A 72,089-nucleotide genomic window follows, 5' to 3' on the forward strand; every position below is an offset into this window, starting at 1 on the left:
AGCATCCCCCTGCGACCCTGATGGAGAAGCGGTTTAGAAGATGGATGGATGGCTCTTTCGTTGTATCTGCTGAACGGTCAGTTCGATGAGACATTTGACTATTGGACGAGACGGGCTTTTATCTTGCTGTCTTTCATGGCAAAGAGGTGTGTTTTGCTGCTTTGGTCCTCTCATCAGGCCCCTTCAATGAGGATGTGGGTTTCTCAGCTTCTGTCCTTGCTCCCTCTAGAGAAGCTGACTTGTGTCACCCAAGTTCTGGCGAATCTGGTCCTGTGTCTGGGAATATCTTAAGCAGTTTGGTTAATGCCCTTCTCCTTTCTTATTTAGTTATTTTTTTCTTCTCATCTTTGTCAATCATTCTGGTTTGTGACTGCTAAGTGTTTAATGGTGCAACATTGATGAGAGGTTTTGTTCCAACAACAGAAAAATGTGGTGTTTAAAGGAAGAAGGCAAAATGCCCTTCAGCTGGATTAGCTACTATGCACCCTACAAACTACGGACTGACCACCCGTTTGAATTACTTTATCTACCTTCCTTTAAACGTGTTTAGTGAGTTTTCTATGATTAAAAGCTCATTGTGTGAAGCTAACCTGACCCTGAGGTTTTGAGCAGATTACTTTTTCGTCTCTATTGTTTGGTGTGTTTTTAGAAAACTCTGCTTTCTTGATAAAAACTCAAATTAATTAGTAGCTTATGCAATTATTAATATAATCAATAATGACAGCCCATCAAATTTGTCAAACATCCACCGCCAGCTGTCAACACTCAGTCTGAATGATCTACCTTTGGAACGCAACCATCTGAAAAGACCAAACAGCGCTGAGGTCACCAGCGTCTCCGTTTCAGACGAGCTGGACCGTCACTCCCATCCTGTGACTAACCAGCAGTGGTGAGATTCAGCTGGGCGCTGGTGAATCACCACAACTGCAGTTTATTATTTATTTTTAAAAGCTTGAGGTTTGTGTCCTTCTAATCACTGCAGTGCAGAGATGATAGGGGTGTAACTGTACACAAACGTTCAGGTTCAATACATTTACGCTTAAATGTTTGATTGGTGTGGTGTAGAGCACAGGTCTTTCATTAAAAGTCAATAAGGTCCAGTTAGAGAAAATGTCCACAAGCGAAGGTCCAGAACATCACAGTGTCTAACCTGCATCATGACTCAGTGCCATGTACTGTTTACTGAAGTAGCTGAGCAGGAATATCAACGTCTTATACAGTCGACAGCTGAATATCAGATCAAATAAAGTCCAGTTCAGTCAGATTTCAACAACATTTATGGTCAGTTTTCTCCTTTTAGATCACGTCATGTTGAATAACTTCCCTCTGACTCACTTTCTTCTCTGACTGCTGTTTCTCACCTCGTCCCTCCCCTCTATGTGAGTCACTCACTCAAGTCTCCCAGTAGAGTACCTCTACCCAGCATACAGACGACTCCTCAAGCAAGCACTTCCAGTGAGTAAAACTATCAAAGTGTGGAACGAAGAAACTGACCTAGTGCTTCAGGACTGCTTTGACAGTACAGACTGGGATGTGTTCAGAACTGCTGCTATGAATGAAGACTGTACTATTGATCTAGAGGACTATGCTTCTGGGGTAACGGGCTACATCAGCAGCTGCACTGAAAGCATCGCTCCTACAAAGCGCTGCAGGAAATACCCCAACCCTGGATAAACAGTGAAGTTCGGTCCATGCTACATGCTCGCCATGCTGCATTGGTCTCAGGCAACACTGAAGACTACAGAAGGTCCAGATATGACCTGCGTAGGTCCATCAGAGAGGCCAAGAGACAGTACAGGCTGAAGCTGGAGAACGTCCTACGAGTGGAATATCTTATGTAATCCGTAATTCTCAAACATCTGGACAACTGCAATGGCAGTTTGGACTGGAAATCAAATAAATGAACGGCGGTCTGTTCATCTTGTGGATTTTGCACCATCACACATTTTCATTACAGATGTCTAAAACAGGGAAACGTTCGTTTTGTTTGGGTTTTCTGGTCCAGCCAGACATCGTAACAATTGCAAGGTTTTCCTCCACTTTCGTTCAAATTCTGATCCTTAAGAAAGTGAACAAACCTACACAAACACCTGCGCACGACGGACACATCAAAGGCAGAAAGGTTTTGGGAAACAGAGCTGACAGAACTGGCGAGGACTAATATAAGTGTAAACTGCGTTTTAAATACTATTAAATAATACGTAAATTTAAGGTTTTATTCCCCTTAACTATTAAAACAAAGGATTATTATAGGGCAATAATAAGCTGCTTAGGCTACAGTGTCTGTCCACAAACGGGGACAGACATACATCACGTGCTGCTGTCGCCATGGATAAGAGTGCCTGCTGAAAATATCGCACCGCCTTACCATCTAGAAGATAAAGAAGGTTTAAATCCTTCATTTCTTCATGAATGTATTTGGTTTCTGCGTCACTCAAAGTGTGTTGCTGCGTCTCGCGGCGTCGCTGCTCGCTTATTTCCGGTACCGCGGTCTGTTTTCGCACATGCTCAGACTGAGAGATCCGAAAGAAATCAGAGTAAGAGCTCACAGCACCGAGAAATCGGATTACTGAGCTAAAATCCAGCCTCTTTATCGGATTTCTTAATCGGATTTGTAGATCGGAATGTTCTGTTTACATGACCATTTGGATAATCCGACAAGCGCAGAAACCCAATCATGATTGGATTATTGAGCGCACGTAAACACACTCAGAGTCTCAAACATATATAAATTAATTACCACATAAATTAAGTGCAACCGCTTGGTTTTACACCTTTAATATGTAAAGTATGTGACTTTTACTGAGCATGTGTAGCACTCAGATTTCTCCAGCAGGACGTGCTATTAGTACACAATTGCTAATAATAATAATAATATTATTATTATTATTATTATTATTATTATTAACAACAACAACAACAACAACAACAACGTTACATTTATATAGTGCCTTTCACAAACCCAAGGTCGCTTCACATACCAGGGGGGGAAATAAATAAAATAAATAAATAAATCATTTGATAAATAAACTATGCAGTGGTGGAGGAAGAAAAAATGTGTATTAAAGAGAAAAGTCTTTAATACACCCACACTAGCAGGAGCTCACAAATACACATTTTTTATACACAACTTTTAAAATAAAATAAAAAAAAAAGAATTAGATTTAACACAAATCTCCTACAAAAATATAGTAAATTATATATGATTTTCATTACATCAGAAAAAGAGCTATGAATCACTCAGCTGAACTGGTTCAAAGTCAGAGCTGAAAACACATTTCAGACTTTTACAAACAGACTTTAGGCTAAAATTCTTTTGCTTTGATCTTTTGTCAAAAGATGATGAAATAGAATAGTCCATTACCGTAACGTCAACATAGCTCTGAACTGTCATGCACACACAAAATCACAATATTCTTTACCAAAACACAAAAATGTTTATTCAGTTGCAAAAAATATGCAAAAACATTTATGTTTTTAATGTTTTACGTTTTCAGTCTTTGGGACACATTTCACCTCAAAACAATCTAACTAACTTTCTGCTCTAAAATGCAGGGGCGTGGCTAAAATACGGCCCCGCCCACGGAGTAAAACTCTACTCTAAATCGCAACTTTAAAAGAAATTAAAAAGATATTTAAAAATAGACTGAGGTAAAAATAAGCATGACTTTTAATAAGAAATATGACCCAGTCCAAGCCTGTAAACAACAACAAGCTGTGTACAGTAACTGTATTAACTGCATATTGCGATAAATAGCCTGATCTACCGATCATATCGTCTGCCTTATCTTGTAGGCTGGAAAACAGACCAGGCAGGATTGATCAGCATAGCCAACACGCAGAACTCCAGTATTTACCAACCATGCAACATCTACTGAAACAGCATTAGTCAGCATTACTTCAGGCGCGGTCATCTCGCTCTGCTGGCACCGACGGCGCTAAAAGTGGAAAGAGGAGAAAATCCGAGAAAGAGAAACACCTCCCTGTTTAATGAAAGGCGGCTTTACACGCTCACTAACGAGAGTGAGGAATTAACAGTAGGACTGTCGCTGCGCAGCCATGTGTACAGGCCGCTTTGGTTTAGAGGGGGAATCGCAGGGTTTGGTCCTTCGTGGGCAAGTCTGGGCACTGAATTTCACAGCCCACATAGTAAACGGAGCAAACGTTCAGTGGCATCGTTAACATTTTACAGGGCGTCGCTCTTTCACGAGGATTCTACGGCGGCTTGTTGCTTCACGTTCTCCGATTTCACTTCACGAGGAGCATTAGAATTGCGACAGGTATCAACAATGATTTCAGCACTGTTAGTGAGAAAAGGAAAGTCATGACCCACCACCCAAATAGTACCTGCTCTGTGAGGGTCCATGGGGGTCCTGACCGCTGAAGAACAGGGTAACAGAGTATCAGAGAAACAGATGGACTACAGTCTGTAACTGTAGAACTACAGAGTGCAGCTATACAGTAAGTGGAGCTGATAAAGTGGACAAATAGTGTAGAAACGATAGATGGACCTAATAAAGTGCTCAGGCTGTGTGTTGTATTTAGAAGTTTTGTAGCAAACAGTCCATTTGAAAACATGATTCACTATTTAAACACGGGTCGTTCTACAGAAACGTCCACTTTTCATCTCTCCGTAGGTCACTGGTGTTACCGATTGTCATCGGTGTTCCACATAATAAAGGAAACCCCAGAGACGTTTTTAACGATCAACGCATTTTACTAAAAGGCTGCTACAGAACATCAAACCACGCGCTGTCAACCAGGGAACGTCCACTAAAATATGGAATTTAATCCATTTTTTCACAATTACCCGAGAATAAAGTCGGTCACACCAGTGACGTCAGCTAGAAGCTTCATACGAGATCATGAGCTGAGTGAGAGAATCTCTGAGGACTGGGAGACACGGTGGACTCACCGTGAGCTTTTCTTCACAGATCCTCAGACAACAGGTGAAAGGAGGTCGAGCGACGTCATCGGTGCGACTTTTATTACAAAATAAGAGATTTTTTGTTACGCAGTGACACCAGTGACGCGACTCCTGGGGCCCACAACCTTCATTATGCATTTTATAATATTTATTTGTTTACTTTGTCATTTAATTTATACATCACACAGTCCTGTATGGATTGTTGTAGTTAAAATTGCAGAAAAAGCATGACTGAGGACGAGCTCTTCTGTGGTGCTTGGAATTCAATATGATTGATTTCAAAACCAGTATTGGTGAATTGAGAGAAGCTATCATTTTTAATTGTTAAATTTATTTTAAAACATAAATAAATTGTAACCCTAACATGTTTTTGTGCTATAATATATCTGATAATGCTAGGGACAGAAAAACGGACATTTCTGTAGATAATTTAAATTAAATGACAGTTTTTTAAAGCTATTATTGACTTTAATGGCAAAATAAATCCTGAAAAAGTGTCCTGGAATCATCAAACAAAAGAAATGACTGACAAAAGAAACCAGAGCGGCACATACACGTGTTCAAAGTTATCAAAACAAAAACCAAAAAGCCACTCTTATAAATAAGCTGGTCCCTTTTCCCTCCATCCATTCATCCTATTTTTTTACAACTTTACAGCAGCAGTGACAGTTCCATCACATTCAAAAGCTGGACTGCTGGTTATGCAGGGCCTGCCAGCCTTTTACCAGCTGTGGACAGTACCGACAGGTACTTAGGTATTTAGTAAAACAGCCAAAGCCTCAAAGCCAAAAATCACTTAACTTCAACAAGAACTCACAAAATGACAAACAGACATGATGCTAATAAACACTGCGCTCAATAATGTGATCATAGTCAGATTTCTGCCGTTATCTGATTATTTTAGCGGCCATGTAAACAGCACACTCCAATTTCTTAGACTGAAGTTAGGTTTAGAAATCCGGTTAAGAGGCTGGACTTCAGCTCAGTAATCAGATCTCAGCATGAGCTCTTACTCTGATTTCTTTCGGGTTTCTCAGTCTGAGCATGTGCGAAAACAGAGGGCAGGACTGAAAGTGAGCACGCAAAACGCTTCTGAAGCGACGCTGAAACCAGAACGCATTGCGTGACTCACAGATCACAGCAGGTTAATATCTCTGCGCCTTATTCTACGACCTCATGTCCAGAGTGAGCGCTGTCCTGTCCGTTTACTGTGTCTAATGTCTGTTTAATTTATCGTATTTACTGTTTCTAGCTTAATTTTTTGTCTGCACGTTCACTCTTTGTACTTTGTGTTCCTTGTTGCACCGTGATGTTCCTGGAGGAACGTAGTTCCAGTCCACCGTGTACCTTGTACAGAGATGGAATGACAACAAAAGCCACTTCACTTGACTTGACATTCTTGACGAAATTAAGAATGTAAAAATTCTTAATCGAATGCTTCGTCTAGATGATTTATGTTTATATTTTCAGGTGAAGTGGGGCGATGTTTTGAGATTTACACTAAGCTTTCGTCACGTCTTCTGGGAGTTTACTGGCCGGTTGCTAAGCAGAAATCTGATTACTGTCTGACTCATGCAGACCCAGAGTTTCCTCATTATCTGACTACTCAATTGCGTGTAAATGCATTGATCGGATTTTTTGACAAAATCCCATTTTTTGCAGTTATCGGATTATTAAGTGCATGTACACACACTCATTGTTGACAATGAGAAATTCCGAAGCTCATTGACTTCTACACACTTAAAATGATGGTTCTTCAAGGCATCTTCAGTAAATAAAATGGTTCTATATAGAACCATGAATAGTCAAAGAACCCTTTGCACGATTAAAGGCTTCTTTGCATTGTGAAAGGTTCTGCAGATTGCTGAAGAATGTGCTGTAGACGGTTCAATATAGAAATGATTTGAAAAAGGTTCTATTTGGCACCCTTCTATTGGTACAAGTTTCACATCGTAACAATAGAAGAACCCATTTTGGTGCTATATAGAACCAATTTGAAAAAAGAACTTTTCAAGATACTAAAGGTACTAAAGAACCTTTCAAGAACCAAAATGCAGCTGGAAGCTGGAGGCTTTAGGGAGAGGAAGGACAAATAAAGCACGAAAGGTGGCTAAACATTATTTGAAACTCAACACGCTTGGAGGAGAACACTAACTGCTCACCCTGGTGTGTCAGCCTGCGCTGGATAGCATCGAGATGAGTGATGGGGGGGAGGGAGGAACATCAGAGACCCACCCAGTCAGAGACAGAGCGAGTGAGAGGACAGTTGTGGCCTCTCAGGGTGTTTTCACACTTGTCCTGGAAACTTGACGAAAACAGGACGATTCTGGGCTCGTTTGGGGGAGGGGGTTATCATCACTGTGGGGCCCTCCCCACGTTTTGTTTTGACCTCCCCAAAGTTTGAGCACCCACACAGTGTGAAGGCACCTTTTAAGGTGGAACGGGAAAATTCAAACAAGAAGCTGCGGTGCCAGAATTTATTCTAGCTCCGCACCTTTTAAGGTGGAACGGGAAAATTCAAACTGCAGAAGGTGGCCATAAAGAAGCTACTTCAGCTTCACTGATAGTTAAAATGCCTGAAAAGGGAGGAGGAGGCCGCTCCTGCTGGACAGGTGGGCAACACTCATGTTTGCTGTTTTACAAAATCAATAATTCAGTATTGTTTTGTCTTATTTGCGAACGTTGGTAACAGCAGCTGGTTAGCTTCACAGCAGAAACCGCAGCAACTGTAACTGTAGTGTTGGTAACCCACAGCCTAGCTAACGCTAGCTACATTACTTGCTGTGTGGTTGTTCCCTCTAAGTTAAGTGATACTTTTTTAATCCCACAAACGGGGAAATTCCACCTCTGCATTTAACCCATCCGTGAAGTGAAACACACTAGTGAATACACACACACTAGGGGGCAGTGAGCACACTTGCCCGGAGCGGTGGGCAGCCCTATCCACGGCGCCCGGGGAGCAATTGGGGGTTAGGTGTCTTGCTCAAGGACACCTCAGTCATGGACTGTCGGCACTGGGGATCGAACCGGCGACCTTCCGGTCACAGGGCCAGTTCCCAACCCACTTCCAACCCACGACTGCCTCTAACGTTATATCATGGTATTTGTCCAACGTTTGCGAAGGGTTTTATGGCTGCAGTGATCTATCAAAGCATGTTGGCTTTGACAACTGCACGTCCATCAATTTGGGAGGTGGGGCTTCTGAAAGAAGGGGTGTGTTTGTTTTCCTGTTGTGTTCAAATATCAACAACCGTTCTCCAGAATCGTATATTGCACCTTTAAAATCTTCCTAATTTATCGTTAGAATCTCTGAAGTTGATCTTTCCCTTCATATCTTTCAAGTTTAAATATAAATATATTATTTATTCAGATTAATCACAGAAAGTCTAGTGTTCAAAGGGCTTTAAAGGGAAAGCATTTAAATGCCACGCAGTTCTCTTACGCCATCACGTTCCAATAAATTATTGTCTTTAATGACAAACAACTGAGTAAACAAACCAATTACACCTTCAGAACAGAGCCAGCTCAGAAATCACAGCCTACACTCGCAGCAAAATCAGAGTTCTATACGGTACCCAAACAAAGGCCCTTTGACTTGGAACAACAGCGGAACCCTTTTTGGTGCAAGAATAGCACCATTGTTTTAAAAGGTTCTTTAAAGAACCAAATATCAAATTTTCCATTATACAGAGAAGAACAATTTAACCAGGCAAAGACCAGTTAAATGGTTCTTTAAAATGTCATGGCTCTATATGGAACCACTGGCTGTAAAAGAACCCTGAAGAACTCTACTCTTTAAAGGTAAATTCAAGCCTACACTCCTAGCAAAAATGTTCTATATGGTACCAAAAAAATGGTTATTTGACTTGTAACAACAGTGGAACCCATTATGGTGCAAGAATAGCACCACTGTTAAAAAGGTTCTTTAAAGAACCACATAACAGGTATAACTACACACACACACACCTTCTAAGCCGCTTCTCCGTCTGGGTCATGGGGGGTGCTGGAGCCTATCCCAGCGGTCTTCAGGCAGAAGGCAGGACACACCCTGGACACATCGCCAGTCCATCGCAGGGCAGACAGACAGACAGACAGACACTCGCACCTTGGGGCAGTTTAGCCTGTCCACCTGGCCTGACTGCATGTCTTTGGACTGTGGGGGGAAACCGGAGAACCCAGAGGAAACCCATGTAGACACGGGGAGAACATGCAAACTCCACACAGAGAGGACCCTGATCACCCGGCCGGGGAATCGAACCCAGACCCTCCTCGCTGTGAGGCAACAGCGCTACCCACCACGTCACAGTGCCGCCCCATTTAATATATACATATACATATATATATAAGCAATGAATTCAAATTCAAAGCCTACGACTCTGACAACAGGGAACACATGCACCCTTTGCTTTAAACATTCATGTAATGGAACGTTCAAATGGAATCAAATGGGAAAGTCGACACAAACACGGTTCAATTTATACAAACAACTGTGAGAATAACTTAAATTAAACCAACAAAACATAAAATCTATACCAGGCATAACACACGAGAGACCACACTTTCAGCACAAAAATGGGTTCTATACAGCACTACAAATGGTTCTTTGACTTGCAACACTAGCACAACCCTTATTGGTGCATACAGAACAGGTTGTCCATCACAGACAAGGACCATTTCAGTACTGAATCGACTTGGAGTTGTCGTGGTTTTATATATATATATATATATATATATATATATATATATATATATATGCAAAATGGTAACTTTACAGGAGAAGGAAAAAACATACTTTACTTTTAATGTAAGTCAATGGAACCAGAGGTTTTCCAAGTCACTTTGGGTCAACAAAAATATAGATGCAGGCTTTTGGTCCAACAGCAACGACATACAGTTCTTTGCACAAGTCAGACACCACTATTAATGTATTTAATTCCCAGTCAAAACTGCCTTTAAGTACAAGCTATGAATTGGTCAGGAGATGTTTCTGAGGAGATTAGATATAACATAGTCCACTTGCATGAGGATGGAGAAAGTCAAAGTGAAAAGAGTTCCCAAAAACTGGAGTTCAAAAAAATGATTCAAAGCTACAGAGAAAACGAGGCTCCTAACAACCACCTGGAAGACCTGGTCGACACCAAAACTGCCCCCATCCGATAAACAGCACCTAAAGCTTTGATCTCTGAGAGAGAGGAGAAGATCAAGCTGCTTCAGATCTGAAAACATCCACAGGTGTTTCTGTCCATCCTTCCACTGTGAGAAGACCACTCAGCGCTGTGGGTCTGAAAGGACGTGTAGCTGATCAAGAAGAACCTCACTGAGAAAAGGAGACGGACACATCAAACAAAGAAGCTGGACGACGGACTGACCACCCCAGAGTCCAGACCTCAACACTACTGAATGGGTCTGATTACTTATGAAAATCTAAACCAGCTTCTGAGACTGAACTTTGGAGGTTTGGAAAAATATCCCTGCAGATTTTCTCGTTTTTCCTGATGTCATTTTGACTGGAGATTAAATGAACGATGATCTCTGGCTTTTGAACAGCACTTTATCAAAGAACCCTGGAAAACTCTTTCTAAGGAAGCACACACATCAATAAAGCTGACAGCTAATATGTCATTCCGATGTACAATATTACAGCAAAAAACTAATAATCTAATAAAAAGCCTAATAATAATAATAATGATGATGTCACTCAGTGGAACCTCTTCCAACTCTTTAAACATGACCTAACGTACTGCTGCATTAGACACTGGTCAGCCTTCTATGGGGGTTAGAGCAGATTGAGGCAGAGACGAAACAGAAACGGTGACATCACTGCAACATCTTTCAGTGCTTTCATTCATATGAACCTCCCTGCTGAACTCATTCGCACCACTTATAACAGAAGATTTCACTACAAATAAAAATCAATACTACTTTTTATTATTAAGTGAACTGCTAGGCTATTGTTTTGAGATCCTTTGAGATTGATATTTTTAGATATTATCTCATTATTTGAGATGATGTCATTATTTTGAGATCCTCTCATTATTTTCAGATATTATCTCGTTATTTGAGATGATGTCATTAGTTTGAGATCCTCTCATTATTTTCAGATATTATCTCGTTATTTGAGATGATGTCATTAGTTTGAGATCCTCTCATTATTTTCAGATATTATCTCGTTATTTGAGATGATGTCATTATTTTGAGATCCTCTCATTATTTTCAGATATTATCTCGTTATTTGAGATGATGTCATTAGTTTGAGATCCTCTCATTATTTTCAGATATTATCTCGTTATTTGAGATGATGTCATTAGTTTGAGATCCTCTCATTATTTTCAGATATTATCTCGTTATTTGAGATGATGTCATTAGTTTGAGATCCTCTCATTATTTTCAGATATTATCTCATTATTTGAGATGATGTCATTAGTTTGAGATCCTCTCATTATTTTCAGATATTATCTCAATATTTGAGATGATGTCATTAGTTTGAGATCCTCTCATTATTTTCAGATATTATCTCAATATTTGAGATGATGTCATTAGTTTGAGATCCTCTCATTATTTTCAGATATTATCTCGTTATTTGAGATGATGTCATTAGTTTGAGATCCTCTCATTATTTTCAGATATTATCTCAATATTTGAGATGATGTCATTAGTTTGAGATCCTCTCATTATTTTCAGATATCTCATTATTTGAGATGATGTCATTAGTTTGAGATCCTCTCATTATGTTCAGATATTATCTCATTATTTGAGATGATGTCATTAGTTTGAGATCCTCTCATTATTTTCAGATATTATCTCAATATTTGAGATGATGTCATTAGTTTGAGATCCTCTCATTATTTTCAGATATTATCTCATTATTTGAGATGTCATTATTTCGAGATCCTCTCATTATTTTCAGATATTATCTCATTATTTCTAGATCCTCTCATTATTTTCAGATATTATCTCATTATTTCGAGATCCTCTCATTATTTTCAGATATTATCTCGTTATGTGAGATACTAAGTCATTGTTTTGAACTACTATCTTAACATTTTGAGATACTAAGCCATTATTCTGAATCACTATCATCGTTTTGAAATGATCTCATTGTTTCGAGATGCTCTCGTTATGACATGCTTTAGGCTTTTGAGATAAAAATCTAAATAAAGTAACGATAAATAAATAAATAAAGAATAAATATAAACATAAATAGTGAGAAAGCACCTGAAATCAATGACTTTGAATCTCAAAATCACTGGCACAGCGATTCACTAAATAATGGAAATAAAATAATGAAGTGGTCGATTTTCCACTGTAAGCGTCGGGAATGAGCTTCTGTCCTGAGCCCACAGCCCTGAGCCCACAGCCCTGAGCCCACAGCCCCGAGCTCAGAGCTCAGAGCGTTTAAAGCGGATTCAGCGTCCAGTTTTACCTTCAGTCGCTCAGATTTCTCGGTCCCGGGCTGAACCGTGGAAAGACGGCAGAAACGCCTCCGAAGCAGCTCCAACACGACAGACCCGGACTCAGAAACGGGCTTCACTCGCTCCAGAACCGCCCCTACGGCCTTCCTCACGGTAAAATAAAGTATTTTTACTTGTAGAGTGACAGAGTTTGTAGCACGTCCACCCAGCCAACCACACTAGTGCGAAGAATGACGAAAACAACGACCTTCCGCAGCCAGCCAAGTGCGTAAAGTGGGAGGGGGGCGTTCCAATCGCCGTCCAAGCAGCCTACTTAGGGCACTTGCTAGGGAGCACGCTCGCTCTTGCCATTTTGTGGTTGTTTCACGCCGTAAAAGCGGTGAACTCTGTAATTTAAAGGGAATTTAAAGGCAAAGGAGGGACAAAAACATGACAGCCGTGCCCATTAAACCACGTAAACGCGAAAAAACGCGTGAAAAGTGAGCTGAAGAGTCATAAAACTGCGAAACGCACTCAGGACACTGAACCGTATTAGCACAATGTGTGAAAGGGCGAAGTGAGGCCCAGTAAACATGCCTGGCCATGTTTTTGCTCCTCCAGTCAGTAAAGCTGCAGCCCACCTACACTCAAAAAAGTGCTGTGTTAAACGGCAGCACACTAACTTGTCACCCAGTCGAAGACTTTTTGTGTCATTGTTGTCTGATTTAACATTTTTAACATCTTCTGTTTTAAAAGAAACCCAACATGTATTATTCATAACTGTGTACAGAAACATTTCAACACATTTCGTGTTAAAAGTCACTCAAAAAGTGTCTCCAGCAGAGCACAGAGTCTGCGAGTGGGTCATTTTTGTGTCCCTAGCGTTTACAGATATATTACACTTGAAAAACATCTTACAATTTGTTCATATTTTAAAATAAAACAATGTTATTGTAACAATTGCGGCTTATTGAGCCTCAATTTAGCAATACACACACACCTTCTAAGCCGCTTCTCCCTCAGGGTCCCGGGGGTGCTGGAGCCTATCCTAGCTGACATCGGGCAGAAGGCAGGATACACCCGGGACAGGTCGCCAGTCCATCGCATGGCAGGCACACACACACACACACACACCTAGGGGCAATGTAGCATGTCCAACTGGTCTAACTGCATGTCTTTGGACTGTGGGAGGAACCCACGGGGAGAACCCCAGTCGCCCAGCCGGGGAATCGAACCCAGGCCCTCCTCGCTGTGAAGCGACAGCACTACCCACCACGCCGTCCAATTTAGCAGTATTGCTTTTTAAATCAACCGTATAGAATCCCAAGCACCACAGAAGAGCTCGTTCCCACGGTCATGTGTGAAGGCTGAGGCCGTATTTTGAGTTTTTCTGCAATTTTAACTGCAATTATCTCTACATGACTGGATTACATGCATTAAATGACATTAGGAAAACAAATAAATATTATAAAATACATCATGAAGGTTGTGGTCCCCAGGAGTCGTGTCACTGGTGTCACTGCGTAACAAAAAAATCTCTTATTTTGAAATAAAAGTCGCACCGATGACGTCACTCGACTCCCTTTGACCTGTTTTCTGAGGATCTGTGAAGAGAAGCTCACGGTGAGTCCACCGTGTCTCTCAGCCCTCAGAGATCTTCTCACTCAGCTCATGATCTCATACGAAGCTTTGAGCTGACGTCACCGGTGTGACCGACTTCATTCTGAGGTCACTGTGAAGAAACAGAACACAAACGGATAAAATTCCATGTTTTAGTGGACGTTCCCTGGTTGACAGCGTGTGGTTTGATGCTCTGTAGCAGCCGTTTAGTAAAATGCTACTAATTTTCATTAAAAACGTCTCTGGGGTGACCTTTATTATGTGGAACACCAATGAACATCGGTAAGACCAATGACTCCTATGGAGAGATAGAAAAGTGGACGTCGCTGTAGAATGACCCACACTTTTCTTATACACTGTATATGCTCCGCGATAAAATCGTCCACAGTGGTGGTGATGGGAACCAGGCGTCCACCTCTGAAAGCTCCCTCACAGAACGTTCCTACATGAGATGGTTATGAATTCACTGCCTGATGATGTCTAGATAGATAGATAGATACTTTATTGATCCCGAAGGAAATTTCGTTAGTCTAAGAAACTGTTTTATGATACTTTTGAGAAGGTTTTGCCTAAATTTTAAAGTATTTAAAGAGGTTACTGAGCCACTGATGGCAAAGCTGGCAGTCCACTGGCTTTTTGCTCAGCATTTTCTGGGCGGGCCACCAGTGTTTCAGCAGAAAATTAGACAAAATTCCACTCGTTTTCCACTCACAGTGAACTTATTTTTTCCTTCCTTCCTTTCTTAGTTATACTTTGTAAATTAGTTTGGTAAATAAATTTAATCTAGCTCAGCATCAACAACATTTTCTATAAATCATTCTAGATTAAGAGACCTTCATTAGTACCGTAACAGTCCGCATTTAACCCAACCATGCAGTGAAACACCACATACACACTAGTGAGCACACACACACTAGGGGGCAGCGAGCACACTTGCCCGGAGCGGTGGGCAGCCCCATCCGCAGCGCCCGGGGAGCAGTTGGGGGTTAGGTGTCTTGCTCAAGGACACCTCAGTCACGTACTGTTGGCGGAGGGGATTAAACCGACAACCAGGGATTGTTCCCTAAGCTCCAGCCCACGCTGGAGCCCCCAAGGCCTCGTCATCATTTTTTTCTCGTTTGTTTGTAATATTTGTCTTAGTTTACTTTCTGAAATGAAATGCATTTCAAATCTGCTCGAGGAGATTAAAAACTAGGCGGAGCTTGAATGCAGGACAATAATCTAGGTGGACCAGAAGGAGCAAACAGTCAGCAGGGTGCCGACATTATGGGTGCAGTTGACCTGTAGATGCTCGCTGTCTGGGTAGCAATGCGCTGAAATAAAAGTCCTTGGCTGAAATGGAAATCCAGGTCACACTAGAACAAAAACATTACGAAGCTAAAAGGTTGTATATACACTGTTAGAAATAAAGGTACCATGCAGGTACAAGATTCGTTCATCAAGGTGTACAAACAGTGTAAACGTTCCCTCAAAGGTACAGCAGTGGTTTTAAGGTCCGATTGTGCACCTTAAATACGGTTTTCCCAGTGGAAAAGTAGATATTTGTATCTTTTTATAAACTAATGTTTTAAATCAGAACCATTTAATAAAAAGCCTGGAGGCGAGGCGGGGTGTGTGGAGTCAGTGCAGCCTAGAAAATATCCTTTCACTGGATTATGGGTCAGTTAGGTTCCCTGACTGAAGGTACTGAGATGGACCCCTGAGGGAACCACCCCAGGGACAAGAAGGGCACTGCCCCAGTGACTGTCTCGTATATGACTTCACACTGTTCAGGTGCTTGTGAATATGCTCACTACAGTACAGTCAGAAATGCAGGTTCTGTGCAGGTACATTTATTGTTCATCAAGGTAACGTAAAGGTTAGTGTAGTGGGTGACACATCCACCTTCTACACTGTAGACTGGGGTTCAATCCCCTGCCTGGACAAGCCCCCTACACTATACCAATAAGAGTCCTTGGGCAAGACTCCTAACACCACCTTCGCCCATCTGGGTAAAATGATCAAATTGTAAGTCGCTCTGGAGAAGGTTTAGGGGCAGTTTAGGGGCTCAGTAGCATAAAGCGAGACCATGTGCCAGAAAACCCCACGTCTTTGTAGACTGGGGTTCAGTCCCCTGCCTGAGTAAACCCCCTACACTAAAGCAATAAGAGTCCTTGGGCAAGACTCCTAACTCTGCCTTCGTCTACCTATGTAAACTGTAAGTCGCTCTGGATCGGAGCGTCTGGAAAACGCTGTAAACGTAAAGTTTACGAACGGTTGGACATCCAAGACCATGAATTCTATTATTTTCTGCTATTCTTCGAATTTCGTTTGTGAAGTTTTTCTGGTCTTGGTGTCCTTGCAGGGGCTTAATTCTCTCTCTTTCTAAAAGAAATGGTTCTTCAAGGGTTCTTTAGTAAAAACAATATATAGAGAACCATTAATACTCACAGAACCTTTTGCATGCTTAAATGGTTCTCTGCGTGGTCCATCTATTTGAGAGAGCGCTTCTGTGTTCTCTGTATTGAGTCATGTTTTCAGGTGATATCAGACCTGTAGTGGGGAGGTTCTTGGGTGTTGCAGCTCCTCTTGATGCTCCACATGAGCAGAGATTATACATCTCATGTCCCACGTTGGTCGCAGACACTGAAGCAGTTACACAAGGCTGATCTTTTCACTGTTGATCTGCTGCAGCTCAAACTGTTTGAACGCGTCTACGCTGACAAGCGCAGGAGGACAAAGAGAACAGACTTTTAAAATCACTGTTTCTAGTTTTTATCACCATTAAAATGATCTGTACATGTAAACCCTGATGAAAAAAAGCTATAGACAGACAGAGCAGGTACTATTTGGGTGGTGGATCATTCTCAGCACTGCAGTAACACTGACATGGTGGTGGTGTGTTAGTGTGTGTTGTGCTGGTATGAGTGGATCAGACACAGCAGTGCTGCTGGAGTTTTTAAACACCTCAGTGTCGCTGCTGGACCAACCAAAAATATCCAGCCAACAGCGTCCTGTGACCACTGATGAAGGACTAGAGGACGACCAGCACAAACTGTGCAGCAGCAGATGAGCTGTCGTCTCTGACTTTACATCTACAAGGTGGACCGACAGGTAGGAGTGTCTAATAGAGTGGACAGTGAGTGGACACAGTGTTTAGAAACTCCAGCAGCACTGCTGTGTCTGATCCACTCAGACCAGCACAACACACACTAACACACCACCACCACGTCAGTGTTACTGCAGTGCTGAGAATGATCCACCACCCAAATAGTACCTGCTCTGTGAGGGTCCATGGGGGTCCTGACCACTGAAGAACAGGGTAACAGAGTATCAGAGAAACAGATGGACTACAGTCTGTAACTGTAGAACTACAGAGTGCAGCTATACAGTAAGTGGAGCTGATAAAGTGGACAATGAGCGTAGAAACAAGGAGGTGGTCAGAACGTTAGGCCTGATGCGAGATGTGCGAGATGTGCGATTAGGTGTGCAAACATGCAATAGAAACCATTAAGTGTTTCTGTTGGTTCCTGATGAATTTGTGATGTGTTTTGGCTTTTTAATGGATTGATCACTGTATAAAGGATCCTAATGGTAGAGCAGGTGTCCAAGGGCTGATTCTAAATGTATTTGATGGATTCCTAGTGGGATCTAAAGGTGTTCTACAGGAAACCAGTCGAAATAATTAAGCCAAATACCTATTAGAAAGCAAAAACATCCTAATGGTTCCTCGCTTTTCCGCAGGGAAGCCTTAGATTTTGATACTTTCTTGCAGGTCAGTTTAATTAAAATGTCGCCGACATTATTGGCCGTGTTTCACTTCTAGCTGAAAACCAAAAGTGGGATTTTGACGATGGTGGTTGAAATTTTGGTGTATCTCAAATTGTAAGACAAAGTAAAACATATATTTTCAGATTTACCATCATCATCATTCCACATAAAGCTCAGAAGACTCGTGTGGGTTCTCCGGGGGTGGTAAATAAAATGCCTATGTTTGTGTTGTAGTCATGGCGACCCCTGGTTCCCATCACCACCACTGTAAAGAAAACAACCTTTTCACACCAAACCCACTCAGAATCTCTCTGTTTACATCTTACCGGCTACATTTTGTTAAGCCGTTGATCTATATCCACACAATCCTGCAGCCCTTCCGAGTGTTCACTGTGGAAAACGTAGGGCGTAGGGAGTAGGGCGTAAGTATGAATGGGACTGACTTGGGAAGGCCAGTGTTTTCTGTCTTCTTTCCACTCAGTGCCTCAGGCGCCCCCTGTCTGTGACCTCAGATATGACACCTGAGCGGCCCACACTTGCTCGAAATTCAACAGAGCAGTCTCAGAGGGAGCTTGCGTGGATCTTACAGACCTCTAAGTGATGAATAGATGGGGCGTCTCCTTTGCCATCACTTTCATTTCATTGTTTAAAGTCATACTTGGTGCAATATGTCGGTTTTCATTTCAAAGTCATTCAAGTTGTGTCCTCCCTCAGATCAAATCTGCTCACGTCCACAGCCGTGAGACGCTGTACACGCACAGAAAATCACTGCAGTGTGCCGTCACCATGCACCTGGTGGAAGGACACAGCGGGAGTCTGTTTGTGCAGGGATTAGCCCTTTAACGGAAAATGAAAGGCTGATTGTGTCGGTGGAGATGAGCCTGAGGAAGAGAACAGCAGCATACTAACAGGGCCTCGGTAATCATTAACCTCTCAAACTGATCTCAGAACAGCCCCGGCGGCTGAACTTTAACAGGGGGATTAGAGCAGGAGATACTGGTCCTAATCAGGTCAGTGTCACATACAGACATCTGAGCAAATCTGCACTTTAATACGCATTTTAATATTGATTTCTTTTTGCTATGATGGTTGAGAGACGACAAGCGCTATGAATATAATATTAGATTTTACGATAAACAGGAAATTAGTATTAGACATGCTGACCTGAACTGGAACGGTTCCATTGCAACAAATGAAATTCCTACTAAACAGAACTGCAAGATGAGCCTAAAGCCATTTACACTCATGTTTGAACTGAAACTTCTTTGTTTTAAGAAAACGTCGGCACTTTTAGGCGCTGCAGACTTGCTTTGGCTGTTTTGTAGTTGGGGGTTTTATGTTACACCAGAATAAGCCTTTTATTTCCGTTTCTCAAGGATCAAAATTTGAACTAAAAGTGAAGCACACAATACGAGTGCGTTTACATGCACTCAATAATCCGACCATAATCAGATTTCTGCGCTTGTCTGATTATTCAAACGTCATGTAAACAGCACACTCAGAGTAAAGTCGAGAAATCTGAAGAAGAAACCTGATAAAGAGGCTGGATTTTAGCTCAGTAGTCAGATTTCTCGGTGCTGTGAGCTCTTACTCTGATTTCTTTCGGGTTTCTCAGTCTGAGCATGTGCGAAAACAGACGGCGGTGCCAGAAATAAGCAGCAGCGTCGGCGCGAGACGCAGCAAAACACTTTCAGAGCGGCACTGAAACGAAACCAAACACATGCTTGACGAAATTAAGGATTTAAATATTCTTCATCTTCTATATGTTTGTTCATATTCTCAGGTAAAGCGGCGTTTTTAAGTTTTGTGCTCTGTTTACGTCACGTCATCATCGGAGTTTATCGGCTGGTTGCAGAGCAGAATTCTGATTTCTGTCCGAGTCATGCAGACCTGGTTTTTCCCCCATTATCTGATTATCCAAGTGCATCTAAACGTGTTGATCGGATTACTGAGTGCATGTAAACGCACTGACTGTTTTGGCTGGACCAAAAAACCCAAATTAAATGTTTGAACTTTTTTTTTTTCTTCTTCTAACTGTAATGAAAATGTCTCATAGTGCAAAATCCAAAAGACACTCCAAACTGTTCTGAAGAACAAGTTACTCATTAGTCAGATGTTTGAGGAGATTAGATAAGATAATCCACGTGTGTAAGGAAGGAGAAAGACAAAGGAAAGCAATGAATAAAAGCTACAGAGAAAATGACTCCTAACAACCACCTGGAAGACCTGGTAGACACCAGAACTGCCCCCATCAGATAAACAGCACTCCGAAGGGGAATTTCACTGCTATTTAAAAAAAAAAAAAAATTCTACATACTTAAGTGGGAGATGTAAACAATTTCAGTGGTTTCATTAAAGTCGTGATAAATCTGAAGGAAAGAATAACATATTTGGGGCTATTTTGCTCCACAAAGCCCCGCATGGACACTTCTAAATAAAAAAAAATAAATTAAAAATAAAAAAAAGAGGGGGGGGGGGGCGGTTATTCAAGGGTTCTTTAGTAAAGACAGTGGTTCTATATAAACCATGGACACTCAAATTGTATGATTAAAGGGTTTTACTGATGGAGAATGCATTGTATATGGTTCTATATAGTACCAAAAAGGATGAGAAAGGATGTGTAGCTGATCAAGAAGAACCTCACTGAGAAAAGGAGACGGACACACCAAACAAAGCTGAACGATGGACTGACCACCCCAGAGTCCAGACCTCAACACCACTGAATGGGTTTAATCACTTCAGAAGATCTAACCAGCTTCTAAGACTGAGCTTTGGAGGCGTGTCTGCAGGTTCTTTGAGGAGCTGAAAGTGAGGCTCCTGAAAAGAATGGAAGCTGGGATGAAGGTGAAGAGGGACTCACTGAAATATCTGATATTTGGCTGTTGGGGCTTCTGTGTGATTTTCTGTTAAATTTATTTTCCTGACGATGAAAAATGAAGTTGTACTTTATGGCTCTTCTGACTGGAAATGAAATAAATATAGATTTCTGATTTCCAGATCATATAGGATCTTAATCCAGACGTCTGATTTAAAAACACAGCATTAATAATCTCTTCTACCCATTTAAGCAACGGCTCAGTGCTAAACTGGAATACAGTATAAAAACAGGTAAACAGGCGGTGGGTTACAGTAAACATCAGCTATTAAAAGCACAATTTACCTACAAACTAGTTTCTGCAAAAAAAAAAAAAAGCTAGTTTTTAGTGGTTAGGAGTTCAGGCATTAAATTTATTAGAAAAAACTTGATATTTAAACCATAGAAATAAAATCTCAGTGACTGACGACTCCGTTTACCATGTAAAAGTTCTTTTTTTATTTAAATTAGCTTAAAAGCATGAAAAAAAAACATCCATATATGGTGATACGACAGTACAATCATTCTGAAAATGGCAAAAAAGTACTTTTATACAAGACAGTGACGCACCTAACGCTTCCACACGGCTGAAAATAAGCACTTTATAAAAATATATCTACATCGTAACATGAGTGTCTTTTAACTGAGCCAGTACAGACGATGCTTTTAGCAGAGACGGGTGATCCCACATCCCTCGGCGAGGGAAAGCCGAGTACAGTGTTGTGTTTGGGCTCGGAAGGGAGCGTTTAGGGAAGTAAGAAGCAGAGAGGTCAATGCGTATGAGGTCAAAAAGACTTCGCTCAGAAAAAAAAAAACCCAATTAAATGTCTTTTCTAATCTCCTTTAAGTCCCTCTGAAGCTGTGAAAAGGAAAATATGAAATATTTCAGCTGAACGGTCAGCTGAGCAGATCTGACCGACAGCGCTACAGATGAGAAATGCATGTTTAGTGATAAATAAACAAAAATCTACATTTACGCTTTTTTTCTTCCTGCCTCTTTATAAGGAGGTGGTCGTGATCCTCTGAGAAACTGCTGAAGATCATGAGAGCAGGTATACAACTTCTACCACTGCCCACAAGGTGGCGCTCTATTCCAACCAAAAATTCCACAAAAGCAGCTTCTCTCAGACTGAACCTCGCCAGTCAAAAGTTTGGACACATCCGATTGCATGTTTTTAGTAATGGCATATGAATTTATGCCCAAAAAAAAAAAAAACAAAACACGAGAACAAAAAAGTTATTTATTTATTTATTATTTTTACACCAATAAGTTTAAGATTTTGAATTTAAATTCTGAAAAATGTATTTATTTATAGCAATGTAGTTAGTTATTACTGTGTTTCACTTTAAAAGTGAATTAGTTCATTAGTGTATCCGTATTCACGCATTTCAGCCAATCAGTCTTGATGCCTTCATTATTTAATAATAAAAATAAATAAATAAAAGAACCTTTAATAAACGTGTCCCCGCTTTTGACTAGCTGTGCAGACATGTAACCACACTAGAAGAAGACTGTACAACATTGTTATGTTCAGAATGAGAAACTCATACACGCCCGATCCTGTTCTTGGAGATCTACCACTCTGGAGAGTTCAGATCCATTACACCCGTCTCCAACCGTCTGTAGGCCTTCACTGTGTTAGAGTAGAGCTGGAGCTAAACTCTGCAGGGTGGTGGACCTCCAGGACCAGGACTGGGCACCCTGTGGCAGGCGTTTCTGATAAAATGGACAATCAGTGTAGGAACAGAGAAGGTGCAGCGAATAAACTCGTGACTCAGTTACACATGGGCACGTTTTGAAGATACAGGACTCTGCAGGGTTTCGGGGGAATTGCAGACACCGTCAAGGGTCAAGAGAGGAAAGGCAGCTACTCTTGAGCTTCCTTTCGCATCATTTTGTAGACTTCTGTGGGTCCGTCCACGTGGGTGATGGTGGTGGTCAGCTGGATGTCCTCCCCACTGTTCCCGACCTGGTCTCCTGCAGGAGGAAGTGAAGCAAATACACGCATGAGACGCCCAACCTGTTCAATGCCTGGGTGATAACCATCAAAGGCCTAATCCCATTTCACCCCTCGCCCCTACCACTGAGCCCTTAGCCCTCTGTTTTGCACATCTAGGGGTGGGTGTCCTGATTCTTGTTGAGATAGAGGGGTGGGGTGAAGTGTTGGGGCTACATGGCCCTCCAAACGGAGGTTTTTCCAGAGGCAAATGAAGTGTTTTGAGAAAAAAAAAGGAAAACTGGCCAGACGGCTGCACAAGAGACCAAAGAAACCCACAAATGTGGGAATTTCCTCTGTTAAATTACGATAACCACTGTATTTAAAACAAAAAACAAAACAAACAAACAAAAAAAGCTAATTGAATGCTAATGTTTTGGTAGCTAGAAAGCTAACTTTCCCGTTCCACCTTAAATAGTCCAGCGGTTCTGACACCTGAAGCGCCAGAATGTAACTGCTGCTCCATTTAAGGTGGAACGGGAAAATTCGAACAAGAATCTGGAGAATATCCGACTTCAGCTTCATATCCCTGAAGAATTAGGGTGGGTGATGATAAATAACTGCCCCCCTCTTTGAAGGCGTATGATCCCTAAATGTAACTAAAGCCCAGCAGTGAGGAGCTGAACTTTCCCCTCCTCTGCTGGCACTGCAGACGGGCAGGGTCACCTACAGAGCAGTGCTGGTAGCTGATAATGAAGTGATGCTCTTTTATTAGAGGGGCTCATTTCAGAGGGAAGATCTCAACCACTGTCCCTTATAACTCAGTTCTGAGGGCTTAGGCTGACACTCGAAAACAAGGGGTAGGGGCGAAAATAAGAAATGGGACTGGGCCAAAAACAAAGACTTTTTGTCCAATAATATATTAATCTGCACGATCAATATCATTGCTTTCTTAACCTGATATTAACAGCAGAGCCTTGAATTTCAAATGTACACTACATGGCGATGTGCACCTCCTACTCACTAGAACTAGGAAGGAGGAGGAGTCTAGCCTTTCACTCAACACTTAAAACCAGCGGGACAGTTAAGTTCGCCAACAAGCCATTTTTCATATATAAATACTCTTATAAAGTACGTGAAAATAGCTATATGAAAAAATGTGTGTGAAAAATACAAATATAATTAAAAAAAATGTAAGTAGGTGCACGCGAATACTCATCCAGTCAAATTTCATGTTCTGTTGACTTTTACAACAAGTGGCACTTGTCTGCAAATTTTAATGGACTATTTATTTGCTTCATTTAACATATTAGGAGAAAATAAACTATGATTAATATGTTTAATAACTTTTAAAATAGGCCACAATTTATTCTTTACTTTTTTCCCCCAGTATGTTAAAATCAGCAAATGAACTACTGCGCATTAAAGTGCGTCTCTGTAGAGGATACGACACTTATTTACACTTAGAAAATCAACAAAATATGGAATTTGACAAGGGGCGTATAGTGACCCATCCGTGAAGTGAAACACCACATACACACTAGTGAACACACACTAGGGGGCAGTGAGCACACTTGCCCGGAGCGGTGGGCAGCCCTATCCACGGCGCCCGGGGATCAGTTGGGGGTTAGGTGTCTTGCTCAAGGACACCTCAGTCATGGACTGTCAGCCCTGGGGATCGAACCGACAACCTTCCGGTCACAGGGCCAGATCCCTAACCTCCAGCCCACGACTGCCCCAATATATATATATAGTATATGGCTGTATATGAGACTGGTTAGCCATGTAAACTCTGTTCCACTGGTTTGTACTGTTACAAGTGAATGGTCAGACACTCATGGTCAGTACTTCTGTATATTAGTCCAGAATAAATCTTTTCTTCAGGCATCAAAAATATTTTTAGACTTTAAACAGAGTATTAGCAAACTATTGATTAAGGGATCTGGCCACCCTGCCCTGCATTTTGAGAGACCAAAGGGAACCAGTAAAGTGGAATTTTCCCACTCTATCTGGGAGGAATCCAGGCAATGATTTTGTGACTCATCTAATTTGTCCGATTCTCAGAGCTCCACATGCTGAAGGTCACTTAGTTTACCCAACGGCTCCTTTAGTCACCAGAGCTTTGATATATAACGCCACAGTGATCTCTATGTGGACAGACAGGGGGGGAAAGCAGCAGAGCAAATTTGGAGGAGCCAGCTGTGGAGAAAATAGTTGGCTATGCTAAGCAGCCAACTGTGAACCTAAAAGCAAAAAAGAAAAAAGTCTGACGTCAGTAGATGGATGGCTTTCATTACGCCAGTCCTGGACGAAAGCCTGGTCTCCATTAAAGACTCCCACTCCAGCCAAGGAGTCCCTGCTTCCCCACGGGAAAAAACACAAGCCCCACCCTTTCCTGGCACCATCCGAGAGAGTGTCCTACATCGGACTTTACCCTTTAAAAAGGGAACTGTGGGCTGTTTAAACAGCACAGTGGCTGTAGGTGCATCTGTGGTGCAGATAGCATAGTTTTAAAGTTATGTAGGAAAGAATAAACTAACAAACATTAAACATTCTGCATGACCATTTATGATTAAACATGACAATCATAACTGTATATTTCTTGCTAGCAGTGAAATATGCCCCCTCACCCAGCCACCGAATAACCACGCCCCTCACCGAATAACCACGCCCCCTCACCCAGCCACCGAATAACCACGCCCCCTCACCCAGCCACCGAATAACCACGCCCCCTCACCGAATAACCACGCCCCCTCACCCAGCCTTCAGAGTCACCGAATAACCACGCCCCCTCACCCAGCCTTCAGAGTCACCGAATAACCACGCCCCCTCACCCAGCCTTCAGAGTCACCGAATAACCACGCCCCCTCACCCAGCCAGCCAACCACTGGGGCTTTTACAAAACAATAAATAATGAATTAAATAAAAATGTACATTCATTACATGCAGCTACTGAATAATTTACCCTTATTAATTAATAAGATTTGGGCTTAAATTCAGATGGAAAAACCAAAATATACCTGGAGAATAATGAATTCGCTCTTACCGCTGGACTGCTCGTCTCCGTAGCGTTTGTGTGACGGTGCGTACAGGAACATCAGGGCGAACACGTACAGGTTCCACATGCCGTAAATGCCGGTAAAGAAGGCGCTGTTCACCTGGACTGTATAATCTCCCCAGTGCCAGTGACCCTCGTTCACCTGCGAACACATACACAGGAGCTGTCGGGGTGGCTGGAATGATGAACTGATATTTTTAGCGTGTTAAACCTTTATGAGCCGTCAATAGACGTCGAAAGCCCTTTTCCTTCTTTATACTCCTCACACGGAATTATTTGTTGTGTCAAAGCTGACGCTTTAAAAATCACGACTAATGATTATCGCCGCTAATTTTTATTCCACCGTTAAAGCATTTTCCAAGTTTGACCCTTTGAACCATCTGTAGTTCTAGACTGAAGCCCCGCTGAGTGCGCGCTGTACAGAAATAAGTCTACCAAGTAAGTCTGTTACTGGTGTTGAACCAAAACACAGCAGCACTCACAGGAACGCGTTTTATTTTTCAAAAATAAACAAAGAAAAATCGGACGAGTAATTGGGGCTGCCTCTTCGGATGAGCCAATCAGCTGCAAGTACGCAAAAGCTTGAAAACCCTTGTTAAATGACAAAATCGCACATCCTCTACAAGGAAGAAACTTAAAATATCCTACGTTTTTATTGCATGTTAGTGCTTAGTTTCTATTCTTTTGGAGTTCAAAACATTGAAAAAAAAAATGTTATTTAAAATGTGGCATAACTTTTGCAAAGGCTGCGTTTTATGTTATACTTCATATGTGTGTAAAAACTTGTTACCTATTTTTCACTTAAATCAACAAAAGAAAGAGGAATTTGACCAGGGGTGCCCAAACTTTTGTATAAAGACAGTCCAAGGTCAAATTTTAACAACAAACCTACACAACAATTTAAGCAATTTTGATCATTTTAATCTTTTGACAGCCCTAGTAACTACGTAAATTTGTCGCAAGGGGCAAATCTGGCTTAAAATCGGGCAAAATAAAAGGCCCAGCCGTACATTTAGTTCACATTCTGTGTCCACAGGCTCTGCAGATCTACACAACAGTTCAGTTGGCTCACCTGGCTGATGATGAAGAAGATAACAGTCATGGCTGCACATGCCAGAGTCACCAGCATCAGGAACTTGAAACGGAAAATCAGGCCCTGAACAGAAAACGACAAACAAAACTCAAAGAGCCCAAACTATAGAGTACAAACACAAGATGACCCAGACTTCCATCCATCCATCCATTTTCTAAGCCGCTTCTCCGTCAGGGTCGCGGGGGGATGCTGGAGCCTATCCCAGCAGTCTTCGGGCGGAAGGCAGGATACACCCTGGACAGGTCGCCAGTCCATCACAGGGCAGACAGACAGACACACACACACACTCACACCTAGGGGCAATTCAGCATGTCCAATTGGCCTGACTGCACGTCTTTGGACTGTGGGAGGAAACCGGAGAACCCGGAGGAAACCCACGCAGACACGGGGAGAACATGCAAACTCCACAAAGAGAGGACCCTGGCCGCCCGGCTGGGGAATCGAACCCAGGCTCTCCTTGATGTGAGGCGACAGCGCTACCCACCACGCCACCGTGCCGCCCGACCCAGACTTCAGATCATTTAATATCGTCAGTACGCGAACTGCTTACCTCGTAATGCAGGCGGCGAGCTTTGGTCATGGCAGGCAGAGACGTCCTCTTCCCACTGATGTTCCTGAACACCTGGAACACCATGAAGCACAGGAAGAGGAAATAGAGGCACGCGCAGATTCCAGCCACGATGATGAAGGCCATCTGAACAACCTTGGTCAAAGAAACTCGATGAAACATTAACCACTGTGTCCGGTCCTGTACGGTCAGGCTGGGAATCACTAGAGGCGCCATGATTCAGTATCTCACCTCTTAATTCTCAATAACGTCACAAGTTTATCTACAAAGAGGGACTGGAGAGGTTTGATATCTGACCTAGGTCACTGGTGGCTCAGTGGAAAGATTGTTGGTGCCACTGCACCCCCCTCAGTGTCATGGGCAGCAGTGGATTGTGATTGGTTTGCGTGTAGAGGTGGGCAATATGGCAAAAATACGATCACGATACTTTTCACGTTTTTCCCCCATGATACTCAACATATCAATATTTTTGGGCAGCTAAAACACGAACAGGCAAAAAAAGAGCACATTAAAAAAAAAAATACTATCAAAAACGTCCTGTTTACTATAATATTCAAAAGTAATTACTTGTGGTTGCAAAGTTGGCGCTTTAATAACGTGATGAATTATTATCGCCACCAATTTTTTCTTCCTGCCGTTAAACCATTTTCCTAGTTTGACCCTTTGAACCATCAGTGGTTCCACAATGAGGCCCCCTCAGTGCCACAAACAGCCAAGAATTGGGAGTGGTTTGCTCGTAGAGGTGGGCAATATGGCAATAATATAATAATCATGATACGTTTTACTCTTTTTTTCACGGTACTCGATACGTCACAATATTTCTGCACTTCTGAAACACAAACAGGCAAATAAGATCCAGCAGTAGCACATTTATAAAATACTATCAATTTTTTTATTTGTGCTCAGTTTTACATTTTACATACGGCACAGGACTAAATCAAATTAAAACGAATTCTGCTCTCTTCATAATGAAACATGGAGCTGATATACTCAGAAAAGCATATTGTGACTTATTACAATAACAATAAACACGGCCATACTGCCCAGCTCCACTGGCTTCTTTAGACATGACTGAACACGTATAGGTTCATGTATATATTCGTTTTTTTAATGCTGTAATTCATTTTCCAACTTCTTTTCATCTCTTACAATGAAACAGGCTGTTTTTTTACTCTGCCTTCAAGTCTGATATGTAAATGAGCTCTATTCTGATTGGCTGTGCAGTATTGCGCCTCATTCAAAAACCTTTCCAGACTGAAGCACTCCTTATAACTTCAGCGGGAATATGAGGATGTAGGAAAATGTGCAGGTTTCCAACGACATAAAAACAGGCTGTATTTGCAGTTTCCATTTATGGACTATATGGGCTGCAGAGTGAACTGTGCGTCTTATATTTTGAGTGTTTACATCATCAAACTCTTGCTTCAAACAAGATTTCTCTCAGTTTTTCCATAACATAGGCCCTTTAAACATTAAACGGCTCTTTTCCTGCCCTGTTGCGGCTCCACAGCTGAATCAGATCAGTAGGTAATAATAAAATAATCCTCCTCTACAGTAAATAAAGCTCTGCTGATCCTTCAACTCAGTTTAACAGTAAATGGTCTTAAACTCTGGAGTTAATGTAGAACTGCTGATTCACCCTTTAACCCTGAAGATCAGCGCAGACGGCTGGTCACCATAGCAACACAGACGACAGTCTCGCCCAGCTAGTAGCTACGAAACAGCAAAGAGAGAGATTTAAGACAGACACCGATAATTTGGAGATGAATGGACTTCATTTATAATCACTCCAGCTGGTTTCCTGATACGTTTAATCTGCAACGAGAAACTGTCAAACACTGAAAAGTCACAAAGCTGAAACTTCTCATTTGCCGGGTTCTCGATAGGATTTTCCCGTTCAACCTTAAATGGCGCAGCAGGTTCATTCTGGCAGGTCAGGCATCATGAACAAGATGCTGGTGAATGAGAAGCGACTTCAGCCTCGTAAGAAAAACTTTGAGACAGTGTTACAAGAAACTGATCTACTTTTGTGGAAAAGTTTCCTGCTGGAGATGTGAGAAAAGCAGCTATAGCTGAGCTGAGTTTTCCTTTATATTATATTCTTTAGCCTACACGAGTACATCAACACATACTGAGACACATTTACAGCCAAGATGGTAAAATGGACATGAAATGTGGCTCTTAAGGTGGTTTGATTTTTGTTGAAAGGACTAAACAGCCCTTCTTAACGTTCAGCTTTCGGACCCCTGGTGTAGGCTGTGGGAAACATGAGCAGATAGCACTCCAAGAGCATGGACAGTTTTAAAACGGTCCCTTTAAGCCTCTTCAGGCGTTATTAGCTTTAGTAGCTTTAGTATAAAGCCAACAGCAGCACTAGTGCTGCTCATCAACACCACACTAGTGTGAAAGGATACAGCCAGTTCTGTCCCCACGTCTGAGGCCCAGATGCTGTAGAAGGGATTGGTTAACTGGACTCCTCTGTAAGAAAAGAAAACAAAAAGCCTCACGTTTATCATTCAGGACAGACGGACCACGTGAGTGCTAACTCAACATGACGGGCCAGATTCAGACCGGCGAGATTAAGGGCTGGACGACACCGTCTCTGTGCCAGGAATGAAAGCAGCGTGTGTTTGGCTCACCTCTCACACATATCGAAGATGAAGAGGCAGAAGGAGCCAAAGACGATCGGCCCAACCTGCTTCCAGTACACGGAGAAACGGTTCCTCTCCATCTGATCCTGGCAGGAAAAAGAGCAACAGACAGCAAGAGATAAGCCGATTAAAAACAGCGGCTTTGAGCAGGTAGGAATTCTACATTCCTTGGAAGTTCTCTCTTATGTTTATCTATTTTGATTGACATTTCAAAAAGGCTTGTTACCAGTCAGGTGCTTCAAGACACAGCATCGCAACATTATAAAGAAGCAAATTACTTCAGCAAACATCGTTTCCTAAGATGCACGCCCTTTAAAGCAGAGAATCCCAGATGACCCTGTCCCCCGCAACTTCCTCCAGCTCATTCCTGAGGACCCCAAGCCGCTCCCAGACCAACTTGGAGACGACCCCAGGGTCTCATCCCGGTAGGCTGTTCCTGGTACACCCCCACCGGGAGGCGTCCAGGGGGCATCCAGATCAGATGCACGAACCACCTCAGCTGGCTCCTCTCAATGCGGAGGAGTAGCGGCTCTACTCCGAGCTCCTCCCGGATGACCGAGCTCCTCACCCTATTGAATAGACTGTAGCCCGCCACCCTGCGAAGAGGCTCATTTCCGCCGTTTGTATTCGTGATCTCTTTCTTTCGGTCATTACCCACAGCTCCTGACCACAAGCGAAGGTCGGGATGTAGACCGACCGGTAAACAGAGAGCTTCGCCTTATGGCTCAGCTCCCTCTTCACCACTACAGTCCGGTACAGTGACCGCATTACTGCTGCCGTCTGACCCAGCCTGCGGCCGATCTCACCATCCCTCTTCCCATCACTAGTCAACAAAACCCCGAGATACTTGAACTCCTCCACCAGGGGCAGCTCCTCTCTCCTTACCTGGAGTGGGCATGCCGTCCTTTAATATAAACACTAAAATATATACACAGCCAAATGCGTCTAGACCAGTGAATTTATATCACAGTCAATTTTTCCTCACCTTTATTGAAATGAGTTTGATTCATTATGTATTTATTGTTTTCTTGCTGAATTCAACGCTTCTGTGAGGTCACAAAAGCACAATTGGCCTACAGCAGTTTGGCTCCGCCCACTCACACTGAAGCTATAAGGAGCGTTTCAGCCTGGGCTGCTTTTTGAATGAGGCTGAATACAGGACAGCCATTTAGAAGAGAGGTCATTTACATACATCAATCTTTAAAAAAAGAGGCTGTAAATTGATCATGCAAAATTAATTTGCAATGTAAAAAGTAATTATGACTACAAAACCACACAATGACTAGAACTGGAAAAAAATTAATAGAAAATACAGGCCCTTTAAATCTAGTCAAAAATTTCTCATTGAGATTGTTGTAAAAATATTTGAAGACTAAATTATTTGCAGACTTTTCTACTACATTTCATCTAGAGAAATTGTCTTATTCTACTGTTAAATTATCTTCCAATGCCACAAGACAATTTCTCTACATAAAATTACTTAAAATAGGTAATTTAATTCACCATGAATTAAAATACAGGGAAATAAATGAATTTATTAAAGCTACAATTAAAGATAATAAAAGAAAGAAACTGTAAGCGCTCCCTGAAGTTTTTACCATTAGATGTTCTCCACAGAAGATGATCCAGAATGAGAGCAGCATGGCGTAAAAGATTCCCTGACGAATATCTCCGAAGAGCAGCATCCACGTCCACTCAAACCCAACGGAGAACCATTCCACTGGGATGTTGATGAAGGTCATGGAGATTCCCAGAGCAAAGATAACCCTGCAAAACGACAAAACCCCTCAACAGACTGCATGACTGGGTACAGCGTCCTGCTCTGAAGCAGCACAAGCGCCGACAGGACACTTCATGCTATAGTTTCCATTCAGGCGCAAGCAAGAGGGCAGCACACTATAACACAGAAGAGATGATTTTGACTGAATACGATGAAATAATGGTTTATTTTCTCATGATAATGACTTTTTTTTTTTTTTACATGATTTTGATTTCAAAGTAATGGCTCATTTTCTCAAAACTGACTGATTCTTTCAAGATGGCTTTTTTCTTGAAATTTTGACTGAAAATTCAACATAATTGATCATTTTCTAAAATTTTGGCAGATCAAGTTGAAGGGATCCCTGCATCAAGACAAGATTTTCACCGATTAAGTCAATATGGTCTTTTTCGAGTGTCTGATTAGGTCAAAATAACTGCTTGTTTTAAATGATGCGCTTCAGTGATTTAATCGACCTAAAACAATGAAAACAAATGAATATATACTGACGGGTTCATACACACAAATCAGACTTGACCGTAAATCTCCTTCTGGCAGGTACACATGCTGAGAGGAGATCAAAGGGTAAAGCAGTGGGGGACTGGGTGGGCGGGGGTGAGGGGAGGGGATGTGGGGTGAAATTGACTCAACACAGACTGCATTCCAGCCAGCTCGACGGCCTGAGCAGTTCTGGCATGTTGGACTACGGCAACATGGAGGGACCACACCGTGCTGGTATGCTGAGAATGTTCTATGCCAGCTAATGTGCTCAGCCGTGTGGCCAAACGCAAGCACAAAGCACAGCTCTACTCAGTCCTGCAGCGGTCAAAAGAGCTTCGGAAAGAACAGCTTTATTCAGCAGTACTTCAGATTAGGTGGTTTCTGACACTGTCCCACTGCTGGAAACCACATCATAGATACTGAACCACTCCACACGGTTTGAGACAAGCATGCAGTCGATTATCAATTATGATGCTAACTGCTAGAATAAGCTTCCTTCAGTTGCTGGCTACATCAGCCTCATAGCTCCAGCCCAAAACCAAACCAAAGAACGTGAATAGAAGAGAATTACCTTTCCGATATGTCTCTCGGGTTTCTCAGAACACTAGAGGGCGCTCTTGAGCAAGTCCAAAACTAAAGGGCTGATGTAGAACATTTGAGCAAAATGAGTCTATAAATGCTTAAACATTTTTAAAGTAAAATATTTATTTCCTGAACTCTGAACGGTATAAAACATTTTAACTAGTTGTCATATTTTAAGAGCTTTTAAACTCGAGTTATAGGAGTTTAAAGCGGCGCCTCATGTACATCCACGACGTCTGTGAGTGCGAACAGCCAATGAGCTGCTCCGCTCGCCAACCAATCAGCACTCAGCTACTAAGATCAGTTTGCTGTAGAAAAAAGGAAAAATATCGCCGAGTTTTCTTTGCTTTTTTTTGGTGAAACATCCTTCTGCTTTCTAACATTAAAGGAAAGTTCTGGGCGAGTGATTAGAAACTACTTTAACTTTTCATTCTGAGCTGTTCAGCTCCGTTTACTCCCATTAATTGAGGACTCACTCGCGGGCGCCCTCTGCTGCTTACCAATCCTGTTTTTCATATAACAGGGGAAATAGGAAGCGGCCAGACTCCTCATAAACCTGCTCTGACTAAACCAAACCAAACCAAACTTCAGACCCCAAACACATCTAGTCACACTGACTACATTTGGGGTCAACTGGGTACACCGAAATATTTTTATGACGCTATTGCTTTACTTCTACTGCATTTGTCCATGACCTAAACTAAAAGACACTGCTGGCTGGAGGCTTGTGTAACAGTTCTCCGAGCCGTGGTCTACATCAGCTCCACTGAAGCGAGGCATTATTTTGGCACCGTTCCCACAATAAGTAAGCCGGTGGGGGGCCGGTGTTACGCCTGCTTGGGCTTCTCCTGGAGATGTAAAAAGGGTTGCGATTTCCATCCTGAATCCCCAGCAGAACAGCAGACAAGCTAGCCAAAGCTTTTACAACATGAAAAAATAATCGCTTCGCCTGCAAAAAGCATACGCTATGACTGCCTGAGAGCTTCCCGTCTTCTGGGAACGCCGGCGGCAAGCTTCGGTTGGACAGTGAGGATGTGGAGGTGTTGAAGCTCAGTGAGGAAGACGAAGGGAGAAAAGCAGATTTGGAGTAACGGGAAAGAAAAAGGACATTAATTCTAGAGATTTTTGGTCTGTTGTCGTTTTCAAATGGACCTCTCCTTCACAATGCGTTCAATGTCTCAGCACCAAATCCACTCAAAAATCACTCATTAAGTTAAGTGACCCTTATTAGTCCCACAACGGGGCAATTTCAACCCTGCATTATAACCCATCCATTAAGTGAAGCACCACATACACACTAGTGAGCACACACACACACACACACACACACACACACACACACACACACTAGGGGACAGCGAGCACACTTGCCCAGAGCATTGGGCAGCCCTATCCACAGCGCCTGGGGATCAGTTGGGGGTTAGGTGCCTTGCTCAAGGACACCTCAGTCATGGACTGTCTGCACCAGGGATCGAACCGGCGACCTTCCGGTTACAAGGCCGGTTCCCTAACCTCCAGCCTTTTACCTGAATTGAATTATGGGAGGCATATGGGAAGAGCTTTTTCTTATAAAGCCCCCAAACTCTGGAATGATCTTCCAGAAACTGTTCGGGACTCAGACACAGTCTCAATCTTTAAGACTAGGCTGAAAACTCACTTGTTCAGTTTAGCTTTTGGTAGCTAATGTTCCCCCCTAGATAAAGGCAGCAGATCCAGGGGTCCATGGACACAGGGAATTATAGTAAACAGACGCTGGTGCTGTCGTCCCGCTGCTCGCACGCGGTCACTCAGGTTTGTGGACGGTGGAGCGGAGGGATGCCGAACTGTTTCAGAGTGCTGCCGTGTCTGTGTGTCCTTCTGGTTCTCTCCTGTTAGTTAAGCTGTCATAGTCAGATCTGCCGGAGTCGTTAGCCACACTCTGTAAATGTTTACATTCCCTGTTTATATACAAACGGATAGAACAAAACTAATCCCATTTACCTGCTTTTTTTCCGAGTATACAACCGCCCACATGTCCGGCTGGACACTGAAGGACGACTGACTGCCGAGCCCCCCTGCTACCCACTTCAGACCAGCTGCCCACGCCTACCACCAACCACCTTGGATGAGCTGCCCACCCTACCCTGATGTTCTCATAGACTCCTAGATATTCCTAATATCAATATTACTGCTGTTAATATTAGTAGTATAATCACTTGTAGGTAGTTTGACCAGAGGAGGATGGGTCCCCCCTGGTGAGCCTGGTTCCTCCCAAGGTTTCTTCCTCAGTTCTGAGGGAGTTTTTCCTTGCCACTGTTGCCCCTGGCTTGCCCACTGGGGGGTTTCTGTACAGTCTGTACATTCTTTCAGTCCTGTGGGAACTTTGTCTTTTCTGAAATCCTGTAAAGCTGCTTTGTGACAACATCCGTTGTAAAAAGCGCTATACAAATAAATTTGATTTGATTTCAAAATATAATTAGCCTAAATCTGGAAGAAAGCCACCTATTTTGTTACACATTAAACATGATTTGCTTAAATCGACCAAAACTAAAATGTTATCACATTTAGCCTAGGAAGAAATAAAAAGTAGATGGTAAATAAACAAAAAGGTAAATTATTCAACTGAAAAAAATCTTTAAATACGAGAAATAATCAAAACCGCTCTATTAACTCATGAGTAATGTGGGATAGACCTCACTTTAAGTACAACAGCCTTCATTTATTTAACTGTGTCTTGTGACAGCAGCTGGAAATCCTATGAGATCCAGAAAAACAGTTCTTTCTGTTCCATTTGGCTTGACGGCGTTTGCTCCGTGAGATGATCGTGTTTTTGAAAGCTTATACTTCCAAGTACATTATGAAAATGGGTTCATTCGATTAATATCAACTTGCTTTTGTTTCTTAACAACCAAAAGTTCTACATTTTGGAGTGCAGTATTGATAGTGGATCTGTCAGGTCTGACCAATACCTGATGGAGGCTTATTACACACTAAGGCTTGTTATATAGTAACTACATGGACTTCAGTGCAAACTGACTGAGCTTTTCTTAGGTTATAGAAGTGTGTAATAAACCTCTGGGCGCGCTGGCAGGCCCTGGCCGTTTAAGCGGTTATGAAGACCAGTTTCACTGATACTGCCATTATTTTTGGATTTCCGTATTTCAAAGGCCAGGAAACCAATAAAACCGATCAAACAATACATTGTAGATGAACACCTGTACGCGAGAATAAGCCATAGTTAATAACACAATGACAGGCGACTTAACAACACAGAACACGCTCCTTTATACCGCTTTGTAATTATTCATAAGCCTATGTTATGGAAAAAATTAGCAGCTGCATAACTGGCTTAACTAATTGAATGTGTCCATTTAAAAGGTCGCCGGTTCGATCCCCAGAGCCGACAGCGCGTGACTGAGGTGTCCTTGAGCGAGACACCTAACCCCCAACTGCTCCCCGGGCGCTGTGGATTGGGCTGCCCACCACTCCGGGCAAGTGTGCTCACTGCCCCCTGGTGTGTGTGTGCTCACTAGTGTTTCACTTCATGGATGGGTTACATGCGGAGATGATGGCTTTAAAACAAGAACCCAAACATCATGCTGTTCTTCAGTCTGGCTAAAGTGTCGTTCTGATTGATTTTTCATTTTTCCTCCTGAATTTTCTCCCCAATTTAGTCGAATCCAATTCCACGCTCACACTCGGAGGAGAACGCCAACCGGCAGATCGGTTACGTCAGATAAACGCCTGCGCTGACCATCATCGTGCTGAGTGATAAGAGGAGACGGGGGACCATCCTACCCACCCAGAGAGAGCGAGGCCTGGATGGCTGCAGCATCACCAGGGATCGAACTCGTGATCTCCTGCTGATGGGGCCAACACTTCAGTCGCGTCGCTCAGAAGACATTTCTCTGATTGATCGATTTCTTCTTCTATCAGTAACCAGCATATTGCTCTAGTCTGAAGAAAACCTCGTGTCTCCAAAATGGTCACTTTACAGGAGAAGGAAAAACATACTTTATTTTTAATGTAGGTCAGTGGAAGCAGAATTAGTCATTTTGGGTTGTTTTTCTGGTCCATTCATCTTGAAATTTACACAGAATGTAAAGGACAATAGGAATTTTCAAATCATCTCGAAAAATTTAGATACGATATGATATCAATACTTTATGGGCACAGGGCGGCACGGTGGCGTGGTGGGTAGCGCTGTCGCCTCACAGCAAGGAGGGCCTGGGTTCGATTCCCTGGCCGGGTGACCGGGGTCCTCTCTGTGTGGAGTTTGCATGTTCTCCCCGTGTCTGCGTGGGTTTCCTCCAGGTTCTCCAGTTTCCTCCCACAGTCCAAAGACATGCAGTCAGGCCAATTGGACATGCTAAATTGCCCCTGGGTGTGAGTGACTGTCTGTGTCTGTCTGTCTGCCCTGCGATGGACTGGCGACCTGTCCAGGGTGTATCCTGCCTTTCGCCCGAAGACTGCTGGGATAGGCTCCAGCACCCCCCCGCGACCCTGACGGAGAAGCAGCTTAGAAAATGGATGGATGGACTTTATGGGCAGTACTACTGAATATACTCTGTTTCTGTATCGACACCCAGGCCTCTTTATTTACTTCATACACTCCCAAAATAAACGTGAAACAAGCCAAAACCATGTGTAGTAGTCTGATCCTGCTGGTGTGGGTTCATCTTCCAGCAAGTCACACAAAAGCCATTTGAGTGCTAATAGCAAGCCCACCTTGTGGAGAACCGATAGCCTGCTTTATGTTGGGGAGAGCTCTGAATGAATGAATTCATTCATTATACTCCGTTATAATACTCTTGCAATTACAGCAACTTCAATAAATCCGTGTTTCACTGTTAAAAAAAAAAAGAATGTATGCTTCATGACTGTGTGAATATATTTTACACCCACTTTCTTACAGATAAGTGAGCAAAATTTTGAAAAACTCCAAAGAAAAACGAATAAATCTTCATGACTGAAAACAGGTAATGAATCCTCTTTCTCGCCCCACCAATCTCGACTTTCCCTCCACACAAAATGAGACGCACATGCCAAAGCGCTATGCAAGTCTATGCTAGTAAGGTATCCAAGAAAGGCCGTACTTTTCCAGCAGGACTGGAGGTCTTGACATCATGGTAATCCTTCTCCAGTACCAGATCATGATGATGAGGATGCTGGGGGTGAGGAAGGTCTTCATGGCAAACCAAACCTTGGTGAAGCCACCGTTCTGATGGATACCCTGAAATGGAGAAAAACAGCCTGCAGTCAAACATCTATATCAGGAGAATTGCAGCGGAGGCCCAGCTAGAGGCCAACTTTTACTCATCCAGGAGGCGCTAAAGCAGCACAATTATTTGCTGATAGACCACAGTATCCGGTCAATTGGTGAGTGGGGGGCTGGGCTGGGGGGTGGGATTAACCAGCTGAAGTTTCACAGAAAGGATCTTTTAGATTTATTCCTCTTATGATTCTGTTTACACCCTTATCACTATACAGTGTCGCCTGACTTGTAGGGTTTACTGCATGTAGGGTTCCCTTCTATCCATCAAACCGAAGGTTCTTCTGTAATAAAAGTACTGATTACTCTGGATTAGATATCAAAAATGACTCCTATTTTAAGTTGTTTTTATTCACTATTTCAAATAGTTATGAAGTTATGAATGGAGTTTTGAACTCTGAAAATTGAATATATTACAACTTGAATTCTGGATATCAGATTTTACATTGAGGTGGTCCCCTCAAGGCTCCATCTCAGTACCTTCAGTCAGGGAACATAACTGAACCATAATCCACTGAGATGATCTGTTCTATGCTGTACTGACTCCACACACCCCGCCTCGCCTCGCCTCTAGGCTTTTACTCTACTGCTCCGTTTTAAATCATTCGGTTATGAAAAGGAACAAATACCAACTTTTCACCTGGAGAAGCTGATTTAAGCTTCACCATCAGACCTTAAACCCACTGCTGGAGCTTTGAGGGAACATTTACACTGCTTGTACCTTGATAAAAGAAATGTACAGTGTACACTCACCACCAGGCGGATGTCCTTGATTTCTCCGATTCCCCTGTTCACCTTCTTATGATCACTGACAGGTAAGCGGATGTTGAGAAGGTAGTACTTGTGGAACACACATCCAAGTTCCATGAGGGGCATTAGGTCACATTCGTAATATCGACCTTCGTTGTCAATAGTCTTTATAAAAAAATTAAAAAATAAATAAATAAGACAGAAAGTTCAGGACTGTTTTGTAGAACAGTAAGAAGTGCACAGCTGCATCAGTCTGAAGCTCAAAAGTTAAATGCCTTTATTTCATTTTTCAGGAGATACTTCTGAGATTAGATATAAATCAATCCACTTGCATAAGAAAGGAGAAAGTCAAAGGAAAATAATTAGGGGCAAAAAAGGTCAAAGAGTGATTAAAAGCTACACAGAAAATGGGGCTCCTAACAACCACCTGGAAGACCTGGCAGACACCAACACAGATCTGAAAGTGAGCCTCCTAAAAAGAATGGAAGCTGGAATAAAGGTAAAGAGTGACACACTGGACACTTAAGATATCTGACCTTGCGTTTAGTTGTTACGCCTTCTGTGTAGTTTTCTGTTAAATGTGTTTCATTTTTTTTCAAGAAAATATCAGTGGTGGACAGTAACTGAGTACCTGAGTAAATGTAATTAGTTTCTGTACTTTAGTATTTTTGGTGTATCTGTACTGAAGTTTCTCCGTTCTGGGCGACTTTTTCCTTTCACTCCACTACATTTCAGAGTCTAATATCCGACTTTTTCCTCCTACATTTTGAGAAATCTGTCGTTCCTTTTGGTTTCTGTGTGTATAAAAACGAAAGAAGCGCAAAGCCAGAGCACCAATCAGGGCCCAGCGGTCACTTTGTTTAGAGCTGGTTTTGACCTGTTGGTCATACCGACCCAGTGCAGCACGCGGTTCAACGTCAGCGCAGCAGCGTAAAACTTTGGGAGAGTCTGTTCAACATAAATGATGAACTAACCTAACTTTGTGTAAATAGAGCTCAATATAGAAATATGTCCACATATGCAGTCGAGACTGACGCGGCTTTTTTCTGAATTTCTACAAACACCAGTTCATTTTATAGTAAATGAGTTTGGGCTGGTTTATGTTTATGAACAGACGCCTACAGATCAACATAGTAAAGGAGCTCATCTGTGATCCTGAGTTTAAAGCCAGTTTTTATTCAACTTAAACTTGGAACTAAGTTGTAAATAAATCTGAAACTGAAACTTTGCTTGTGTGTAAAAAGTGATTTCAGAGCCACTCGGTTCTCCCTGATGGAAACTGTTTACCTTCAGTGTTTTGTGCTTCTGATCATTTTAATAGACGTCAGCGTCACTAATTAATGACGTTCTATTAAAAGACTGGTTTACCAAGAGAGACGCTGGAGGACTTTCACCTGAAATGAGTTCATGAAGCCAGTCTGGTTATAAAAATGATAACAGGACATCAGAGCCAGAATTACTCTTTTAGTACTTTTACTTTATACTTAAGTACATTTGAAGGTAAATACTTTAGTACTTTTACTCAAGTGGAGGTCTAAAGGGAGGAACTTCTACTTTTACTGGAGGGATATTTTACCTTGGGGTCTCTACTTTAACTCAAGTACAGGATTTGTGTCCAGCACTGACCCCAGTACCATTTCAGAACTTTCTCCAAGAATGAATGTATATAATAATACAAAGCTGTCCACTCGCTGGTGCCTGTTGGAGCAGTGGGTGAGTGTGAAGGCTGTGAATTTGTTTACCTTTGGGGTGGTGAAATTACAGCTGAGCTTGCGCTGTTCAATAGAGTGAGCCATCTCCGTCCATTCACCGAGACTGTCGTCTCTATAGGCCAGCCCGACATCTACAGTGACCACTGCTCCATCCTCTGGACACAAACATGCACAGATTTTCCTTATGAGTTGCCGTTCTCTAATGAAAGACATGTACTACCATATTACAAAAGCACTTCAAATGACTAATGACCACTACTAATAACAATAATAACTAACAATAATAATAACAATAAAAGATTAACAATAAATCATCAACTATACATAACCAATAAGTTCAGGTCTGCATCCACTCCGCAGAGCGATGTCATGTTTGTTTGGTTTTATTGGTTTACTGGCCCTTATAATAAGGTAAATCACAGATAAGAGTGGACAACACTGACCCGACGAATGTAGGTGTGGCAAATGACCATTCACAGCACAAAAACAACGCTAGTATCAGCACTGAATCTGAGCTTACTACAAGACATCTACAAGGTGGACTGACAAGGTAGAAGGAGTGTCTAATAAAGTGGACAGTGAGTGGACACAGCGTTTAAAAACTCCAGCAGCACTGCTGTGTCTGATCCACTCGTACCAGCACAACACACACTAACACACCACCACCACGTCAGTGTTACTGCAGGACTGAGAATGATCCACCACCCAAATACTCCCTGCTCTGTGAGGGTCCATGGGGGTCCTGACCACTGAAGAACAGGGTAACAGAGTATCAGAGAAACAGATGGACTACAGTCTGTAACTGTAGAACTACAGAGTGCAGCTATACAGTAAGTGGAGCTGATAAAGTGGACAGTGAGCGCAGAAACGAGGAGGTGGTCAGAAGGTTACGCCTGATTGGTGGATGTAAAGTGCTGTTTTTCATGACATCACAAAAAACTATGGATTCAAAATGAGCCGTTTCTACAGCTTAGTTTGCATATATGGACTGACGAGGGAACCTAGTTCAACAGTGTTTAGACAGAACATGAAACTGGTATTAAAAAAAAAAAAAGCAAGACATTTCATTTTTTTCCTGGACATGGGCCCTTTAACATCTCAGCAATAAAATTAAACTCTGATGACCGACGTCCAGCTGAGGCCTTCGTACAAAAGGCCAGAGAGGGACCAGTGAAAGAACACATTCAGGGGGAGTCGGGAAAAGTCGGACGGCCGTCACTCTTCAACACCATTCCACTGGCACGACAAACGGAGCGATCCGGATTCCATCTACCAACACCTTGGTCCACAGACAATATATTAGGCTGTACTGAGACTGGATTAGTTTTAGGGGGATGGGTGTAATAAAATCTTCACACAGCTCACAGAAATGATGAAATTCATACGGCGAGTTTACAGTGGGCTGCATTTTCTAGAAAACAGTGACTGCATCACGTGCGTCATATGTAAATACAAAGGCTACAGGTTTAATGCTTTATAATCACTGAAGCCTCTCACTTTTCTGTTTGACCTCATTTTTTCTCTTGCCATATTTACATATTCATAACAGTGGATATATACCATTTTTATACAAATATTATTAATATAATTTACTAAATATCTCAATTATTAATATATTAGTGTGATAAAATAATATGCATTAAATTATTCATACTACAAAATAGTAGCAATAATAATAATAATAATAATAATAATAATAATAATAATAATAAATCTTACCCATGAGCAAAGACATGTCAGAACTTACTAATTAGCATCATACAAGCTGCATGTCAATTTTATTACACGCTTCATAATTAAAATATTGCAACATCTGCCTCAAACTGGTGTCCGAGATAAATTATGCACTGTATATGATTCTATACGTATTTATGCGCATGGTGTAGGTCATATAGCCGTTTCTATTGTTTCTATCTCTCGAAGCTTAATCCCATCTGTCCTTTTGTCCAAAGTCGTCTTCGCTGATTGATGAGAAGCTTTAAGATATTCCAGGCTCCGTCAACACAAACACAAACACAAACTTTCCTTCTAGACTCCACGACTCCAAACTCAACTTCATCCCCACCAAGACTGTCAAATCTTTGAAGTTGCATCAGTGATGCTTTTCAGCCGTTTCACCGCTGGTGGTCCGGGGCTCTTGTGAAAACGAACGTCAGAAATGAACGGAATTTCCAGCAAATACCAGGATTTTTACCCCAAAAATCCGTTTGCCTTCGGCAAAAGACTGATGCTTTCAGCGGGATAATGACCCCAAACACAGGTCAAAATTTGCAGTCTCCAAATCAGAGCTCTGCCAAAAGTCTGTGGTGTGAGAGGGCAGCTCCCAGATGAACACCCAGACATACAGAGGAGTCGGAGTGGTAAGTGATCTCTCTCCAAGTGTTCTCCAGCCGTGTTAATCACAGCAAGCAGGTCTGCGTTGTTATTCTCACCAGGGGAGGCTTCAGCATTTATAAATAATGGGGGTGCTAGTATTTTTTAAACCTGTGTTGAGGGTAAAAGAAGTTAAAGAAAACGGATCTTTTGTCTGAAACCCACCCGTCCCCAAAAACATCATCTGTGGTTTATTAATATACTGATTTGAGCTCATGGTCATTTCGCTTGGGCTTTATCGTTACTGAGCATTTTGTCTCGCGATCTGCTGGCGAGTTTGCGGAGGTTTCACCACTCAAAGCTGTGAGAGAACAGACCCTGCACGCCTGTACGAGCCATGAAGCTCTGAAGCCCTAAGTTTCGGTTTAGATCACATTGCAGGCTCTCGGCGCTCCTTCTGCCTTCTGAAGAGGCCCTTGTGCTGTTATGAAACAAGCTGAAGAGCTCAGAGCTCAGACAGTAAATCTCCAGCTCAACCTGGATGGCAGGGGGAGGAGAGGAAGAGTGGGTGAACGAGAGCTCCAGAGAGAAAGAGAAAGGTGGTGGGGGGCCTTATTAACAGCGTTTTCTCTCCCTCTCCCTCGGTGTCCCTCTCCCTCCGTCTCGGTGTTGGCAGTGCCCCCCCTTCCCTGAATGTCAGCTTAGCGCACACAAACATTCCCCTCGAACACAGCGGCCATCACCCAGGAGACTAAGCCCTTTCAACAGCTGTGTTATTGCTGGAGCACTTGGCCCTCCAGACTGGGCCGGGGGGATTTTTGGGGGCATTCACAGCAAGATTCTACTTTGTTACCCCAGTGGGTTGAGGGGGCCGGCAATATCCATTATCTTTCATATCTGCAGTTTTTTTTTTTAAACAAAAACTGGGTCAGTCTTACCAATCAGGGTCAGGAAGCATAACTTTTACCTTCAAACAGTCTCCACATACCGGACCGCTCATGGTATGTGGCACTGCTGCGGGGGCGGGGGGTTAGCGGTGACGTAAGCGCCGTAAAAAGCATTTGGGACACCTTTGTGCCACCTCAGCCTGCGCCGTTTCAAAACTTTAGTGTCGCCACTTTCACGGTCACCAAATACCTGAATACAGAACACAACTTTCAAGCCATCATTCAATACGTTAACCCACATCTGACCAAGGCTGAACGATGAACAGTGCGGCTGACTGGGGAGAGGCGCCGGGTAGGACTAGCTTAGCTAGTATAACAGCAGCTCTGCTCACCACACCGTATGCTCAGCACTACAGCAGCGACACAAGGTTAGAGGATAACGATTCAAACCTGAGGGAGTGAAGTTGAGCAAGCGGACCGGAATCAACAGAAAGGAGGAATGAAGCCTGCTCGGTGTTATTTTTGCATCTGGAGCATTTAGGCTAAGCTAACAGTAGCAGAGTTAGGAAGCCAAACATGCCACACAGCCCAGTACAGGCCCAGTCACAGGCCAAGCCCAGGCCCAGTCACAGGCCCAGTCACAGGCCAAGCCCAGTCACAGGCCCAGTCACAGGCCAAGCCCAGTCACAGGCCCAGTCACAGGCCAAGCCCAGTCACAGGCCAAGCCCAGTCACAGGCCCAGTCACAGGCCAAGCCCAGTCACAGGCCCAGTCACAGGCCAAGCCCAGTCACAGGCCCAGTCACAGGCCAAGCCCAGTCACAGGCCCAGTCACAGGCCAAGCCCAGTCACAGGCCCAGTCACAGGCCAAGCCCAGGCCCAGGCCCAGGCCCAGTCACAGCCCAAGCCCAGGCCCAGCTCCATCAAACTGATGATAAATTATGTCCGTTTACAGGATTTCTGAGGGCGCAGAGCCGAGTGACCAGTGTTGGAGTGAAAGCTGAGCGTGTTCTGTGGTGAGTGGAGCTTCTAGCTGTCGTTTTATCCCCATTTATCAGTGAAGTCCCACACCTCCAAATCGGTGACTCCTCTAAAATCTAAATTAGTGAAATGTGCTTATTGGTATAGAAACAGAAATTTGACATAATTCTGAAATACCTGCATCATTTTTAAACACTGAGGTATACCTTCGCTAACTGGCTATCTAACTTTCCAGATCCACCTTAAATAGCCCAGCAGTTCTGACACCTGAAGCTCCAGAATATAACTACTGCAGTTTTAAAGTGGACCAGAAAAAAAAACAAAAAAAAAACAAGAAGCTGGCTTTCGGCTTCATATCACCAAAGAATTAGGGGTGGGCAATGATAAATAATTGTCCCCTCTTTGAAGGCATATGATGCCCTAAATATAACTGAAGCTGAACTTTTTCCCTTCTCTGCCGTCAGTGAAGACGGGCCGAGTCACCTACAGAGCAGCGCTAGTAGCTGGTAATGAAGTAATGCTCTTTATTTTTTTTTTTGAGGGTCCCCTTTCGTAGGGCAAGATGGCAACTACTACCCCTTGTAACTCAGTTCCAAGAGGTTAGGGTGACACTGGCAAACAAGGGGTTAAAATGAAAATGGAATTGGGCCCTGGTCTCAATTTTTAATTTTTCAGATGTTGGCATCGGCCCACAATTCCTCAAGCCTCCCTGCTCACTCGAATTTAACCCAGATAACTAAAGACCTGTGCCAGTCTTTTGATCTCACACAGTCAGACATGCCCAAGGTGCTGCTCACCAGCAAACCACAGATTAGATACAGAAAGCTTTACGGCATGAGGGACTGAAGTGTGCACTGAAACGCGATGCCAACACAGATTTATTACAAGAATATGATTCGGATTAAATTCATCTGCTGAAAATTAAAACTGTATTCCCAAACTAGAAAAAGTCGTCTGGTTCATTCTAAACAATGGCCTCTTCTACACAGGACGTGGTGAATTCCAGCCATCTCAAACAAATGAGCTGCTGGTGAGTCGACTCGTGTTTGGCAAATGATGTAAACACCAACTGAATCTTTAATTTCCCATCAACCTGGGAGCCCAATTAACCCGACCTGACGAGCACGACTTGATACGGATTGAGGTTTTGCTCACGGAGGCCGACGCTCCGAGAGACAGAACTGGCAGAAGATCAGAGGTCTTCAGCCCTCATCACTCAGACACGCTCAGTAAACACGAACATCTGGAGGGGAGGAACTTCTAGGAAAGGAATGAGGCGGCATCCAACATCACAACAACTGCAAATTATTCGGTTCACATAAAGAGAACATCTTCATCATTAATATTTACGACGGAAGAAAAAGGGACGACTGTAAAGATGAACAAAATGTAGAGTAAGGTCCAACTATGAAGTTACACCATGTATATATGCATGTATGATTTGTTCTTGCAGCTATTATGCCAGGCAAACGTGTTTATTTTCTCCCCACCATCAGTGCAGTACACTTTGAATCATCCTGTGTATGACAGCAACCATTCATGAATCATCTACCAACTTTATATAGACATTATAAAGCTTATTTTCTCAGCTGGGATTTCCAGCCTCATTTGTTTCTCTCCTTTACCAAGTAGCTTGACTTTACTGACAGAGTTTGAGGCAGCAGGTCACTGATGCAGTCGCAATTACTTGATTTCCAAAAAAAACAAAAAAAAAAAAACAGATTTGATTACAACCTACATTCTCAGTGAATCCACTTAGTGATCAGTGTGTAATTTGAATGATAATCAGGCTTCCCACAGGCTCATTATAAAGCCATGTTTGGCAGGCTGAATATTCTCCACAAGGGGGAGCTATTGGCTATTAGCACTCAAATCACTTTGGTGAGAATCACTGAAAGGGAGGAATCCCACACCGGCTGGATCTCTTGTGCTTGCAGTTACAAATTTCACGTATATGAAGTTAAAGATTTTGTTTAACAGGCTACTCCAGTAATATTCAGCATTAAGCTTTACTAAATAATTTCAACATGAAAAGTAACGTAATTTTCCTTGAACATCTGATTCATTTCTAGTGTTAGGCCAGACAAAAGAAAACAGAAAAACCTCACACCAATCATTTTTTTAAAAAGTCATTTTTTTAGAATTAAATTTCTCATACAATGAGAGCCCCAACAGTTACAACTTTATTTTTGGTTGTGATGTTGACAGACACGCTGAGGACGACTGGGAAAGAGGTTATTAGATTTTACATTCACATAAACTTTGGCAATGCTATAGTGGCATAGGCTACAACACTAACGTAGCTAGCTAGCAGTGCTAAAACAGCTGCTTAGCCCATCCAACAGATGTGCATTTCTAGTGAATCTCAACTGCAAAGACTAAAATAATTTTAAAAAGCACACTGTCCAACTTTGCAACAGCAACTAGAAAGAAGACAATTGTGGGTGAAGCAGGGATGGAGGAGGTGGTTGGCTCAGTACATCACCTCCATTTCTCAAGGCCTGTACACTCAGCACAGGAGCTCCTCCTGCCCAACAAGGACTCTCCAATGGTCACTCGTGTCATACCTTCAATCTTTCCTTTCAAGTGGCAATTTTGGGCCAGAGCCGAGACTCCGCCCCCACACAGCATGACCTGGGCTCTCTCATGCAGCAGGATCTGTTGCTAAGCCTGCTACCTTCTAGCTTAGCTTGATCCAACCCTGGATTCTTTGTTTCATGACATCATTTTACTGGGCTGGTTCAGCTGTGCTGCCCACCTAACTTGCTCCAGTGCGGGCCAAGTTCGGCATTTCAGAGGTCATATAAACAGCTCTCGGACCAATTAGGTTCAAACTCCTGACCAGTTCAGATGGAGACCGACCCCTCTGGTCTTTTCTGGGGTCATTATGTGTTTGTCTTTATGTGATGTTTGTAAAACAGCACTTTTCAGTGGAGGAAACTACAGTGATATGAACTGGCATCGCTGTTTACGGTTACAAATGCTTTACATTCTACATAACGCGGCAGAATGATTTCAAAACAGCACTGAATTAACGTCAAAACTAATGTTTGAAGCTTTTCTCGCCAAAGATTTAGAACTCTTGTCTCTCTGTCTCATTTATTGTTGGTCGTGGAAACCACCGACAACGGTCAAAACTAAGCATCTGGTGCAGCCCATCAGGATTAAGAAGATGGGGCTTATGCTCTGGAGGCATCCAAGCTCAAATTATTCAATCCATCCATCCATCCATCCATTTTCCAAGCCGCTTCTCCATCAGGGACGCCTATCCCAGCAGTCATTGGGCGGAAGGCAGGATACACCCTGGACAGGTCACCAGTCCATCGCAGGGCAGACAGACAGACACAGACAGTCACTCACACACAGGGGCAATTTAGCATGTCCAATTGGCCTGATCTTTGGACTGTGGGAGGAAACCCACGCAGACATGGGGAGAACATGCAAACTCCACACAGAGAGGACCTGGTCACCAGGCTGGGGAATTGAACCCAGGCCCTCCTCGCTGTAAGACGACAGCGCTACCCACCGCGCCACCGTGCCTAACCCATTGTAAAAAACGCTGGTAAACTAATCTAAACTAAATAGGGCTTAAATAAACAGTTACCTACAGCCAAGGCTACTGAATATATAAATGAGGCAGGAGGGCCAGTCGTGGGCTGGACGTTAGGGAAACAGGCTTGTGACCAGAAGGTCACCAACTCAATCCCCTAAGCTCACTGAAGTGCCCTTGAGCAAGGCACCTATCCCCCAACTGCTCCCCAGGTGCTGTGGATAGGGCTGCCCACAGCTCCGGGCAAGGGCGCTCCGTGCCCCTATTGTGTGCGTGCGTGCGTGCGTGCGTGCGTGCGTGCGTGCGTGCGTGCGTGCGTGCGTGTGCGTGTTCACTAGTGCATCACTGCACGGATGGGTAGCAAGACACGGTCAGGTGAATGGCCTTCTTTGCAATTGCTCTTAACCTGAAATTCCTAAAACTTAATAAGCCAGAATGCAATTTAGTCCACTGTGAAGCAGCCCGAGATCTCAGCACTCAGACGCAGCAACTTCATTTCAAAATGCCCCGTTTAATCATTTGCATCACTCATTAAGCAAGAAATGGTAAACAAAAAAAATGAAACAGCAATTCATCCAGATGGAATCACTGTCCGTCATTAAGGTTCAATTCTGAGCGTTGGAGCATTTTTGCCTCCATAAAATTGAAAACCGGAGGATTGTCTCCAGGACCCTGCTGGGTGCCCATAAGCCGCTGGCACATCCCAGTGAAAATGGCAAATCCATCATTGTTAGTCCTCTCTCAGCGTGTGAGAAAGTCAATCTACTTTGGGCCAAAATGACATTCCTATGGGCATTCATGCACTGCCTCTTAAAATCCTTACAGACAGAAGAACTATTCCCTATCCCCCCCCCCCCCCCTCAGCCTCAAAAAAGTCAAGCATTGAGAGACATTTTACTAGAAACGAACTACTTCTGTGAAACGTTTCCTGCCAGAGATGCGAGAAAAGCAGCTATAGGTATAGCTAGTATAGTGCAACTACACCAGCACATCGGCACATACTGAGACAGTTACAGCCAAGATGGTAATATGGACATAAAACGTTGTGGCTCTCAAGGTTTGATTTTCGTTGAAAGAACAAAATGGCTCTTCTTAACATTTGGGTTGCCGACACCTGGTCTAGACAGACAAATCACCAAACACTCAGAAAAGTATGTCTTGTAATTTAATCCGTCTAGCAGCAACACAATATCATCCTCAACTACCCCACACAAACACAAAAAAGGGTATATGATCACAGCAGGGCCGGCCCATTCTGTAACGGGGTTATCCACTATGCCGTCCAACCGCTTTAAGGGTTGTGTTATTGCACGGGTCTTCCACTAATAGCACAGCAATAACTCGTACGGATTTAATCAAAGCGACAAACTCACCAATCTGGTTGTACATTTTGAAGGCAATGTCGAACTGAAGGATGACCAGCATGAACTGGAACCAGGGACTCATCTCTTTGTTAGGCATAGGAATGTGCACAGCAAAGACGATGTTGTTGGCCTCAATCTTCTTGGCCGTGGCCTCATCAAAGTCTCTGACTTTGTCACAATGGTTTGGACCCCAGGGCATGAACCACTTCTTGCTCATATAGTGGCTTTTCACGTTGTCCACACACTTTGTGGCCATGTAGTGGATGGCAGTGGTGGGACTGGGAGCTGCAGAAGGAAAAAGAAAGGAAAATTAATCCTTTATGCATCAACAGAAGTGAGTTACAATAAGTCAGGAACCCACAGGTGAAATTCAACTAGAAACTGTAAAACCATGAGTGTTCAGTGTTCTGCTCACACGGAAAAGAGCCGGAGCCTGATGGCGGGCAAACACATGAACTTTGGACACAGCCGCAATAAAAATGTTTAGTGCACAATGAATTTTTTTCTAACGCTAATAATTTGTGCTTTCTATTTCACGAAAATCCGATATACTTCACATTTATTGGGAACCTAATATCCCAACACATCATGGATGAATTTCATGATCCTTGAATGGAAAATGCTGGATGATGCATCACCTATACCAGTAGGAATATCACACAAACTGATTTTAGCTTTAGTGGTATTGACTGATAACAATAAGAAACTTAACCGTAAAAAGTTGTTGGGTGCATCAGATTCTTTTGAAAGACACAACAGTTCAACAGTTGGACCCAAAATACACTCACCGGCCACTTTTTTAGGTTCAATTGCTTGTTAACACAAATAGCTAATCAGCCAATCACACGGCCGCAGCTCACTGCATTTAGGCATGTAGAGGTGGTCAAGACAACTTGCTGAAGTGCAGACCGAGCATCAGAACGGGGAAGAAAGGGGATTTAAGGGACTTTGAACGTGGCGTGGTTGTTGGTGCCAGACGGGCTGGTCTGAGTATTTCAGAAACTGCTGATCTGCTGGGATTTTCACACACAACCATCTCTAGGGTTTACAGAGAGCGGTCCGAAAAAGAGGAAATATCCAGTGAGCGGTCAGTTGTGGGGACGAAAATGCCTTGTTGATGTGAGGTCAGAGGAGAACGGGCAGACTGGTTCCAGATGATAGAAAGGCAACAGGAACTCAAATAACCAACCAGAAACTCTGAGGAACGTTTCCAACACCTTGTTGAAAGTCTGACATGAAGAATTAAGACAGCTCTGAAGGCGAAAGGGGGTCCAACCTTTCACTAGAGTGTATATGATATCAGAGTGAGTGTATATGATATCAGCTGATACTGTCAAACTTTGAAACTATTCCAGTACAAATTTTAAATTTAAACTATAGAAATGGAAAAGTTAGACAACATTAATGGTCATGGGAGTTTTCAGCCCCCTGGAAATGTCACTGGCCAGAAAAACGATCCGCTTCCGTCTTGGAAGTCTGGTTTGCGTTTACAATAACTGGTCAGATTCCCTTACAAACTTTAGTCCAACAACAACCCAATCAAAATATGATATATCTGCATGTTCACAGCGTTATTTTAAATATTCATCCAATTTTAGATTAATTAATGCTAATAAATAACATCTAATACTGTGACCTTGTGAAACATGTGGAAGATACTGTAACAGAATTCTCTCAGCACCACCAGCACTAAATCTACACCACCTGTTAAAGGGAGCGCTGAACCCAACGACACCATACGGCCTGGTAGAAAGCAGGAAGTCATTAGCACAATAAAGCAGGGCTGCTTCTCCTCTGGTATTCAGGAGGCCGGTCACTGCACTGTGAAGTGCCTGTTAATACAACTCTTCCTGGATCACCAGTCACACCTGAAGTCTATAAACCTCCAGGAAGCAGGAGACAATAGGAAACAGCTCATGTGCCAGAGGCTCAAACATGATAGTCAAAGCAGCCTGAAGGGAACCTTCCGGAATATTCAACATCCTCTTTGACAAACATAAAGCATCCGGCGAAAGACGCAAACATTCTGCACAGTGAAATCGTGGAAAGGTAAACGAATGTAAACAAAATGCTCAATTCTAGAGAAACATGCCAGACGTCCACCTCTAAAAGCTCCCTCACAGAACGTTATTACAAGACGTGGTTATGAACACACCGCCTGATGCCCGAGACACTGGTTTATGACAGATTTGAGAGGATTTTGAACTTCAATAACGGAGGAGAGATGCATGCAGGGTGTTGTGAGGTAAGCAGGAACCATATTTTGTATAAATATTTATTTAAAATCACAGGGGCAGTCGTGGGCAGGAGGTTAGAGAACTGGCCCTGTGACCAGAAGGTTGCTGGAGGTGAAATTTCCCCGTTTGTGGGATTAAAAAGTGTGACTTACTTATTTACTTGCCCATATTTGTGTCATAGACATGGTGACCCCTGGTTCCCATCATCACCACTGTAAAGAAATCTGAGCCTCTACAAATCAACCATTTCACACCAAACCACTCGATGATGCTGATATATATGCCATATTTTTTCTCAACTCTTATCCAGGTTAGTTTAGTCAAATTCCCTTGGTTTGTGTTTCGGTACTGACAGTAATGTAGATGAGAGATATGGAATTTCAGAACTGTTATATTGGTGCGAACAAATGCTTTTTAATGGGGTTTTTAAAGGGTAACTAGCCAAAAATACAGTAGTGTGCAGTTTTATCACTACATGGTGCCCTGACCTGAAGGTGCCAATTCAGCTGCATCGGTTTCAATACATCAGAATGCATCTCTCTCTCTGTCTCTCTAAAAAAAACCATATTCTTATTATCTATAACTGACTACTGACAAAACACAATCATCTCAAAGTGAACATTCCTGGCCAAAAACCACACTGGACCGAAATCCAAAAACCTAAGTTTATGAACAAACTAAGTCGACTGGATAAAGCAGTTGCTATGGTATCCCAGGTGGTTGCCAAGGTGTTGCTGTGTTGTCCCAAGTGATTGCTAAGACACTGCCAAGTCATTGCCATAGTATCCCAGGTGGTTGCTAAGGTGTTGTTAGGCCATTGATATGGTGTTCCAGGTAGTTGCCAAGTCATTAAGGCTGTTGTGACTTGAATTTTTCGTAACATTCTGCCCATCATTTGTGCGAACAAATGCTGTATGAAAACTTTATACACTTACTGGCCACTTTATTAGGTCCTTGCTAGTAAAAGGTTGGACCCCCTTTTGCCTTTAGAACTGTCTTAATTCTTCATGTCAGACTTTCAACAAGGTGTTGGAAACGTTCCTCAGAGATTCTGGTTGGTTATTTGAGTTCCTGCTGCCTTTCTATCATCTGGAACCAGTCTGCCCATTCTCCTCTGACCTCTCACATCAACAAGGCATTTTCGTCCACACGACTGACCGCTCACTGGATGTTTCCTCTTTTTCGGACCGTTCTCTGTGAACCCTAGAGATGGTTGTTTGTGAAAATCCCAGCAGATCAGCAGTTTCTGAAATACTCAGACCAGCCCGTCTGGCACCAACAACCACGCCACGTTCAAAGTCCCTTAAATCCCCTTTCTTCCCCGTTCTGATGCTCGGTCTGCACTTCAGCAAGTCGTCTTGACCACCTCTACAGGCCTAAATGCACTGAGTTGCAGCCGTGTGATTGGCTGATTAGCTATTTGTGTTAACAAGCAACTAATCGTACCTAATAAAGTGGCTGGTTTAGTTTTGTGGCTTTTGCTCAAAAACAGAAGCTCATGAAAATGATATAAAAAGTAGATTAATAAGAAAAACTAAGAACAGCAAGTTGGCTTTGTCAAACCTCGTGACACATGGTGGGACTGGACATTGTCTGATATTCATTTTTTCTGTTTACCTGCTACTCAAAGTCTTCGTATACACATCAGTACTGACCAGCACAGGAAAGCAAACAAAAAAGGGTTTTTAAATCACTGTTGCTTGTTTTTAATCACAATTAAAGTGATTTATAAAGGCGCAGATGTGGCCAAAAAAAAAAAAAAAAAAAAAAAAATCAGCACTTGCAGTTTTCGAGCAATCCAGGCGAACGTCCCTGTGAACGTCCCAAACTGCCAAGACGAACTAAATCAGTAATACTGAACCCCTCAGAGTCCGTGTATTCACTGACCCACAATCCTGGGAGCAAACACTCTCCAAATCTCCACCCCGAAGTGTCCGAAATAATAGAAGGCTTTCGGCCCAGTGACCTCATGCCGTGTTTAAGTTGTCCAATAACAGGGGAAGCGGCAAGCCTTTCTCCTCAATTACCCTGGCTGCCACCGGCCACCGACCAAACACAAAGGAATCCCGCTTCATTAAATCAATCTCAGGCAAACAAGCTAATTTATCAGTCGCCATCCAACTTTCTGTGGAGACTGAGGGCGACTTCCCTCCTTTACAAAAGGAGACAGTAGACGGGCCTCAAAGTTAAGGAGGCTTCCACCGAATTCTCTGAATAACTCAAGTAATTTGATGAAAAGTGTGGAACTGTAGAGAAACGTCTTCACAGTGGTGAAGGGGCTGCTGCCATTTCACTCATTCTCCAAAACAACGCGTTGGCCTACAGTTATCGCCTTTTTATGTGCAGTAAAATAGTAAATCTGAAAGAAAAAAAATCTGTCTGGGTGTCATGATGCCTTACAGCGTCTCTCCGTCCTACAGACAGATTTCAAAAACATGCTTTAGGCCTAAACTTTACCTCGAATGTTGCACATTACACAAGGTCACTTTGGAACGCATGTTAACGGTCCAGACGTCTGGTTCCCATCACCCCTGTTATGAACTCCTCTGGCCAGTGTCTCTACAGTGGAGCATCTCACATTAAAACAGCCCTAATTTCTTACTAATTAATAACCTTTTGATCTTAAATGACGCAATTTCGACAAAACCTCTAGAAATTTTCCTTTAACTGAGCAAACAGGGACACTAGTGCTTTCCAGTAATGCTTAGTACTTAAGGGTGGGCGATATGGCAAAAATGTTATATCACGATACGTCAAGACATTCACGATACATCTTTGGACATTTTGTTTTTCTAAGCTGGAACAGAGAAAAGAAGCTGTAATGATGCACTTAAAACATAATAATAATAATAATAATAATAATAATAATAAATCCTACTACAACGATTTTTATTCAATGTTTCAATGAAACCGGCCTAATTATGCTCACTTTGGTGTTCTTTAACACTCTACTGCACACAATGAGAGCAATTAAAAGTAAAATCAACAATATTCAATTCACTTTTCTTTCATAAAATGGACCTAATGAAGGGTGTAGTGGTCCTTTTTTGGGTGTTTAGCCCAAAAGGAAAATGATACAGAGCCGTGTTCCCTGTGACGGTGAGACCCGGCTTGCGGCCGGCCAAATCCATGCCACTGTCCCACTATGTTGCTTCTAGGCAACAAACATATTTCTGCAAACACTCCTAACAAAAAAAAAAAAAAAAAAAAAGATAAATGTTGAAGGTATAAAAGTGCCCACTACCAGCCAGCATGACGAATTACATACTTTTTACTGACTTACTCAAACCATCCCCCACGTCATCGTAAAAGTGAGGAAAATGGGTTCGTTGCCCTGAGGCAACATGGTGTTAACAGAGGGTTAAACCCCACCAACACCCACTACGAGCTCAGAAAAGCACACCATGACATAATTTAATCACAATAACAATAAAACATCATCACATCGCCCAGCCCTACTTAATACATCAATCTACTCCTCTATTGCTTCATATCTCTCCGGCCTTTTGAGCTACAGTGAAATAAGTGAACAGCGAAGGATGGGAAGAAGATGCCGAACAGCCACGGGACACGGGGGGGGTTCTGACAGCTCCCAGTCGTCTAATGAGGCACTGTAGGAACTCAAGCTGGAGATCTGAGAGGAGAGGAGATCTGAAAAGTGCCTCGAGGGGCATAAGAGAAAGAAAGGAGGAGAAGGAAAAAGGAGGGGGGAAGCTTTTGTCTGGCAGAGGTGAGATCAGACTGAAGTTTCTGAGGCTTGGTTAACCGTTTAGTGGGTGAAGGCTGAACAGTATAAGCTAGAAGCTTATGTAGTTGCTCCTCCCGTCTGGCCAGTTGTGGGAGATAAGAAGCCAATAAAGGGCTTTTTGGGTGTATAAGGGGTATTTTAGTCCATGCAGCCTCTAGTGGTGGAGTTGAGGGAACTTCCATACTTCCACACTTCCATGTTTGCCTGTGTGGGTTGGAGTTCAGGAAGGAAGCAGTGCAGAAATAAATCAGAGCAAAGAAGACGAGAAACTTTAAAACGACGCCAAAGGGGGTGGAAGGGAAGAGTTAAAGCTACGGTGAGTGAAAATCACCCAGTTAGCAAAAGCAGTAACTTTTACGAGGCTGTGTTTGGCCTCTTTTTGGAATTCCTCCGTTCCACCTTAAATGGTGCAGCAGTTACATTGTGGCGCCTCAGGCGCCACAATGTAACTGCTGCACCATTTAAGGTGGAACGGAAAAATTCCAACAAGAAGCCAACTTGAGCCCCTTGCAACTTTTTTTTCCTCCCTCAATTCCAGAAAGATCTCTCGGTAAACCAACTCTGCTGTGTTTCCAGCCATCCACACTTTATCTGGAGATAATGGCACGGTGGAAAGCGAACAAAAGAGCCCCCAAAATAGCCAACAAACTACTCACCAATCAGCCCTCCGACCATGAACGAAAACGCCTGGAATAAAAGCAAGATAACTCCAACGATCACCAACTTTTTGGTGCTCATGTTCTCGATAATCGCCCCTGCCATGTTTTCACGCGTAAATCCGTCGTGCACAGCGGCGGAAAAGAGGAGGAAAGTTAAACGAAAGGGAAGAGAAAGGGAAGCGGCTGCATCCAGGTAGAAGAGAGGAAGGAGTGAAGCAGGCAGAGCCTGCCTTTCTTCAAACCCGAGCTACAAGGGGAGGGACCACATGACCACCGGGCATCTGCCCCATGGCACTGGTGGGGGACCTTTAAGAGCCAAATTAGTGCACTATTGCCCACATATACAGTATATACCGTTGTGTTGACGCAGATCTCTGGCCTCCTGCTCTTTATGAGCAACTCAAGAGCCTGAGACTGTAGATGAGGGGTGGTGTTAAAGGGGAACTCCACTGGCTTTTCAAAAATTCAGCATAATTAAGTGTTTAAGAGGTGAACAACGTCGTGCAGGGTGTTCGGTGTCAAGTGCTCCGTTCTGGAGAAATGCAGCAGTTTAGAATTGCTCACAGTGGTGGTGATAGGAACCAGACGTCCGAAGCATTTTTAGGATTCAAAACTAATGGCTTTGCTTTCTGATTTGCTTAATCAGAACACCCAAACGAGACCAGCTTTTTTTTTGTATTTGGAAGGGCTTTAGATCCCATAAGAAAGCCAAATGAACTTAGAATCAGCCACTTAAAGCATTAGGATCCTTTACATAGTGATAGCAATCCAGTAAAAAAAAAAAAAAAGGGCAAAATGCATTACAAAACCATTAGGAAACAATTGTTTTTCAGCAGGGCTCTAAAGGCTAGCTAACTCAAAACTATATATATATGTATATATATATATATATTTACTCACTGGCCACTTTATTAGGTAGTAATAGGTTGGACCCCCTTTTGCCTTCAGAACTGCCTTAATTCTCCATGGCAGACTTTCAACAAGGTGTTGGAAACGTTCCTCAGAGATTTTGGTTGGTGATCTGAGTTCCTGTTGCCTTTCTATCATCTGGAACCAGTCTGCCCATTCTCCTCTGACCTCTCACATCAACAAGGCATTTTCGTCCACACAGCTGACCGCTCACTGGATATTTCCTCTTTTTCTGACCATAAAAGGAAACATAAAACACCCATTTTGAATGAATTGTTTTTGTGATGTCACACAAACAAACCTGGATAAATAGATCTGCCCACCCTGGCCTACAGCAGTTCAGCTCCGCCCACTCACACTGAAGTTACAAAGTGTGTTTCAACCTGGACTGCTTTTTGTATGAGGTGGCCAATCAGAGTAGAGCACGTTTGCATATCCTAGTATAAAGGCACAGTCAGAAAGACTTGTTGTAAGGGATAAAAAAGGTCATGTAAAATGAATTATGGCTGTTTTTGATACATAAAACCACACAAACGTCACATGTGGAGGAAAAAATAAAATGGGCTACTGGCCCTTTAAGACTTATATTGGAATCCAGTAGAAATTCCGGTAGTTTTCCTGTAGAAATTCCAGCACTTAAATTCCTATAGTTTTCTCTCATAATGGTGTAATAAAGCCTGGATGCTTCTCCATCCTAAATAAGCAGCAGAAGAGCAGAGAAGGAGGCGAAGTGTCCTGGGTGCATGTGGCTAAAATTATGCTGTACTATTAATTTTTCACACAGTGCTTTAAGCCTGCAGAGGAGAACGCTCGGCCTAAGTGGTTAGTCAGCTGGCGTCTGCCCAGGCTGGGGACGTCCTTCACTTTAGCTCCGTGCTGCACTAACTGCAGCTCTGAGATAAACACATTTCTGAAGATTTATTTCAATTCTAAACACACAGAACGTCTGCAATGGTGTAAGAAACAGATGAATGGGGTTTTCAGGGAAACCTGGGCCTAATAAGAGCCTAAAGGCTCATTCCAGTGAACAGCACACTAGCATGTTATAATATTATGATATACACTCACCGGCCACTTTATTAGGTACATTAGGTACATTAGGTACCTTGCTAGTAAAAGGTTGGACCCCCTTTTGCCTTCAGACCTGCTTTAATTCTTCATGTCAGACTTTCAACAAGGTGTTGGAAACGTTTCTCAGAGGTTCTGGTTGGTTATTTGAGTTCCTGTTTCCTTTCTATCATCTGGAACCAGTCTGCCCGTTCTCCTCTGACCTCTCACATCAACAAGGCATTTTCGTCCACACAACTGACCGCTCACTGGATATTTCCTCTTTTTCGGACCGTTCTCTGTGAACCCTGGAGATGGTTGTGTGTGAAAATCTTAGTAGATCAGCAGTTTCTGAAATACCCAGTGAGTGTGTATGTATATTTATTTGTTTGTTTGTTTATATATATATATATATAATATATAGCTGCCTACAGTAATATGGTAAACTTTTAGGCCTAGATCATCATCAGATAGTGATTCTGTTTGGTTTGTAGTCCTTTCTGCACTTTACCAGTCATGATTTACAATTCTGCTATGTGTGTACAGTCATTCATGTAGAGTATCATTCAAAATGCTGTTGTCGGATCAAAACCTCGTATCTCCAAATTGGTAACTTTACAGGAGAAGGAAAAAACTTACTTTACTTTTAATGGAAGTCAATGGAACCAGACATTTTCCCAACACATTTTGGGTCATTTCTGTCGGTCCACTCATCATGAAATTTACAGATAACGTAAAAGACCACAGATTATTTCAAATTCTGTCCAAAACCGAAAAACGACAAAAATGGAGATACGAGGTTTTTTTCCAACGCCAGCGAAAAGTCAGAGTTTAACCTTCATTCATTTCCTTTACGGTCAAATAGTCAATAAGTACAAGTGAAAATATCGACGGACCGTCCTTCCACTGTGAGACGACGACACTTTGAAAAATAATGGTTCTTCAAAGGTTCTTTAGCAAAGAAACATGTTCTGTATAGAACCGTGAGCATTCAAAGAACCCTTGCCATGATTAAAGGGCTCTTTGCATAAGGAAACGGTTCTTCAGATTGATGGAGAACGTGTTGTTGCTGCTCTACATAGAACCTTAAATAAAAAGGGTTCTGTACAGCACCAAAAAGGGTTCTCCTATTGCTGTGATGTCATGCTTGTTACAATAGAAAAACCCTTTTCAAAAAGGTTCTGTATAGAACCATCTACAGCACATTCTACATCAATCTGAAACACCCTTTCATGACGCAAAGAACCATTTGAGCATGCAAATGGTTCTATACAGAACTCATAGAACCATTCTCTTCACGAAGGAACCCTTGAAGAACCATCTTTTTAATCCTTTAATCATGCAAGGGGTTCTTTGAGTGTTTATGGTTCTATGTAAAACCATTTTCCTGACTAAGGAATCATTGGAAACCATTCTTTTTCTTCTTCTGTGTAAATTTTCTGTTAAAAATGTGTTTTCTGCTTTTTTCTGATGGTGTGAAATGAAGAACCTGTACTTAAAGGCTGTTTTACATGGTTATTAAAGACATGAAGGGTGGCCTCTGACCTTTGCGCGGTGCTATATATGCCTTCTTATTCGCCCGCTGGCTGAAAGCCTGTAAACCAGACGCTCATCCTGACAGATTTCACCCCTTTTCAGTCCGAACGCTGCTCTATATAAAGGCTGTGATGACACTATCGCTGTCATTATCGCCTCTTCGCTGTCTGATGGGACGCCGCGCTGGTTTATATATGAGCAGCAGTCTCTTCACTGTAGTAACGCTGCAGCCACTTGCAGGTCTTTTCTCTCTGCTCAGTGACAGAATCCTTTGAAAACGTATCTGAAGACTGATGGTTTTATGAAAACAAATCAGTGATTATGTTTACGTGAAACAGACGATTAGTCTACTGTTTCTTTTAGAACATTCCTGAAATTCCTGAGGTTTCTCCAGGTTGAATTTCCAGATAGTGGTTCCTTTCTATATGTTTTGTCTGGATGGACTGATTTGTTATGTCTGATGAATTAGGAGGTGGTTTAAGCTGATAAGGACAAAAGCATCAGTAGACATGATACTGAGTGACAACAGTGGTTGAGCCAGGCACACCTATATGTGTGTGTGTGTGTGTGTGTGTGTGTGTGTGTGTGTATATATATCATTGTCCACTTTATCAGCTCCACTTACTGTATAGCTGCACTCTGTAGTTCTACAGTTACAGACTGTAGTCCATCTGTTTCTCTGATACTCTGTTACCCTGTTCTTCAGTGGTCAGGACCCCCATGGACCCTCACAGAGCAGGTACTATCTGGGTGGTGGATCATTCTCAGCACTGCAGTAACACTGACGTGGTGGTGGAGTGTTAGTGTGTGTTGTGCTAGTCTGGGTGGATCAGACACAGCAGTGCTGCTGGAGTTTTTAAACACTGTGTCCACTCACTGTCCACTCTATTAGACACTCCTACCTTGTCTGTCCACCTTGTAGATGTAAAGTCAGAGACGACAGCTCATCTGCTGCTGCACAGTTTGTGTTGGTCGTCCTCTAGTCCTTCATCAGTGGTCACAGGATGCTGCCCACAGGACGCTGCCCACAAGACGCTGCCCACAGGACCCTGTTGGCTGGATATTTTTGGTTGGTGGACTGTTCTCAGTCCAGCAGTGACACTGAGGAGTTTAAACACTCCAGCAGCACTGCTGTGTCTGATCCACTCATACCAGCACAACACCACCACCACGTCAGTGTTGAGAATGATCCGCCACCCAAATAGTACCTGCTCTGTGAGGGTCCATGGGGGTCCTGGCCACTAATGAACCGGGTATATATATAATCTTTTGTTACATAACTTTTTTGTTTGGGTATTTACAGGTCAGTTGCTCCTATGGCCAATACTAGGTATTTATTGCCATCTGCTGGTCATTAAAGTAATATGTGGACTTTTTTAAAGGGCCCATATCCGATAAAAAACAAAATTTCCTCATTTTTGGAAATAAATTGATTAAACGTACCATAATTTTAGAATATAACATTCACTCTCTAGTCCATATGAAAAACAAACTTGCTCAAAAAATTATGTATGTTTTAAATTCACTGTTTTTGTGATGTCACAAAAAATGAACACCTTCATATATCTGCCTATTCAGTCTACAGTGGTTTAGCTTTACAGTGGTTTTACTGTATCTGTAAAAGAAGAATACGGAGCCCGGCTGGTAGAAATAAAAATAATGCGTGGCCACGCCTTATTCACACATGGGAATGAGATCCTAATGCGTGGCCACAACTTAGTAAGGCATGGGAATTATATAATTAAGTCGTTACTAGGACTTACTAAGTCGTGGCCACGCATTATTTTTATTTATACAGGATGTCACCAGCAGGGCTCCATAGAAGAAGAAAAATAATGTTTTTTTTTGTTTGTTTGTTTGTTTTTTGACACTTTGTGAAGTTTCCTGTTCACACTGATTCATTTCTGAACATGAAATGAGACGTCTGTGATGGCCGTGTAGCTCAGAGAGCTTCAGCCAACGCTAAAGCTGAGGGTTTTTATATATTCTAGGCTGTTTCTGTGGAGCCCCGCAGGTGAAATAAAAATAATGTGTGGCCATGACTTAGTAAGGTGTGTGAACAAGATAATTAAGTCATAAGAATGGGAACGAGATTCTAATGCATAGCCATGACTTGGTAAGGCATAACTTTGTTCTCATGCTTTACTAAGTCGTGGCCACCACTTAATTATCTCATTCTCACTTCTTAATAAGGCGTGGCCATGTATTATTTCTATTTATATGAAATGTCACCAGCAGGGTCTGTATGTTTCATTAAGTCAGCCCCAGCATCCTCTCCTCTCCTCTCCTCTCCTCTCCTCTTCTCTTCTCTTCTCTCCTCTCCTCTCCTCTCCTCTCCTCTTCTCTTCTCTCCACTCCTCTCCTCTTCTCTTCTCTTCTCTTCTCTTCTCTCCTCTCCTCTCCTCTCCTCTTCTCTTCTCTCCACTCCTCTCCTCTTCTCTTCTCTCCTCTCCTCTCCTCTCCTCTCCTCTTCTCTTCTCTTCTCTCTTCCCTCCTCTCCTCTCCTCTCCTCTTCTCTCTTCCCTTCTCTCCTCTCCTCTTCTCTCTTCCCTCCTCTCCTCTCCTCTCCTCTCCTCTCCTCTTCTCTCTTCCCTTCTCTCCTCTCCTCTTCTCTTCTCTTCTCTCCTCTCCTCTTCTCTCTTCCCTCCTCTCCTCTCCTCTTCTCTCTTCCCTCCTCTCCTCTTCTCTTCTCTCCACTCCTCTCCTCTTCTCTTCTCTCCTCTCCTCTCCTCTCCTCTCCTCTCCTCTTCTCTTCTCTTCTCTTCTCTTCTCTCTTCCCTCCTCTCCTCTCCTCTTCTCTCTTCCCTTCTCTCCTCTCCTCTTCTCTCCTCTCCTCTCTTCCCTTCTCTCCTCTCCTCTCCTCTCCTCTTCTCTCTTCCCTCCTCTCCTCTCCTCTTCTCTCTTCCCTCCTCTCCACTCCTCTTCTCTCTCCTCTCCTCTTCTCTCTCCTCTCCTCTCCTCTTCTCTCTTCCCTCCTCTCCTCTTCTCTCCTCTCCTCTCCTTTCTTCCCTCCTCTCCTCTTCTCTCCTCTCCTCTCCTCTCTTCCCTCCTCTCCTCTTCTCTCCTCTCCTCTCCTCTTCTCTCTTCCCTCCTCTCCTCTCCTCTTCTCTCTCCTCTCCTCTTCTCTCTCCTCTCCTCTCCTCTTCTCTCTTCCCTCCTCTCCTCTCCTCTTCTCTCTCCTCTCCTCTTCTCTCTCCTCTCCTCTCCTCTTCTCTCTTCCCTCCTCTCCTCTTCTCTCCTCTCCTCTCCTTTCTTCCCTCCTCTCCTCTTCTCTCCTCTCCTCTCCTCTCTTCCCTCCTCTCCTCTTCTCTCCTCTCCTCTCCTCTCCTCTCTTCCCTTCCCTCCTCTCCTCTCCTCTCCTGAATATATCTACAATAACACTGAACACATTCCTAAATGATTCTGTACATTTTAGCCACAATTTTTTAATCTCCTGTAAAGTTCTGCAGGTGGCTACAGTCCACAAGTCTCCTAGATCACTAATAAGACAGTGCAAGCTATGCTAATGACACATGAGGAGAAAATATGATAAACTATTATGGAAGCATCATAGAACGCTATAGACATCTTAGTTCTTTATACACTCTTAAAAATATGGTTCTTCAAGGGTTCTTTAACAAACAGGATTGTTCTCTTTAGCCATTCATAACCATGAGTTCTGTATAGAACCCTTGGCGTCAAGCTTGTAACAATAGAAAAGCCTTTTTGATGCTCTATAGAACCATATCCAGCACATTCTCCATCAATCTGAAGAACAATCCTACAACATCGATATATATTTATACTATATATATATATATATTTGTCCATATAGATGTCAATAAATTCATATATGTGCAGATTTGTAGATAGAAAATATTGTCAATTGCCAATATTTAGACATACATTCAACATATATGGAAATACATTACAAACCTGACATATGTCTTTTTTAATAATGTAGAAATTGCTTTGCAGGAGTGATAAGCCTTATATTGCCGTGCACCACCTCACAAATAAAACTTCAGTGAAACAGCCTCCCCTGGTACTAAACACGCTGCAACACGACTGCATTTTCACTTTCACTGCCTGAGAGGAGAGGGAGAGAGAGATGGGTGTCTCTGGAGGACGAGCGGAGCCAAGTTCAGATCAGGAGAGCCATCAGTCATGCAGTAGATCTCCACACGGAGAGGCCCACGCGGCTGTGAAACCGCTCAGAAGGTCAGCAGCTGCAGAAACGTGACCTCTTTAGTACCCGAAGCTTCTGTTCGTGGTGCTGTTTGGACACAATGAGTTACTGGATCATTTACATAGTCAGTATAACAGCACCACCATGTGGCCATACAGTCTCACAGAGCTATGTTTATATATGCATATGTAACATATTACTGTATAATACTGTAAATAACTGGGTTTACTGTATACAGACTCATTTAAAATGCTCTCTGCAGCTATAGACACAAACCAGCCACTTCATTACATCCACTTCCTTGTTTCTGCGCTCACTGTCCATCTTATCAGCTCCACTTACTGTATAGCTGCACTCTGTAGTTCTACAGTTACAGACTGTAGTCCATCTGTTTCTCTGATGCTCTGTTACCCTGTTCTTCAGTGGTCAGGACCCCCATGGACCCTCACAGAGCAGGTACTGTTTGAGTGGTGGATCATTCTCAGCTCTGCAGTGACACTGACATGGTCGTAGTGTATTAGTGTGTTGCGCTGGTACGAGTGGATCAGACCCAGCAGTGCTGGTGTACAGCTGTATAAGACAAAAACAAACACTGTAAAATACAGTGGAAAAAAATTCTGTGATGCATTCTATAATATCTGTATATATTACTAGGTGTAACTATTTAATACAATAATTAAGGATCAAATATTCTATATTACTGGATATATATTGTATTTAACTTTATTAAAGTGTTTATTATTGTGAAGCCACTGTAAATATGTATATTACTGTGTACAACTATTATAAAGTGTTCAAAGAGACTATAGAAGTGCACTGTAAAAAAAAAAAAATATATATATATATATATATATATATATATATCACTGTATATAACTATTATACAGTGTTCAGATACAAGAAGTGCACTGTAAATATGTATATATGACTAAACAACTTTAGTTTTAAAGGCACTAAAAGTGCACTGTAAATATGTATATACTTCATCATAGTGTTCAAAGGCACTGAACGCACAGTAAATATATTACTGCATGTAACTATTAGTGTTCAGTCATTAAAAGCATATGGTAAATATGTATATATCACTGTAAATGGCTTTAATAGTGTTCAAAGAGACTAAAAGAAGTGAGCACTGTAAATATCTATATTACTGTATTACTTTATTATAGCGCTCAGACGCTAAAAGTAGTGAGCGCTGTAAATATCTATATTACCGTATTACTTTATTATAGCGCTCAGACGCTAAAAGAAGTGAGCGCTGTAAATATCTATATTACCGTATTACTTTATTATAGCGCTCAGACGCTAAAAGAAGTGAGCGCTGTAAATATCTATATTACCGTATTACTTTATTATAGCGCTCAGACGCTAAAAGTAGTGAGCGCTGTAAATATCTATATTACCGTATTACTTTATTATAGCGCTCAGACGCTAAAAGAAGTGAGCGCTGTAAATATCTATATTACCGTATTACTTTATTATAGCGCTCAGACGCTAAAAGAAGTGAGCGCTGTAAATATCTATATTACCGTATTACTTTATTATAGCGCTCAGACGCTAAAAGAAGTGAGCGCTGTAAATATCTATATTACCGTATTACTTTATTATAGCGCTCAGACGCTAAAAGTAGTGAGCGCTGTAAATATCTATATTACCGTATTACTTTATTATAGCGCTCAGACGCTAAAAGAAGTGAGCGCTGTAAATATCTATATTACCGTATTACTTTATTATAGCGCTCAGACGCTAAAAGTAGTGAGCGCTGTAAATATCTATATTACCGTATTACTTTATTATAGCGCTCAGACGCTAAAAGTAGTGAGCGCTGTAAATATCTATATTACCGTATTACTTTATTATAGCGCTCAGACGCTAAAAGAAGTGAGCACTGTAAATATCTATATTACCGTATTACTTTATTATAGCGCTCAGACGCTAAAAGTAGTGAGCGCTGTAAATATCTATATTACCGTATTACTTTATTATAGCGCTCAGACGCTAAAAGTAGTGAGCGCTGTAAATATCTATATTACCGTATTACTTTATTATAGCGCTCAGACGCTAAAAGAAGTGAGCGCTGTAAATATCTATATTACCGTATTACTTTATTATAGCGCTCAGACGCTAAAAGAAGTGAGCGCTGTAAATATCTATATTACCGTATTACTTTATTATAGCGCTCAGACGCTAAAAGAAGTGAGCGCTGTAAATATCTATATTACCGTATTACTTTATTATAGCGCTCAGACGCTAAAAGAAGTGAGCGCTGTAAATATCTATATTACCGTATTACTTTATTATAGCGCTCAGACGCTAAAAGTAGTGAGCGCTGTAAATATCTATATTACCGTATTACTTTATTATAGCGCTCAGACGCTAAAAGTAGTGAGCGCTGTAAATATCTATATTACCGTATTACTTTATTATAGCGCTCAGACGCTAAAAGGAGTGAGCGCTGTAAATATCTATATTACCGTATTACTTTATTATAGCGCTCAGACGCTAAAAGGAGTGAGCGCTGTAAATATCTATATTACCGTATTACTTTATTATAGCGCTCAGATGCTAAAAGTAGTGAGCGCTGTAAATATCTATATTACCGTATTACTTTATTATAGCGCTCAGACGCTAAAAGAAGTGAGCGCTGTAAATATCTATATTACCGTATTACTTTATTATAGCGCTCAGACGCTAAAAGTAGTGAGCGCTGTAAATATCTATATTACCGTATTACTTTATTATAGCGCTCAGACGCTAAAAGGAGTGAGCGCTGTAAATATCTATATTACCGTATTACTTTATTATAGCGCTCAGACGCTAAAAGTAGTGAGCGCTGTAAATATCTATATTACCGTATTACTTTATTATAGCGCTCAGACGCTAAAAGAAGTGAGCGCTGTAAATATCTATATTACCGTATTACTTTATTATAGCGCTCAGACGCTAAAAGAAGTGAGCGCTGTAAATATCTATATTACCGTATTACTTTATTATAGCGCTCAGACGCTAAAAGTAGTGAGCGCTGTAAATATCTATATTACCGTATTACTTTATTATAGCGCTCAGACGCTAAAAGAAGTGAGCGCTGTAAATATCTATATTACCGTATTACTTTATTATAGCGCTCAGACGCTAAAAGTAGTGAGCGCTGTAAATATCTATATTACCGTATTACTTTATTATAGCGCTCAGACGCTAAAAGTAGTGAGCGCTGTAAATATCTATATTACCGTATTACTTTATTATAGCGCTCAGACGCTAAAAGAAGTGAGCGCTGTAAATATCTATATTACCGTATTACTTTATTATAGCGCTCAGACGCTAAAAGGAGTGAGCGCTGTAAATATCTATATTACCGTATTACTTTATTATAGCGCTCAGACGCTAAAAGAAGTGAGCACTGTAAATATCTATATTACCGTATTACTTTATTATAGCGCTCAGACGCTAAAAGAAGTGAGCGCTGTAAATATCTATATTACCGTATTACTTTATTATAGCGCTCAGACGCTAAAAGAAGTGAGCGCTGTAAATATCTATATTACCGTATTACTTTATTATAGCGCTCAGACGCTAAAAGTAGTGAGCGCTGTAAATATCTATATTACCGTATTACTTTATTATAGCGTTCAGACGCTAAAAGTAGTGAGCGCTGTAAATATCTATATTACCGTATTACTTTATTATAGCGCTCAGACGCTAAAAGTAGTGAGCGCTGTAAATATCTATATTACCGTATTACTTTATTATAGCGCTCAGACGCTAAAAGTAGTGAGCGCTGTAAATATCTATATTACCGTATTACTTTATTATAGCGCTCAGACGCTAAAAGTAGTGAGCGCTGTAAATATCTATATTACCGTATTACTTTATTATAGCGCTCAGACGCTAAAAGAAGTGAGCGCTGTAAATATCTATATTACCGTATTACTTTATTATAGCGCTCAGACGCTAAAAGTAGTGAGCGCTGTAAATATCTATATTACCGTATTACTTTATTATAGCGCTCAGACGCTAAAAGAAGTGAGCGCTGTAAATATCTATATTACCGTATTACTTTATTATAGCGCTCAGACGCTAAAAGAAGTGAGCGCTGTAAATATCTATATTACCGTATTACTTTATTATAGCGCTCAGACGCTAAAAGAAGTGAGCGCTGTAAATATCTATATTACCGTATTACTTTATTATAGCGCTCAGACGCTAAAAGTAGTGAGCGCTGTAAATATCTATATTACCGTATTACTTTATTATAGCGCTCAGACGCTAAAAGAAGTGAGCGCTGTAAATATCTATATTACCGTATTACTTTATTATAGCGCTCAGACGCTAAAAGAAGTGAGCGCTGTAAATATCTATATTACCGTATTACTTTATTATAGCGCTCAGACGCTAAAAGAAGTGAGCGCTGTAAATATCTATATTACCGTATTACTTTATTATAGCGCTCAGACGCTAAAAGAAGTGAGCGCTGTAAATATCTATATTACCGTATTACTTTATTATAGCGCTCAGACGCTAAAAGAAGTGAGCGCTGTAAATATCTATATTACCGTATTACTTTATTATAGCGCTCAGACGCTAAAAGTAGTGAGCGCTGTAAATATCTATATTACCGTATTACTTTATTATAGCGCTCAGACGCTAAAAGTAGTGAGCGCTGTAAATATCTATATTACCGTATGTAACTGTATTCCGAGGCATTCTCAAACGTGCACTGTAAATATGTCGACTGCTACAATTGCAACAGAACCTTGTATCTCCAAAATGATAACTTTACAGGAGAAAGGAAAAATGTTCCTAACCTCAACTGAAGTTAATTTAAATAAGATATGTGAATAATACTGCGTATGAAAGAATGATGGAGCATTGATTTTGCTCCATTTATCATGCGATTTTTATATACTGTAAAAGGCCGCTGGCATTTTCAAATTCAGTAAAATAAAAAAAACATTCACATGCCTGGGTATCAAAGTCATTAAAAAAGCACTCCTTTTCTTTAAACATGGGGGAGTTTATTAAAAGCAAAACAAAAGCACAAGATAGTGAAGCCTGCAATGCACATTTGCCTAAAAATACATCATCCATGCTTCATAATGCTCCCATCCCGTACACTGGAAGGATGAATGCAGGTCCATACGCACCTCTAAGTAAGACTAACACCAAGTAAACAGAAGAATTCTGGTTAAACACAAGGTCATTTGGCAAGAATGAGCCTGATTTACGCTACTTTAAGCATCTTTCAACATCTTTTGGAGATGCAATTGACCAATCTAATCACTGACTGGACCAGTCATGTCTTTGTTTATGGCTTTGGTCCACGAGTCATGAGGCCAGATGTCACCAGAGCAGTAAACCAGCTAGTTTATGTAGGGCCAGTTTCCTAAAAGCACAGAACTGTTAAGATGATCTTCACTGGCTGTCATGATTAATCGATTAAACCCACTGATTCAAAATAATTATTCATTTTAATGTCTCTTCTTGATGAATCTGCAACAATTAGTTGGCAATTAGCATGATAACGTATACTTTAAATTCTCTTACTGTTCCGTCTTATAGAAAGACAGACAGCAGACAGACACGCCCTTTTCATGCAATTGTGGCCACGGGTAAGTGTACTTGTTAGGCCTATTTATAAAGACTGCTTGCTCAGGTAACAGTAGTCAGCAGTAGTTTATCACTGATAGAACTGACTGTGATCTTTGTTCTTCAGTGCTTTTGGGGAACCAGGCCATGAGCAATGTGGTGAGTATTACTGAGTGACAGTTCAAATGTGTATGAGTTGACAGCAGATCAGTTCAGATGACCTTGGCTGAAGGAACCGTCTGTGATGTGATCATCTGTGACACGGCATCGTGTGGGAATCTGTGAAAGACACTGTTCGCGCATCAGGCTCGCTAAGTGCAAATTAACAAAAATAAAGAGCGTAGGAAGAGATTTCAGAGTTAGAATTTGGCACGCATCCTCTCCAGCGGGTCAGTGTCCCACATCTGGGCGTCCCAGGCCTGGAACCAGCCAGTAAAGGTGGGGGGCTCGGCCCCCTGCTTGATGGTAGTGATGGGAATATCACGTCGCCCAGAGGGGTCGGAGTCCACATACTCTTTAGCTGTAAAGAGCAAACACAGTTAGCCTTGTTAGTCTGGAGTCTGTTTACAACATGTGGTCATCGTCATAAAAAGCATGTGTGGCCACTTCTGTTAGTCGAGTTATCCTGCAATAATTACAAATGGTGTCAAATAATAAAAGCCTCCCACAAAATGAGTTCAGAGTTACAAGAAAGGTGGATACATAATTGACTTAAAGGGCTCATATCTTGGTCAGGATGACCGAGTGGTCTAAGGCGCTGTCTCCCCTGGAAACATAGGACTGAATCTCACTTCTGACATGCTTTTATAGGGGTAGTTGTGGGCTGAAGGTTGCCGGTTCGATCCCCTGAGCCGACAGTATGTGACAGAGGTGCCCTTGAGCAAGACACCTGACCCCTCCCCCAACTGCTCCCCGGGCGCTGCGGATAGGGCTGCCCCTAGTGTGTGTCTTCATTAGTGTGTATGTGGTGTTTCACTGCACGGATGGGTTAAATGTGGAGGTGGAATTTCCCCGTTTGTGAGCTCTGTTCCAATCGGCTGTCCTGTATTGTGCTTCCAATTCAAAAGCAGTCCGTGCTGAAACACTCCTCATACCTTCAGGGTGAATGGGTGGTGCTAAACTGCTGTAGGCTGAATAGAAGAATATTTGTATACGTGTTGGTTTTTGTGACATCACAAACCCAATTTATCCAAAGTGGCTTGTTTTTACAGCATAGCTTCCATAATATGGACCCTTAATGTATTATTTTGAAAGACGTCCAAATTACTCAAAAAACAGACTTTTCATTCTTCGCATTTTTATTGAGATCTTGAATTTAGTTGTCGCAAATCTCAAACGCAACAAAGTTTTCTGCCGAACATTTCAGTTATTTATTTATTTCAAATCCGTATCACTGCAAAACGCCCCTAAATAAAACAGTAGACGTTGCAACTTTGGGAACCAAACCTGGTATCTTACCTAATTTTGGTGCGCCGGTCTTTTCTACCTCATTGGCGTCTTTGCCGATCCAGAGGAAGATCTACAAATGAGAGGATCACGATTAGCTTGTAAACTATAACCTATTAGGTTTTCAAGGATTGAGCTTTTTTTTGTTACTGAAATCTCTTGTTGCTATGGAGCTGCTTCATCTACCTGATCCCAAGTGTCCAGCAGCATGACATCATCAGTGGCCAGGTCTAACTGGGTAAAGTCTCCAGGCACCTCCTCAACCTGAGAGATGAACAGAGTACAAATCAGGACCGTGCTAATATTCCACGTTTACATGTAGCCTAATAATTCCTTAATAATCCGCCTAATAGCTCAATCGGAACAGAATACGTCCATGTAAACACCTCAATCGGAATGGTCTAGTCTGATTGAGGCCATTCGGAATACAATTTCTATCTGACTGACTGAGGTGGGTAATCCTGTAAATAATCTGGTAAATAGAAAAATAACATCTGTGTAAACGCCTGTATCCGATTACATTCCCTATCGGAAAGTATGTTCTGCATGTGTGTGATGTCATAGCGAAAGCTTATAGCGTTCAACGCGGTGGAAGCCGTCGAATAGCTCTGATATATGTATCTAGTGACGCTAGGCAGGTGGGTGATATATGTCAATGATACTGTGATAAATTACACCACAATACGTTTTTCTGCTTACGCAAACATAAAGATCATAAAACAATAGATTCTGACCAGTTATAGAGAGACTGTAAACAACAACATCCGGTGTACAGAAACTGTATAAACTATGCCGTTCCAGCCTTCCGTCTATCAGTCTGACTGAAGAAAAAAAGCTCCTTTACCACTAGCCGGCCGGTCTTGTTGGAGCAGCCGAACAGCCGCGGTGGTTTGATGGTTTTCTGCAGAGTTTTGGAGCTCTGATACTCCTTCTTTCCTCCCAAAGCCGTCCAGAATCCCGCTACAGAGAAACATCGGCCCCCCAGAGAGAGTTAATATTACATAATATAAATATTAACAGCTAGTTTCTAGGACACGAATTAAACCCAGTCGTGCACTAAACTGCAAGGTAAATGATGTTTCAACCCTGAAAAGCCTTAAGTCCATATTCAGGCCAGGGGTCGACAACCCAAATGTTAAGAAGTGTCACTTTGTCCTTCCAACAAAAGTCAAACAACTTTGAGAGCCACAGCATTTTATGTCTGTTTCACCATCTTGGCTGTAAATGTGGCTCAGTATGTGCCGATGTACTAATAT

The 72,089-nt window shown here is 42.3% G+C and overlaps 3 protein-coding genes and 1 long non-coding RNA gene across 5 annotated transcripts in view; 1 reads left to right on the forward strand and 3 right to left on the reverse strand.

Moving 5' to 3' along the window:
* gng12a (guanine nucleotide binding protein (G protein), gamma 12a) overlaps positions 1–12,577 on the reverse strand; it is a 53,945-nt gene extending 41,368 nt beyond the window's left edge. Inside the window, exon 1 of the mRNA XM_017712292.2 lies at positions 12,351–12,577. The gene's annotated coding sequence lies outside the window, so the exon portion shown is untranslated. The remainder of the gene's footprint in view (positions 1–12,350) is intronic.
* Positions 12,578–20,973: 8,396 nt separating this feature from the next.
* wls (Wnt ligand secretion mediator) lies at positions 20,974–56,361 on the reverse strand. Its single transcript, XM_017712290.2, has 12 exons — positions 56,139–56,361; positions 49,507–49,782; positions 40,435–40,559; positions 38,696–38,857; positions 37,767–37,903; positions 31,448–31,616; positions 29,838–29,935; positions 29,613–29,676; positions 27,181–27,324; positions 26,610–26,693; positions 25,526–25,679; positions 20,974–22,520 (listed from the first exon to the last, which is right to left on the reverse strand). The coding sequence occupies exons 1-12, from the start codon at positions 56,242–56,244 to the stop codon at positions 22,411–22,413; spliced, it is 1,629 nt and encodes a 542-aa protein (XP_017567779.1). The 5' UTR covers positions 56,245–56,361; the 3' UTR covers positions 20,974–22,410.
* On the forward strand, positions 55,641–56,986 carry LOC119261603. Its single transcript, XR_005129101.1, has 2 exons — positions 55,641–55,798; positions 56,021–56,986. It is a non-coding gene; the product is annotated as an uncharacterized LOC119261603 (long non-coding RNA).
* Positions 56,987–68,794: 11,808 nt separating this feature from the next.
* Positions 68,795–72,089, reverse strand: part of scinlb (scinderin like b) — a 42,260-nt gene continuing 38,965 nt past the window's right edge. For both annotated transcript variants that reach the window (XM_017712288.2, XM_017712287.2), the window contains exons 14-17: positions 71,678–71,793; positions 71,020–71,097; positions 70,846–70,906; positions 68,795–69,907 (exon numbers count right to left, since the gene is read on the reverse strand). In XM_017712288.2, the coding sequence (XP_017567777.1) occupies positions 69,747–69,907; positions 70,846–70,906; positions 71,020–71,097; positions 71,678–71,793 (416 nt within the window). In that variant the 3' untranslated portion in view covers positions 68,795–69,746. The remainder of the gene's footprint in view (positions 69,908–70,845; positions 70,907–71,019; positions 71,098–71,677; positions 71,794–72,089) is intronic.

The sequence above is a fragment of the Pygocentrus nattereri genome, chromosome 19 (genome assembly GCF_015220715.1).
Source record: "Pygocentrus nattereri isolate fPygNat1 chromosome 19, fPygNat1.pri, whole genome shotgun sequence".
Lineage (NCBI taxonomy): Eukaryota > Metazoa > Chordata > Actinopteri > Characiformes > Serrasalmidae > Pygocentrus > Pygocentrus nattereri.

Bases quoted from the DNA above. Each gene is read 5' to 3' on its own strand.
- wls (XM_017712290.2), bottom strand. From the start codon at position 56,244: ATGGCAGGGGCGATTATCGAGAACATGAGCACCAAAAAGTTGGTGATC. The intron at 29,936-31,447 runs GTAAAAACTTCA...TTTTCCTGCCAG, and splicing joins TCTGTGGAGAACATCTAATG to GATCAGATGGAGAGGAACCG. The intron at 29,677-29,837 runs GTGAGCCAAACA...CTTTTCTTACAG, and splicing joins ATCTTCGATATGTGTGAGAG to AGGAGTCCAGTTAACCAATC.